At 39.9% G+C, this 72,089-nt stretch overlaps 2 protein-coding genes and 1 non-coding gene across 3 annotated transcripts; 2 read left to right on the forward strand and 1 right to left on the reverse strand.

Annotated features, from left to right (window-relative positions):
* Positions 1-19,804: 19,804 nt before the first annotated feature.
* Positions 19,805-26,888, forward strand: LOC145582107 (serine/threonine-protein kinase RUNKEL-like). Its single transcript, XM_081639132.1, has 10 exons — positions 19,805-19,951; positions 20,162-20,251; positions 21,110-21,162; positions 21,296-21,371; positions 21,641-21,702; positions 21,813-21,891; positions 21,982-22,041; positions 22,139-23,746; positions 23,880-24,740; positions 25,562-26,888. Exons 1-10 carry the CDS (start codon positions 19,904-19,906, stop codon positions 26,675-26,677), a joined length of 4,053 nt encoding a protein of 1,350 aa, XP_081495258.1. The 5' UTR covers positions 19,805-19,903; the 3' UTR covers positions 26,678-26,888.
* Positions 26,889-49,059: 22,171 nt separating this feature from the next.
* LOC145583547 (small nucleolar RNA R71) lies at positions 49,060-49,166 on the reverse strand. Its single transcript, XR_014100186.1, has one exon. It is a non-coding gene; the product is annotated as a small nucleolar RNA R71 (small nucleolar RNA).
* Positions 49,167-69,630: 20,464 nt separating this feature from the next.
* On the forward strand, positions 69,631-70,254 carry LOC145581023 (DNA damage-inducible protein 1-like). The gene has a single exon (XM_081638095.1). It carries the CDS (start codon positions 69,631-69,633, stop codon positions 70,252-70,254), a length of 624 nt encoding a protein of 207 aa, XP_081494221.1.
* Positions 70,255-72,089: the final 1,835 nt, after the last annotated feature.

Here is a 72,089-nt window from a genome sequence, read left to right on the forward strand (position 1 = left end):
TCATTCATCTCAAGGCGCATCTGTCACAAAGAGAGACGGGAGCGGAACATTGACCAGGCGGGTACAAGCAAGCCCCCTCGGTAGCTGTCTGATCAGACTCAGGCGGTAGGATCAGCTCCAGTCACCATAGACGAGCTCATGAAATTCATGTCAAGTTTCAAGGGTGAAATCAAGGAATTAATCACTAATAGGACGGTTGCTCCTAAGAAGGAACAGTCAGCCAAAAAACTAGCTCAGGCTGAGAAAGCCAAGTCAGTCAGGGACCAACAGCCTACTCCTAAGAAGGCTCGGCCCCAGATTGATCTCTCCAAACTCCGTTTCCCAGAAACGGCAAAAAGAAAAGCCATCCGGCATGTGCAGCCGGATGGCAGCAAAAAGACCTTCTCTGATGCTCGACACTACATTGAGCAAAAGAAGAACTAGCAGCTGTCTGAGTCGGCATCCACGTCTACTTATCCAGATAGCTTTAAGAATACCTCAGTGAGGAATTTGCAATCTGTACATGGGACTCCGTCAGGTGGCCCCTCCGTCCATACGGGTCCCCATGTAATCAACTCGGCACATTATATGACCCAGCCATTATACAGGCCGCCTGCTTTGCCTTACATCCAGCCTGCCTTCTTCGGAGGACAGGCAACATACCGTTACCAGCCAATGGACTGGCAGCTTCGGCTACAAAACCTTGGAGAACAACCCTCTGAGGACAGGCAACATACCGTTTTCCAGGGAGATAGCCGAGGCCGAACAGCCGGCCAAGGTTAAAAATGTGTTGATAGGGACCTATGATGGTACATTCTACCCAGAAGATCACCTTCTAGCATACACCCACCTCATGTACCTACAAGGGTTGGATGATGCCGCATGGTGTCGCTACTTCCCAGCTACCCTAAAGGGCATAGCCCAACAGTGGTTCGGCAACCTGCCGGCTGGATGCATTAACAGCTTCAAGGCACTTGCGTTCTTGTTTACTTCCAACTTCTCTATGAACATCCTTGCAAAGAAAACAACTCTTGACCTTAGCAATGTGCAGCAGGGAGATAGAGAAGGGCTACGCTCCTACGTTAAGCTGTTCATCCGGAGAGTCGGACTCTAAGAACTCTAAGAAGTCTGACAGGCAGAAGGAGAGTCGGCCTGCTCATCCGGCTCAAAAACCCGAAGAGAGCAAGAAGAAAAAAAGAGATCTGGGCGGTTGATAACTTCGATCAGCCGGCCCAAAAGAAAAAAAAAAGAATGGAAACCCTACGTTCCGAGGTACAAGTTCCACAAGGATAGCTACTCCATCCTCATGGAGATAAAGGATCGACTGACCCTAGAGAAGCCGACTCCGATGAAGGGTTCCGCTGAAAATCGGAACAAAAACAAACATTGCCATTACCATAAGGAAGTCGGCCATGACACCAATGACTGCTTCAGCCTCAAGCGGACGCTTGACCGTCTGGCTGACAAAGGAATGTTGAAGTCCTATGTGAAGTCCAAAGTGACTTCAAAAGCGAATCCGGGGCAGTCCTCTAAGAAGACTCCCCAGCCTACTGGTGGTTCTGAAATCGATGAGGAGCTGGTCTACACAGTAGCAGGCGGATTTGCCGGAGGTGGCCCGACCATGCGGGGCACCAAGGACCATCTGAAAAAGATGGTCCATTCTACTGAAGAGGGACAGGCGGCTAACACATCCGCCTTCCCAGAAGTCGTCATTACAGAGAAAGACTAGGGCAAAGTCCGTCGGCCGCATGATGACCTTGTGGTCATAGAATACAAAGTGGCAAATCAAAAAGTTGGTCGCATTCTAATTGACACAGGTAGCTCTTCAGACATCATTAGCCACAAATGCCTATCCAATCTCAAGTATAAGCTGAATAGCATACATGATGTCTCCCATCCACTTGTCGGATTTGGGGGGGGAGTGGTGCACCCAGTCGGACGGATAGATCTCCCTATCCGGCTAGGAGAAAAGGGCAACGGTAGGCACATGACCATCCGGTTTCTGGTGGTTGAAGAGCTGACCACTTATAATCTTATTCTTGGCCGACCCACTTTGAACGAGTGCAAGGCCGTCATCATCCCTTCTCTCATGTTGGTCAAGTATGAGATGGATGATGGCATATTTGGCTCCCTGAACAAGGATCAGAAGACGGCTAGAGAGTGCTATCTCTCGGACGTCAAGCCTGCGGCTACTGCTGCCGGACGGGGGAAGGAGCCAATAGACCTTGATGATCTCAAGGATGACTATCCGGCCCCGCCAACCTCAAAGAAAAGGAAGACTGATCAGCCGGTGGTGGTAAAAAAAGAAAAGCAATAGCAATCACTGACCGGGGAACGGTCAGATGACCTCCGTCCCCAGCCGGCTGGTGAGCACATTGATATTCCTCTGGACGACAGTCGTTTAGAGCGAACTGTTAAGGTGGGGATGGTTGCTTTTGCAAAGATGGGTGCAGAATTGCACCATCCACTAAAAGAATTCAAAGACATTTTTGCCTTTGAAGTGAAGAGATGCCAGGTATCAGCTCGGATCTTGCTGTCCACAAACTCGTCGTGGATCCAAAAAAGAAGCCCATTCGGCAAAAGAAAAGAAATCACGGTGAGGAGAGAACAGGCGGCAGCCATCGAAGTAAAAAAGCTGTTAGACGCTGGGTTCATTCGGCCATGTAACTTCCCTGACTTGGTTGCAAATTTTGTGCGTTGACTACACTGACTTGAACAGAGCATGCCTGAAGGATAGTTATCCACTTCCAAAGATTGACAGTCTGGTCGACTCTACAGCCGGACATGCCCTGATGAGCTTTATGGACGCCTACTCAGGCTTCCACCAAATTATCCTATGGAAAAAGGATTATGAAAAGACGGCATTCGTCACTGATCAGGGGTTATTTTGTTACACTGTGATGCCGTTTGGCTTGAAGAATGCGCCTGCTACTTTCCAATGAATGATTAATATGGTCTTCATTAATCAGATTGGGAGGAATGTAGAGGCGTACATCGATGACATGATAGTCAAATCCAAGCAACAGGAGGATCACCTCGCTAACCTCCGAGAAATATTCGCCACACTCAAGCGGCACAAGGTCATGCTCAATCCCAAGAAGTGTGTCTTTGGTGTTGAGTCTGGGAAGTTTCTCGGATTCCTGATTGACCAAAGGGGGATAGAGGCCAACCCTGAAAAAATACAGGCGGTCATTGACATGTAGTCGCCCGGCACTGTCAAAGAAGTATAAAAGTTAACAGGTTGTCTGGCGGCCCTGGGGAGATTCCTTAGCCGGTCAGGTGACAAGTGCCACTACTTCTTCCAGGCGATCAGGAAGAAGACTATGTTTGAATGGGGGGATGATGCTGAGGCTACCTTCCAAAAATTGAAGCAACACTTTCACTCTTTGCAAAGGCTGGTCAGCCCTCTGCCCAAAGAGGCGCTCTACATGTACCTGGCTGTCTCAGATCATGCCCTCAGTACCATTCTCCTTGCTGAAAGAGACGGCACCCAGCTCCCGGTCTATTTCATTAGCCACGTTCTCATAAATGTAGAGCTTCGGTACCATGGTTGAAAATTTTGGCCTCGCTCTTTACATGGCTGTCAAGAAGTTGAAACCTTACTTCTTGGCACATCCGGTAGTGGTTTACACTGACCAACTGATCAAGCGGCCAATGACGACCCTGGATTCATCAGGCCGAATACTCAAGTGGGCTATTGAATTACAAGGTCTGGAAATCACTTACGAACCAAGGAAGGGAATAAAGGGGCAGGCATTCGCCGACTTTATTGTTGAAATGACAAGGCCGACTGCGCCGGATATCACTGATCAAGTTTGGAAAGTGTACGTGGAAGGGAGCTCCACTATGAACGGCTGTGGTGCAGGAGTTTTATATCAGTCCCCTGAGGGGGATAAGTACGAGCATGCACTACGGTTCAAGTTCCAGGCCTCAAATAATGAGGCAAAGTATGAAGCCCTGTTAGTCGGCATCTGTATGTGCAAGACAGTAGGGGCAACTAAGATTGACGCCTGCTCTGACTCTCAGTTGGTCGTGAGCCAATACCATGGTGATTTTGAAGCCACCCATCTGGTTATGATCAAATACTTGCAGGCAGTCAAAGCTGAGGCCAAGACACTTGAAGAATTCAATCTAAGTCAAGTGCCTCGGTCCGAAAACTATCAGGCGGATGCTCTGTCTAAGCTGGCATCATCCGCCTCATGTGATACACCTCGGTCAGTATCCTGGGAAGTAATGGAAAAGCGAAGCATTGAAGAGGATCCCATTGGAGTAACCGAACTTCTACTTGGATGGATAGCATCCAGTTGATCTGCTAGACGGCACGTGACGTAGGGAAAATTAGGTCGTTATCTAATCTTCCCTAGAGCCAAACAAATTTATAATCACTTAACAAACCTAAATACGAATATAGAGGTAAGTCAAGGGTCGAACCACTAGGAACGGTTATGTTCAAGTATTTCCAATCTATGCCTAAGCTAAGTCGAATTCAAGGGTAAAGAGGTAACACTAAACAAGTAAACAAACAAATGAAACACTAGGAAATGGGGATCAACAAGTAATCATGACAATTGCAACAAGTAGGGAAGAACATGCCAATTAATGGTTGTGAAGACTAATGATAAGAGCTATCAATTGGAATCAAAGAGTTATCTCCTACAAGTCAAGCTAAGGTTCACTATGAATGACTAATAAGGAAAATCACAACCCAAACCAATTGATAATTGCAATTCCTAAATCAATTGGTCATGTCATTAGCAATTACAATGCAATCTAGCATAATTCCCAAGGCCTAATCGAATTACACACATGCAAACCTTCATTAATCACTTTAATCTCAACAATCAATCAACACAATTCCTAAATTAATCACAATCAATCAATCATACAAGTTTCACCCAATTACTATCCAAACAACTACTCAAGAATCATCATCTATCAACAAACAACTAAAGAAATCAAGAATCAACAAAATATCAAGAATAATTACACTAATCAAGAATCAAACATCAAAATTAAACCAAACAAACATGAAATTAAACAAAGCAATAAAGAGGAGAGAGAGTGAGAAATCCTCATTGATTGATAACGGAGATCTTCAATACAATTGTCATCTTGAATCTCTCAAATAGCCATTGAAATCCCTCCCTTTCTCTCTCTAAAACTACTCCTAAACTAACCCTAGATCTAGAGAGAAAAGCTCTCAACCTAAACTAAAATATAAGATCTAAAATTGGATTCTAAGTATTCTCAAACTGTCCTCCTATTTTACCCCAAAAATGGTTATTTATATTTACAAGGTTAAAAGAAAAGAAAATAAAAGAGAAAAGAAAAATAAAAGAAAAGGAAATGTAAAATAAAATAAATAAGAAAAGAAAAAGAAAGTAAAAAGAAAATATAAAAGTAAAAAGAAAATAAAAGAAATTAAAAGAAATAAATACTACCTCCGTTTCTTATTTCTCGCAACAAAGGGGTATTATTTGTGAGATATAAAATATTCATTTGTTGCAAGAAATAAGAAACGGAGGTAGTAATAAGAATCGAAATCCTCTAACTTCGATTTTTGGCTGCTCTTAACAAAGGGATTTCATCCCCTGCTTTGCGCATCACCGATCATTCACATCACAACCGCCCGATCATCAATTTAATCAAGATCAACGGCCGAAAATCAAACCCAGTTGTGCGCACGCACTTGTGGGTCTTCACGCACTCACCATCTTCTTGGGCTGCTAATTGCGGATGTTGTGGGTGGCTGGAATAGGAGTTGCGGTGCCCTGCTAGGTGCGGGATGTTGGTGGTGAAGGAGGTGCAATTGGTGGCCGGTTTTGGGTGTTTCAGTGCTAAAGGAGAAGCAGGGGCAGCAGCTATGCAGTTATGGCTGGCTGCTCGAATTAATTGATGTTGGTGGCGGAATTATTGCGGGATGAGGTGGTTATTGCGGAGGTAATGGTGGTTGTGGCTGGAAGGTGGTTTGTTGGTGGTCTGAGAGCTGATTAGGGGCAGCAGGGGAAGTGCGAGGAGCTGCGAAGGTGCGTGAGGTGGTGGTTACAAGGGGCAGCAGCTCGGCGTTTGCGTGGGTGCAATAAGAGGTTGTTGCGGTGCGGCTCGTCTGCGCTCTCGAGCATCAAGCTCATGTGATGCTCACGAGCAAGGCAGTCCCAATATCACAAAATTTGCGCGTTCATCACCAAAATCAATGAGAGTGCAATCACGAGAGCACGACAAATTGAAATTGTAAATAGACTTGAAACACACAACTCAACCCAAGCAATCACCTACAAAAGAAGCCAATTAACAGGAGAAAACAAAATAAAATAAATGAAATTTTAGAAAAAAAAAAAAAAAAAAAAAAAAAAAAAAAAAAAAAAAAAAAAAAACTTTTATTATAACACCACAAAAAACCTCAAAAATTTGATTTCACCACCAGTTACTAACGCCATCCAAAAAACCATTAATGGACCCCACATTATACACGTGGCAATAATCTATTGGATTAAAAAAATGAATAAATTAAAAATTGAAAAATTAAAAAAAAAAAATTAAAACCCAAAAACCCTAACCCAGCCACCACCGGCGCCGATTCCCCCTAGCCCCGCCACCGTCACCCTAACCCCTGCTGCCGGCTTTCCCATCCGACCAGTCTCGACTGACGAAACCCGCCCAGTCGACCACCTGAACGACGCACCACACTGTACTCAACCCCAGCCTAGCCACCAAGCCCACCACTGGCGTTCACCCCCATCCTCCTTAACCAACCCCGAAAAGCCCTATTGTCCACCAGACACACCGATTAACCCAGCCCGCAACTCCCCTTACTCTAGCTACCACCGAAAACGGCCACTTTCGATTGAAATCGGCCAATTTAGGGCCGGAGTGGTCAAATTCGACCCTAAAGTAGCCGATCTCGACCGCTAGTAGTTATTCTGGTGGCTAGGGTGTGTTTGAGGAGGGTTTCGATGGCTGGAGCATGGAGGGGTGTCGGAAATGGTTCAAAGGGGTGGGAATTGATCGTTGTTAGTAGTGGCAGAGGTGGTTGCGGGGGTTGCTCGACTGCTAGTAGCTATTCCAGTGGCTGGGGTGTGCGAATTTGAGTTGGTGTTGTTGGAGCTGTGAGGCAAGGCGAAGCTGCGGTGGTTTTCGGGGAGGGGGAGGGGAGGGTTTCGTCGATTTAGGTGGGGCATGGGTGCCGACGGCTTGGGTTAGGCTGTTGGTGGTGGGGGACAGGTGCTGCCGGTGGTGCAGTGGGCTAGGTTAGGTTGTTTAGGGTTTTTTCTTTTTAATTTTTCTTTTTTTTTTATTATAAATTTTTTAAAACCAATAAATTATAGACACGTGTCTGTTATGGGCTCCACTAACGGATTTCATCCAAGAATCTGTTAAGTGGTGGTGAAATAAAATTTTTGAGGTTTTTTGTGGTGTTATAATAAAAGTTTTTTTTGTTATGGTGTTATAATCAAAATTGGGGTTTTTTTTGTGGTGTTATTTTCTGAAATTTCCTAAAATAAAACTAAACTAAAACTACGGATTTAGAACTAAAAATATGAAAAACTCGTAAAAACTGATCGAAAACCGAAAAGAGTTATTAAAACGAAAAATAAAAGAAAACTAAGAAAATTATATGAAAATAGAGAAAAAAATATGGAAAAAGGACCTAAATCTTATTCTTTTGAGCGCCATAAATGACGCTCATCAGCACGCTGTCGAATTCAACTTCAGAAGCAGCCGCACTGAGAAAACGTGCGGCCAATTTCGAAATTCGTAAAGGAGAGCTTTTTAAGAAAGGGTTCCTACAACCGCTCTAAAAATGCATCACCCTCAAAAAGGGGCATGAAATTCTGGAAGACCTACATGCAAGCTTTTGTGCTTCACATTTAGGCGGCAGGTCTCTAGCAGATGGACCAGGCAACAGGGTTACTTCTGGCCTACCCTGGAGAAAGACGCCATGACATTGGTGAAAAAGTGCGATAAATGCCAAAAATTCGGCAAACTTATACACCGTCCGGCCACAGATCTGACGGGCATTCATAGCCCAATTCCATTCGCCAAGTGGGGCATGGACATCTTGGGGCCATATACTGCTGCGTCAGGCGAACGGTGGTATATCTTTGTTGCCGTAGATTATTTCACCAAATGGGTAGAGGCAGAGGCAGTCAAAAACATCAAGCCTAAGGATGCCATCTCCTTCATTTGGAAGAATATTATCACCCGATTCGAGGTGCCTATGTCTATGGTTTTTGACAACGATCCTCAGTTTGAGACGCCTCAACTCAAGACTTGGTTGGGAGATCAAGGGATTTCACATTGCTTTGCATTAGTCGGTCGACCCCAAGCAAACGGCCAGGTTGAAGCCTTCAACAAGTTAATCTCAGACGGTATAAAAAAGAAGATTGAAAGAGCTGGCGGCCTATGGGCAGATGAACTACCACATGTCCTATGCGCCATCAGAACAACAGAAAAAGGGGCAACTAGAGAGACCCCATTCCTCATGGTGTACGGTGCAGAGGTTGTCTTGCTCATCGAACACTATGAGCCGACTCTTCGAATCATGTTGTATAATGAAAAGGCAAATTGGGAGGCCTGATCGCGGGTAAAGTAGGTCGTTGGGACTACTAACCTAAACCAAATTAGAAATTTATAATACCTAAACTTACACTAAACTAGTTAGTGGCAAGTAAAGGGTCGATCCACGGAGACTAAGTGTCGATGGTTTTAGTCGATTAAACAACTAGGTCGGAAATGAAGTTTGTAAAGAACAATAAGGAGCACAAGTAAGACAAATAGAATCAAGCAGTTAAAAGCACTAGGGAAAGGGGAATCGAGGCATATTAATGAATTCAACTAACCAAATGTGCACAAATTATCGTGGGCTTAATTAGGAGAAATCAACACATTTAATTCACTTTCGCACAATCAAACATGCTAATTAACTCGACTAGATCAATTCACTCCCGTGCAATTTAACTAGCCTAAACATGGATGAAATTAAACTCTTAATTAACTCACTCTCGCACAATTAATTAAGAGCACGATAAAAATCATAGGGGCAATTAGCTAGAAAGTCCCTAAGTAATAAAGTCATCATCAATGCTCACAAATCAAGCCTCAATCACAATTTAAACACAATTAATCAATTAAAAACATCAACATCCCCTTCATCCATATCCCTAGAGCAAAATCTAAGCAATCATGATGAACAAAAGCATTGAAAACAAGGTAAAACAAGAAATAAAGCAAGAATCAAACAACTAATCTAATTAACAACTCAAATCAACAAACAAATAAGTAAAAACAAGAATTAATGAAAGCAATAAAGGTGAGAGAAAGTTAGAAAGACTCATTGAATATATGAGAAGAAAAAAATCCACAAATTGCTTCTTCAACCTCTCAAAACTCCATGAAAAATCCAAGATTTCTGTCTCTAAAACTACTCCTAAACTAGAGAGAATCCTAATCTAACCCTAAGAGAGAAAAAATAAAAATAAGACTAAAGTAATCTAATCTAGGGTGAATAATTCTTCTCTTCCAAGTTTAGAGGAGTATTTATACTACAAGCTAATTAAAAGAAAATAAAAGGAAATAAAATAAATAAAGAAGTAAAATAAAGAAATAAAGAAAGAAGGAAAGAAGGAAAGAAGAAATAAAAATAAAAGGAAAAAGAAAGGAAAACAAAATAAAATAAAAATCCCCAAAAACCAAAATAATCAGACCCACGAATGGCCCAAAATTCGTGGCTGCTCTCTGGTTCTTCATCCTCACCACGCATCATCAACATCAACTCCGTCAATCATCATCTTCATCAACCAGCAATCAATCACAGCCGTTGGATTTCGAAATCCTTAAGGATTCACGAGTAAGTCACGTGATTTCTAAAGACCCATAGGAGCGTCCGCGCATACCCATCGGAGCGGCCGCTCCGAGCTTCTGCTTTGAATTGGGGAAAATAGAATGAAATGGAGCGTCCGCTTCGTAAGAAAGAGCACCCGTTCTAGTGGGTCATCAAAACAGGGACTGAATAGGTGGTTATTGGCGGGCTGCTCTGCTGGTGTAGCTGCTAGTCGGTGATTGAGAACGGTGGCGCGGCTGGTGGTTTCGGTGGCTTTTAATTGGTGTGGGTGAGGTGATGAGTGGCTGAAGTGTGGGTGTGAGAAGGAGTAGGGGCTGCTGATTGGAGTTGCGGTCTGGGTTGCGCTGCGGCTGGTGGTGTGGCTGGAGTGTGGGTTTTGCGGGTTGGTGTTAATTGTGGTCAGGTGGCTGCTGTGGTTGCGCGGAGAGGTGTATTGCGGTGGTTGTTGAGATGCGGCAATGAAGTTGGTTGCTGTGTTGTGGTGGTGAGTAGTTGCGTGAGAGGCTGGTAATTAAGTGAGAAGATAGGGAGCAGGGGAGTGTGGTGTAGGATAGGAGATGGTGGGGTGAAGGTTAAGGTGGGCTGCTGAAATTGTTTGGCTGCTCTTGGAAGGAAGCAATTGGGACCTTGAACAAGTGCCTTTACCCACAAGTATTCGCCTACACAAAACACAAAACGAGGGTAGAAACGGAAATAAGATAAAATAAAATAAAGACAAAATAAAGTAAAATAAAATACTAAAACTAAAAGAAATAATAAAATAAAATGAAATTAAATAAAATAAAGAAAACAATCATAAAAATAAAAGAAAATAAAAGGAGGAAAACGAGAAGAAAAATATAAATAAAGAATTATAAAATAAATTACGAAAATAAACTAAAAAATATTAAAAACTACTAAAATACACAAAATAAGGATTAAATAAGTAAAATAAGAAAAATAGAGAAATAAAGGTAAAACTAGGAAAATTATTTAGAAACTAAACCGAAAAATAAGCATAAAAATACCCTAAAAGTGACATAAAAGTCGCTTATCAAACTCCCCCAAGCTAACCTTTTGCTCGTCCTCGAGCAAATTAACACGAAACACAAGAAAAAGGGAGCAAATTATTCAAGCAAAGTTAAGACACTAACTAAAGGAGATAAGAATGTACACTAACTCACTTTCGTAGGAATCACGGTCAATTTTAGCAACTAAAGACAAGCCCTTTAAACCCTTAGATCGCCCTATAGGACGAGTGTGCTCTCGTGAAGGTTTCCTAAGAGCTTAACCCACAACTCTCGACAAAAAACCAAGGCAAGGCAATAAAAGTCACTTATCAAGGCCATGCGGCTGGTATAGGACTCGCTTCCAGAACGTAGGGGCAATGCCGCCTTGCGATATGAGATTTACCGTATGAGAATGACTAGAGCCTAAAACAAGAGAGTGCACAAGCGGCCCCTTATGGTTGGGGACTTTGTGCTACGGAAAATGGAGGCAGTCGGTAGGGCGAATAAACAAGGGAATCTAACCCCAAATTAGGAAGGCCCCTACCGAATCTATGAAGAAGTAAGAGGCGGCACCTACCGTCTAGAGACACCAAACGGCAGGCAGCTACCCAGAACCTAGAATGTAGATAACTTGAAAAAGTACTACTACTGAAATTTTGTAAATTTTTGATGTAAACTCATTAATGAAAAATCTGCCTTCTTTCCTAGACTATTTATTTTCACATTCAAGAGCATCGCCTGCACAATGTGAAGACGGACCAAGCTCAAAATTTTATTACATCATAGGGTGCCGCCTGCACAATGTGCAGACGGCCTAAACCCAAGCATTCTACCATGATCTTGAGAACCGCCTGCACGATGTGCAGGTGGCCCAACTCACTTAGCATTTTGTAAAATGCATTAATAAGGACCGCTTGCACCATAAGCAGTCGGCCCGAATACTTATAAGCACCGCCTGCATAATATGCAGACGGCCTAAATCTACTTACCATTTATAAGCTAAGTTCCCAAGACTTAGCGGCTAACTACTTTTCTAAAAGAGGCCGAAGGTTGGAAATGTTTAATAAATAACGTCGTTTGCTCCAACATGAGTACGACCGTCTGCTCCAATATGAGTCAGACAACCGGCGACGTCCATTCGGACGAATTCGTCGAAGAGAGCATCTCCCATTTGGGTGGTACATTGCTGTATAAATAAAAAACAAACGGCCTTACCGACTTTCTAGATTAAGATGACGCTCGCAGCTGTTTAACTCAATCTAATCTGAAATCTAAAAAGCGTTAAGTTTTTCAGTTGTTCTAATACAGACGGAAAGCGGCTACTGTTTCATTTTAGAGGCTACGCTATTTACGTATCATCGCCTGTTATTGCTCTGAGGCAATACAGACAGACAGACTATACGTATAATAATAAGCTAAGTTCAAGAACTTAGCGGCTTAATAGTGTCTAAACGACTAATTGAGGCCTTTGGACGGATACTCTCAAGTGCCTATCCGTCTGCTCAAAAAGGCCGTCTGTTGCTTGGTTCGGGGTAATCACCATAGTGATTGATTGACTTAGAAAACAATCATACTCTTTAAAGTATCTATAATTTCTAAGTCAATCAATCCATCTTTGAAACCAATCGACATTCGGCCAGGGGCAAGGACATCCGATACATCAAACAATCGCATAGTATACAGGAAGTTAAATACTTAGGAAAAATCTATGCATATCAAATAAAATTGAGAGCTTTAAAAAATTTTTAAGCAAAATGCCAATATAATCAAAACCAGTCGGAATTGCCGGATGCTTTATTCAAATTAAGAAACAGCCGTCCTTGTGGACAACTGGAAAAGTTAGCCGGTAAAACCGGAAGAAATTGTTGATTTACCCGACCCCCTGGTCGGTAAAGATACATAGATACTCGACACGCAGGCCGAAAATGAAAATACTTGGCCATCCGGCCACAGAAAGATACCTTAAAAGCTTAAAAGGGTTAGGGGAGGTCTTCAGCATTAACAGCCGCATCATCCTTGTTGTCCCTTTATGGCTGCTCATTGTCGTTCCCATCCTCCTCCTGATCCTCATTATCCCCTGAGGACGACTCGTCCGAAGAGTCAGATTCCTCGATGCCCCTGGCCGCCTCCTCTTTCGCTTCCTTCATGAGCCGGTTGTTAAACTCATCATTGGCTACATCAAACTTGGCTTTCCAAATTTGGTAGTCAGAGCCCGACTGCAATGATTCCCAAGCCATCCGCATGATGGATTCATAGTCCTCCATCATTTGTTTAACTAGGTCCTTTTTCTCCTCCTCAGTCAGGGAACTTGTATTTAGACCTGAGCTAGGTCTCTTGGTTTTGCAGCCGGCCCTTGAGTTTATCAACCTGCCCCTACAAATGGCCCTCTTTCTTGTCCGCTTCCTCGAGGGGTTCCAACTTAGCCTTGAGGTCCTTGACCTCATTTTGAAGCTCGGTTATCTGCCCCCTTACTGCATCCAAGTCCTTCTTGACTTGCAGATTGGCCGACGCCTGGGAATACATTATATCAAGTGTTAGTAGTTCATTTTGGGCAATCTTAAACTGAGCAGTGTTTAAGGAGGAGGTGGCACGAGCTTTATCAGCCGTTACCTCTTTGGAATTTTCTAGGATTGGCTTTTTAAGCCCGTTCACGCGCAGCATAGCCTGCATTCGGCCAACAGTGAGAATGGTCAGTATCAAGTGACTATACTCATTATTCAGGATAAAAATCACAAGTATCCTACCTCACAAAGAAGCGCCAAGATGGCGTCAAGATTGAGGGAGCCGACTCCTCTGACAAACGCCTTGTCTTCAGGCTTAAGCGCCCTTAGCATCTGTTTGGCCATCTGTAGGACAGTCGGCCTCTGCGGAACCTCTGCCAGATCAAACAAACATGAATTAAAAAATCTTAGCTTATGATCCAGTGCCCTTTTTGGCGACTGTTATTCCCACCATATTGAAAAATGGTTAAAGTAATGATACCTTCCGCCTCCTCCTCCTTGGCGGCTTTGCTTCCGCCTGCTACTGAGCCGACATCAGCATTGAGTGGCTTGCCACTCTTTGATACCCTGGGGGCATCCGGCTTCACGGTCGTCCTGTTGGGGGTGGAGCTGTCATGAGTCCAACATCACCACCTGACTGCTTTTGAATCTTCGGGTCCGGCTATTTGGAGGGAGAAGGTTTGGACGAACCACCTTGCATGGAATACACAAGTTAGTATACCGGTGATCTCAATAAAACTCAATCCAAGTATAGTGGGAAAGTTCCTTACCTTAGGGGCTCCGCCTAACGGCTGTTCCTTGTTAGTCCGTTTGCCAAAGATGGACGAACGGTAATACGCTGCAGAATGTGCAGCTGGCTTCTTGGTGGACGAGAGCTTCTCCATTGCTTTGTCTGCGCAAAAAGTAAGAGTTAGAAACTAAAGAAAGAATCAAGATCAGCAAAGTAAAACAAAGCCATGCGGCCTACTACCTCTCGGCAATACTAAGACCGCAAGCGGCCAAATACATCCCGTCAGGTAGCCACTCATGACGGGGAATGTAGCTTTGCGGGGTGACCTCCTTCTCCTTCGTCTCTTCATTGGTTCGAACGGCCACAGTAAATAGGTCTCGATCTAGTATCTTCTCTTGCACCTGCCTTAGGACAAGCGGCAGGGCTTTCTTCCCAGCGAGGAGAGGAGGGTTCCGGTTCCACCGGTTGTATCTCTTATTGCTTAGGCGGTCAGAGGAGGAGACTATGTAGAATTTCGTCCTCTAGTCTTTCCATTTGTTCTCTTTCCCCTTCGTCATCATAAAACCCTTATGGCTAGTAAGGGTGAACCACCCGGCTTCGCTTGATTGGGGGGTTTTGCTCAAATAATGCATGAGCGAATGGCTCAAAGCTGGGATCCACCTCCAGCATTTCACAGGCCGCAACGTGGCCCAAGATGTTGAACCAAGAGTTGGGGGCTAGTTGCCAGATACCCAGTTGGTATCCCTCTAGAATTCTCTCCACTGCCGGATGGAGAAGGAAGTGAAGACCAACTAGAATGGCCGCCTCATAGCAGCCAAAACATTGGTCATCGTAGCTGGCCTTCTCTGGCCAGACGACTGTATCCTCAACGTCCGGCACAAAAATAAGAAATCCATGTCCCATGACATGTTTGGAAATGAACTTCCCAAAGTCCTCTGTCATTTTCTTTCGCCTGCCTTTGGGAATGTGCAATTAATAAGGAGACGTTCTAGCCGAGGCGAAGTAGACGGCTCTGCCCATCCTTCTCCTTTGTCCGCTGACAGGGACTCTCTAGCAGCGTCTAATTTGAGCGCGCCTCCTTCGAGTCAATGGAGGCGCTGTCAGAAGATGATGAATCAAAGTCATCATCAGAGCTATCGTCCAAGTTGGGGGCCTGCTGGCTAGTGCCGGCAGTGTCCTCCCCCATTTCCTCATCCGGCACCGAATCATTCGGCCCCGGAACTTGTCGTTCATTATCAGACTCCTCTAAAATCGAGGAGCCTGGGGTGCTAGTAGCATTAGGCGGATTATCATAGATTTCGGCAACAGGCGCCCTAATGGAGCCTTTCTGAGTATACAGTCGATCTTTCCGAATGGTACCAGGTACCATCCGTCCTATACATTCGACTGGTCTGCTTCATTCTGGCTATGGTGTCTTGCACAACCATAGACACGGTCGGATTTGGAGAAGTTCTCAAAGAGGAGTCCTCGAATGAGCATTCGGCACTCCTAGTTCTAGATTCAGCCATCCCCGGTGACCGGTTGATCACTAACCTAGGCCGTGCCGGGTGTGTTTGGGAAACCATTTTTGAAAAAAGAAAAAACAAAAATAAGGCAAGAGAAGATCAGACGGTTACCTTAGATGAAGGTACGAGAGCCGCTTGGTCTGAAAATCTACTTACAGGCGGATAAGAGGCCGGGTGTCAGATGCTATCACAAAAGAAAACGGATTCTCAGAAGTCAAAGATTTAAGATTCTCTTTCAAGATTCACGCAAACGTGTGAACGCAATGAAGAGGTCAACCCCTATTTATAGAAAGGGTGAAAAGTCTTGGGGTAAAAACCCTAAATTCTCCCATGGTAAATAATAAAAAGCCGCTCCAATGAGAGGCGGACACCTGTCATAGGCGTCACGTGGCGAGCCACGTCACCCCTGTGAGGGGCAAATGATTTGGGTATTTTATACCCCGCCAAGTGGCCCAATGAGAGCGCGACACGTGTCATTGAAAGAGGTGTCCAAATGGACTTCCCATATTATGACACGTGTCACGTAGATATGACCCTTGGGAATGGCGGCCTTCAAGGCCCAAATCCCAAGGAAAGCTGCAAAACGGCACTGCCTTAAATCCTAGGTCATCAAACCCTAGGACAGGGCACACCTTTCTAGGACCCTATAAATAGGGAGATTCCCCCCATTTATTGGGGCACGTCTTAATCATTACATCATTTATTGTTCTCGAAAACAGAGAACACCTGATCTCGGAATCCGAGAAGATACTTACTTTCCGCACGTTTCACTCTGAATCCGTACTAACTTAATCTTCGGAGGCGGACCTCCGAACATCCGGAGCTCCGTTCTTTTGCAGGTACAAGCGGATTCATTGGATCCAGTTTTCGAGTTGTAACTCTCCCAAGAGACACAAAAACACCCAAAACTGCTGTTGTTGCTGTTATTGTTATTATTATTATTATTATTATTATTATTGTTAATACTACTACTATTATTATTAATTTTAATATTATCAATATTATTATTAGTATTATTAATATTATCACATTATTATTATTATTATTAATACTAGTTTTAATATTATTAAAATTATCATTATTATTAATATTATTAATATTATTATTAGTTATTATTATCGCATTATTATCAATTATTATTATTATTATTATTATTATTATTATTATTATTATTATTATTATTATTATTATATCTCAAAAACAGACAAAGTCATACAACCTACAATAAATTAGGGGGAAGCCGATATACAATCTGGCTCCCACTCTTCTAGTTATAGCAAATCCTATCGTAGTGAAAATATTATTATTATTATTATTATTATTATTATTACTATTATATCTCAAAAACTGATAATTTTATACAATCTACAAAAAAATAGTGGGAAGTCGAGATACAATCTGGGTCCCTACTCCTCGAGTTATAGCAAATCCTACCCTAGTGAAGATATGAGCAGCTGCACGTGCCCTAATGTCTTGAGTTTTCGAGAACCGCTGGATTCGCTTTAGCAATGCAATCGCCTCCTTTTCTAATTCCCCAAGTGAAGAGAAGGAGAAAGGAAGGAAGTCATATCCAATTGCTCGACAACTGGATTCGTACTTAACTCATTTTCGATGAGCCGCATTAGCCACAACCCGTCCAGGCACAAAGTCAGACAATCTAGACGGTGTCAAAGGATAAGACCCTGTCAAGTCAACACAGACATCACGACCACAATCCTAGAAATAAGGTAACAAATCCGCAGATCTAAGGGTCCTGTCGTTCCCTTTAGACAATCCAATGCCAACCTCCTTTCTTGCTGAAATCCCAAATCAATAACAAACATCAACAAGAGTATCCCGAGCAACATTATACCGATGTTCAATATCCACCATACCAGCACAAGACACCACGTTATTATTATTATTATTATTATCGCGTTATTATCATTATTATTATTATTATTATAAATTTTTTTTATAGATTTTTTATACTTTTTATAACATTAGATTATGTGTTAAATAATATAAAATATTAATTATTACCATTAAATATTATTTATTATTATCAATTAATATTCTATATTAGTTCTTATTGCTATTATTTTAAAATATTAATTATTATTATGTATAAATATTAGTTATTAATAATAAATATTAATAATTTTTATTTTTATTAAATTTTAATTATAATTATAGTAATAATAATAATAATAATTATTATTATTATTTATAATAATTATTATTATTATTTTTATTTTTATTATTAATTATTAGTTTTAAGTAGAGCAGGGGCAGAGCAGATCTTAATTTTTTTCCCTTTATAAAGAGCAGATCTTAATTGAACAGAGCATAGCAACTCTAAAGAACACAGCCCTAAGCCTCGTTCTTTAGAGCTGCTCTGCTCTGCTATAATGAGCCTCGCTCTGCTCTATTTTCAAATAATAATTAATAATAACAATAATAATAATTAATATTCAATAATAATAATTAATATTGTATTGGTGATAATAATTTTTTATTTTAAATAATTATTATAATTAATAATATTAAAAATAATTATAACAATTAGTAATATTAATAATAATTAATATTTATTAATCATAATAATAATTAATAATAATAATTATCAATAATAATATTTAATAATTCAAACTATTAAGAATTAATATGTAATAATATTATTGATTAATAATTTCTAATAATTATACCAATTCTTTCAAAAAAAAAAAAATAATAATAACAATTAATAACAATTTCTTTTTATAAACATTTGATATTAGAATCACAATGTGTAGAAATATTTTATGTGGGTATTGATTGTCAGTTCATTGAGTTGAATTATTTTTCAAATCTTTCCACATAATTTAAGAATTTAAAAAAAGAGGTTGTTTTCAAGTAGTACTTTGTATATCATTATTATTTTGAGGGTTAAAAATATATGATTAAGACATATTTATAAGTAAAATCATTATTACTTATTAAATCATTTTATTTTAAAATTTTTGTGAAATGAATATAAGTAAACCGTTGTCTTTTATCTTTCTACTATTAACATATATTAAATATGATACACATTTATTTATGTTTTCACTCACCTAAATCAATGGTATATGCACTTAATAATAATAATAATAATAATAATAATAATAATAACAACATTAATAATAATAACATTAATAATAGTATTAATAGTAATGTTGAAATCTGCTCTACTCGGCTCGGCTCTGCTCTGCTATCCTGAAATGTGCTTTGCTCTACTCTATTGAAATTTAATGTGATTTGCTCTGCTGACCCCTACTTTGCCCAGAAACTCAAAAAAACTGGGCCTTAAAGCTTCATGTCTATTCTCATTATCTAACACTTGCTTTTGCGGCTCTCGAAAAAAACACACACAAAAATTAAAAAAAATAAAAAAAAAGTTTTGTGACACACTCACACAAAATAGTACCGTTGAGAATAGCCTCTTACCATTTCAATTCGAGCTAGCCCCGGTTAATATGGCATATTAACATATCTTGTTAATATAGTGGCATATTTGAAAATAGTAACCTTGGAGTTTGTATTATATTGTTATAATATTGTTTTGATGACATGACATTTATATTCTTGTTACTTAACGCCGTTGCCTGAATTTCAATGATATCAACAAAGAAAAAGTATTTGGGTTTTAGAGGAGTGAGAAAATAGTAAAAACAAACAAGTGAGGAAGATGGTATTCTTCAAATTCATGGACTCCATGAAAGTCGACCATGTTTCTGATTGTTTGCAACTACAATTCTTTTTGACTTATCAATTCATCATCCATAATCTTTGTAAATTCAGCTTTTATTTGTTCACCTTTTCGCACTTATCAATGGTGATGGCGGCAAAATCTTTGTAAATTCAACTTTTATTTCTTCACCTTCTCATACCTATCAACGGTAGCAGCGGCTTCGCCGCCGAATTTTAAGAAAACCCTAAGAAAAAAATATAAAATGAAGGGAATAATTAACCTTAAAGGGGACAAGTGTTTGCCGTGAAAGATGATCTTCAAACATGAGGAGGGTGAAAAATCAGCTTGGGGTGGAGAGAGAAAATTCAGTTTGGGAAAGGAGAGAGAGGACCCTTTAAATTCATTTTCTCACTTTAACGGTGTTATTGACGGACAAACTTCTAAAATCATTCAAGTTACCATGCTGCCCCTAACTTACATATGAAAATGACATTGGCACCCTTATATTAACAAAATTTGTTTATATGCAATATTAACATGTATTTTCTCTTTCAATTCTCCTCTTTTTTGAATTCCAAAACCGCTTTTCCCTCTTTCTCTCTCTCTCTCCTCACACTCTTTCAGTCTGTAAGCAATCCCTTGTAAAAATCCTCTAATACTCTCCACAATGAATCAATACCACGTTTACGAAGCTATTGGCCATGGAAAACACTCGGTAATTTCTACAATCTTACATCTTTGCCTTTTATTTTCATTTTTTTTTGAAATTTGAAATTGATAATCAGAAAATGCATCACTATTTCATTTTGAAATGTGTTTCCAATTTCAAAATTAAGCCCTAATTGCATTTCTAGTTGATTGAATTTTAAGTGTTTGATTAGTTTTTGATGATTCTGGAATTTTGAATTTTGTTGTTTTTGTTTAGGCTGTTTATAAAGGAAGGAAGAAGAAGACGATTGAGTATTTTGCTATTAAAAGCGTTGATAAATCTCAAAAGAGCAAGGTTCTTCAAGAAGTAAGTTTGTTTGAGTCATATTTCTGGGTATTTTTTAGTATAAGTTGATGTTTATTTGTTATAATTTGCGCTTTTAAATAAGTTAATTTTTGTATCATTGTTTCCAAATGCTGTTAGGATGTTAATTTTCTTGATCCGTAAGCTCGATATCGTATGCAATCGAGAGACATTGGTGGAGTAGTGCTGCATTTGCTTAGTGGCGGATCTAGAAAAAATGTTTCGTGAGATCAAAATATAATTTGATAAATATATGAGGTTAAGATTCAAGTGTTCAAGAGTTTGAATTATACCTAAGTTTCGAAATTTTTGACTGGATCTCCCTTTGCTAGAATAATACTTCCTCTGTATTTATTTTGATGAAACACTAGCGCTTGTCAATTTTCAATTATTAATACCTTTAGTTACTAATAACTTATAATTTTATAAGATTCTAATTTAAAAAGTATAAATTAAGACGAATTTTAACAAGTCATCACGTTCACTATTGTATATAGTGTGAATATTGTAACCTTAGAATTGCTTCATCTAAGGAAACCGGGGGAAGTAAGATTCAAATTTTATTGTCAAACTATGCCCTTCAATTTCTATTATTCATTCATATTGTAAACTTTTGTTGACAAATTCTACGAGCAGTGTAGATTAAAGCTAGAATTGTTATTATCACATCATGAATCTGTACAAGTTTTTGATGAATATGTTGCCAAATATAGTGAGTATTAAGTATTAACCACTAAAGTCACATGTGGGATATAATTATGATACAACAATGAAAGAACAATACCTATTATTTTGTTTAATCTGCTTCTTGACATAACTATTTTCATGTTATGTAAAGATTTTATGTTGTTGCTATTGTAGGTCAAGATCCTTCATGCTCTAGATCACCAAAATGTGCTGAAATTTTATTCATGGTACGACAATCCTGTGCCTCTTTTACTACTATTATTTGAGTATAACTCTTATATTCCATATTTACTGTCACAAAGTAAGCAAATATAAGTATCATGTTTACTTCAACTGATTAATTCTCTGCACTGTGAATAGGTACGAAACTTCAGCTCACTTATGGTTAGTATTAGAATATTGTGTTGGAGCAGACCTTATGAGCTTACTGCGACAGGTTTGTTTTTCTCAAATATGTAAGAAAATTAGTTGGTTACTCTAAAATAACCTTGTTGGAATTGTTACAATTTAATGATTGCACTTCAGACATCTATTTTGGGCAGATGGGTGGAATAACAATGTTTTATTTTTTGTATTCTTGATTGTTAAAAAAAAAAAAAAGTTTTATTTTTTGAGAGGCTGTGAGGAATGGCGTAATATATTGAAATTGTGTGCTATTCAGTTAGTTTTGATGTATCTCTTTTGATCTGATGTTGGGGTTTTCAGGATGAGCATCTTCCAGAAGATTCAATACACGACCTAGCCACTGACATTATCAAAGCTTTGCTGTAAGAAACACAGTATACGTTGTTTTGAACTGTTGCATTTTATATTTCTCTTATACATTATAAAGATATTTAGTTGGTTGGAATGACTTTTGATTACGGCTACACTGCAGGTACTTACATTCAAAAGGAATCATCTACTGTGACTTGAAACCATCCAATATTCTGTTAGATGAGAATGGCCATACAAAGGTAATTGAAGACAAGTTTTCTAGAGAACACATTAATGTAATTGCTTTTATCATACTGATTATTTGTTCCTTCTTGTTATTTGTCATGCAGCTCTGTGATTTTGGATTGGCCAGAAAGTTAAGTGATATATCAAAAGCTCCTTCATCCTCGGTGTGTTTTCTGCTTTCCCAAGAAGAGTTGACATTTGTGATTGTTCATCTACTTCAATAATCAGTTACGGGTTATTTATTTATTGGTGCTTTTTCAGCTGCCACAAGCGAAGCGTGGAACACCTTTTTACATGGCTCCAGAGCTTTTTCAAGATGGGGGTGTGCACTCTTATGCATCTGACCTTTGGGCTCTTGGTTGTGTCTTGTATGAATGCTATGCTGGGAGGCCTCCCTTTGTGGGAAGAGAATTTACCCAACTAGCAAAATCTATACTCTCAGATCCAACTCCACCTCTTCCAGGTGACCCCAGCCGTCCTTTTGTCAATCTGGTGAATTCTCTATTGGTGAAAGATCCAGCAGAAAGGATACAATGGACAGAGCTTTGTGGACATGCATTTTGGGGAACAAAAATTTCCCTGGTTCCCTTGCCTCCTCAGCCAGCATTTGATAACATGATTGGGATTACATCTAGACCATATCTCACGGAACGCAATGGTGAAAGACATCCCCATGGAAGAACTCCCCCAAAATCTCGTGAGAAAGAAATCAAAGGATGCTCCAAACAAGATGAGAACAGTAATACAGGGTCTAGAGGCATTGGAACGCCTGTTAAAGGTACCACCAGTGGTCGCAAAATTCAAACGAAGAGTGGAAGGGTAGTGGATGATAAGCAAGCCAATCCTTCAAGTGCAAGGGGTGTGAATATTCTCCGTCTTTCAAGAATAGCAAAATCGAATCTACAAAAAGAGAATGAGAAGGAAAATTATCGGAGACCTTTGGCTAATAATGTACAGAATGATGCTGATATCAAAATAGAGAACACCGATATGGAACTTGACTTTAATGAGAATGATGATGAAGAGACTCAAGATGAGCCTGATGCATCTGATAACTTTTCTTCTACTCCCGAAGGAAACAATTCAACTTCAGATCAGAATCAGGGAATTGAAGAGGAGTCTGATGTATCTAATGTCAGTAATGATATCAGAACACTTGAGGAACCTTCTTCAGATCACACCATATCGGCTACACCACCCAGTGCCAGCCCTCAGTCTAAAAATCCAAGGGGTAAGGTAGCTGTGGTGCCTGCAACGGAATCTGAATCTCCAACAGCTTCAAATGAGCTTTCTGATGTGTTTTGGCATCCATCTGACCTTTCAGTCAGACCTGTTATGCCCAGCAGAAAAGCTACTAAAGTATCTGACACGATTCCTTCTCTTCCATTTGATGCACTGCCAGCTTCTGAGTTTGAGAAGATATCTAAAGACCAATTTGACGCTTTCACCAATAAGATTGTAACCATTTTTAATGGGAATGCTAATATTGGAGAGAAGCAGAATACAATCCGCTACCTTGAGACATTAAGCAACAATGCTGAAGTTGCTAACATGATTACAAATGGACCTGTAATGCTGGTTCTTATTAAACTCCTTAGACAGTCTAAAGCTTCATCTTTCAGAATCCAGCTAGTTTCTCTTATTGGGCTGTTGATTCGACATTCTACATACATTCAAGATGAGTTGGCCAATTCTGGATTAATCAGCTCATTAATTGATAGCCTTAGAGACAGACAAGAAAAGGTGAGGAGATACTCAATGGCTGCTTTGGGTGAATTGCTGTTCTACATATCCACTCAAATTGATCAGACTAAAGACAGAGGTACGGAAAATCAACACAAAGACAGCCGCTCTGCAACTGGGTGGCAGGTAATAAAACTTACTTCATCTCTTCTTGATGCTCTTGGGCTTTATAGATTTCTTTACTTTATGAATCACACATAGTTTGATACTTTGTCTTTAATTTTATTCATTTATAATTTTTTTCCAAATGGCTGAACAGGTTCCAAATGCATTGATTTCCCATGTTGTCTCAATGTTGCGCAAGGGGGAGGATGATGTAATCCAAGTGTATGCATTAAGAACTGTGGAAAATATTTGTAGCCAAGGAGTACAATGGGTAGCTCGTTTTACCAGCCAAGATGTTATTAGTAATCTTTGCTACATATTCAGAGCTGTAGGCAAGCAAGAAAGTGTGAGATTAACTGCTGGCTCATGTTTAGTGCGCTTGGTTAGGTTTAATCCCCCCAGTATTCAATCAGTAATTGAAAAGCTCTCATTCAAGGACATTGCAGCTGCTCTTGTAAAAGGCAGTCAACGTGAGCAACAAATAAGTCTGAACCTATTAAACATGGCCATGATTTGTAGTCATATGTTTACTAATATAGGCCGTTACCTTATGCCTTTAGTAGAGGATAAGAATCTGGTTCCAAGTCTAGTTTCTCTCATAGAGCAGGGTAATGATGTCTTAAGAGGAAAAGCTCTTGTATTTGTGGCCTTGCTTTGTAAGACTTCTAGACGGTGGTTGCCTCATTTTTTTTGCAATGCAAAATTTCTCTCCACAGTGGACCGTCTCAGTAAAGAAAAGGATAGTTACATTCATCAGTGCCTGGATGTGTTTTTGCATACTGTGGCTGGTACAATGCCAGGTTTGCTGGATACAATTAGCAATGACATTCACCAACTTATGGGGGGTAGACGCCACGGTCATGTTGCTGCTCGAGCTACGCCAAAAACAAATATTCATTTGTTTCCAGTTGTCCTTCATCTTCTAGGATGTTCGTCCTTTAAACGCAGAGTTGTCTGTGATCAGGTCCTGCAGCACTTGGCAACCTTGGTCAAGCATGTGGAGTCTCCATTTCAGGTAAGCAGGCCTTCGCTGTTTCTTATGATGAAATTTGACCAATATATAGAATTATTCTGCTTCACCAAAGTCATTATTTTTTATTTTGTCTGGAACATTCAATATATAGAATTATACATAGATTATGTCTTAACAGTCATTTGAAGTAAGAACGTATGAATCACATATTACTCCCTCCATCCCATATTTATTTTGAAACTTGACGTCAGTTATGACACATATTTCAGGCAAACAGTTATTGTTTGGATTTCAACTATCCATTGAGACTATTGGAGATAATTTAAAAAGTAGTTTTGATAGATGGTTGTTGGGTAATTTATACTAGTAAATAAATTGAGAGGATGTGAGACCCTAACATATAAGTATTGGGAAAAGAGATGCTTTATTATTGCGACCTTTTGCAAACTACATGTATAAAAGCTAATCAAAGAGATGAAAAAAAAGATGGTAAAAATTACTTTGGGAAAGAGGGAGTATTTAAGTAATTAAGTGCACAATGAAATTCCATAAAACATAAAGTGTTTTGTTGTTTGTTAAAGGTTGATAAATACATCTGTTATGATAAATAGCCTAACACAATTGTGATTTTATATGGATCCATATATCTACTATAAAGTGGTCCACTTTATCATGCATTTTACTAAGGGTCTATATACTCCATGAACCTTTCCATTTGATGCACAAGTACTAATAATGTTAAATCTATTACATGATGATTTTGCAGATGTATATCTTCCATCCTTGAAAGCTTTAGTTATATGGCATTAAGATTTCTTGCTTTATGTCCTTCTTTATGCGTATACTATGTTTGACTCTGACAGGTAAGGGATGACTTTCAAATAACACTCCTCCGAGTGCTTGAGTCCATTGTGGAAGACCAGTCTCATGTCCTTAAATGGCCTAATGTTTTTATCCGTGAAATTCTCCCAAGCTTATCTGTTATTTACAAGGGGAACAAGGATGGTGATGCAAGATTTTTGTGCTTAAAGATTTTGTTTGATGTGATGGTCATTTTCTTGGAGGAACAATCAAAAGATGAACAGCAATCTGAGGAATTGAAGTCCATATCCTTAATGCATTTCTTGCCTCTCTATCCCATGTTTGTTGAGGATGAGGACCCCATTCCAGTATATGCTCAAAAGCTGCTTCTGATGCTTATCGAGTTTGATCACATCAAGATATCAGACATCTTACACATGAAGACAGTCCAGCGGTGCTTTGAATTCCTTCTTGGGGATCTAGCAAGTGCAAACGTGAACAATGTAAAGCTCTGTCTGGCACTGGCATCTGCTCCAGAATTGGAAACAAAAATCCTCTCTCAACTTAAAGTGGTTCGCAGAATTGGTAACCTTCTGGAGTTTGTGAGTGCAAGAGAGATGGATGATTTTATGGAACCAACTCTTGGCTTATGTAGGGCTTTCCTTTTGCGTTTGGTACATAGTACAAAAGGGTCCACTTATTCCGAAGAACCAACTCTTCTGTCGGATTTCTCTGCTGAGGCCAGCATTCCTATAGGTCAGCAGCAGTACATAAGAGATATTGCTGACTTTGGCGGCATTGTTGGTGTGTTACTGGAATTGAGTAGGTCTCTTGATCCAAATATTGCTGATATAGCATCTGAATGTGTGGTCCTGCTGCTAAGGGTGGCTCCAAGGGAAGGCACTACTAATTTTCTCACCAATCTTCCCAAGGTTGGTGCTATCCTCGAGTCCTGGCAGCAGGGAATTTCTCACTTATTGGTGCAGCGAGTGCTACATGCTCTTGGTTACTCCTGCAGGCAATACTTTTTGCATGCTATGATATTATCGATGGCTGGTTCAGAGATATCTAAACTCAAAATCATTGTATCTGAGATTAAGAAATCAAGTATATCTGCACTAGTAGGTGCAGCTTCTATTGTAGCCCCTGAGTTGGATCGGCTTCCTCGCTGTCATTAAATTCAAGCTGTTTTAGAACTCTTTCGTGTTAGCAATTTTTCTAATCTGGCTTTACGTGTATTCAGTTTTGCTTGGATTTGGGGAAAATGTCCCTTACTGAAGATTACCTTATTGTCATTCGACTAAATAATGTGAAGAACTTACGTATCTTTATACTTGGTATATTTTTGCATGTCAATCTGAATATGCTATATGAAATTTGATATCAATATTTTCCGTAGTAAAAATCAGATTTGCTGAGGATTATTAACTTTGGTAGAGATTTTTTTTATTTTTTTATTTTTTTTTATAACAAAGAACTAGTTTAAGTCAGTTTTACCATATTTTACAAATTAAAGATTTACAACAATTTATAATTCATCCATTTTTTTTTTACAAATTATTCTCTTATAACAAGTTGTATTAAAAAAAAAAAATGAAATAGTAGATTTTAAGTTGTATCAGTACGGCGTATGTATGATATACAATATGTCAATATGAATATTGTTTTAGTATTTTATAAGTATCTGCTTAATTTTCTATAACTAGTTACAAAAAAAACTAATTGATTTCAGGAGGAAAAGACTGCATTACACTAATTGTTTCGGGTGAAAACAATAGGACCTTCGAAAAGGTCCTTTCAGGTGGGCCGAAGACTGGACTCGGACCAAGTGATGACTAGGCCGAGGATTTCCTGCACAGCAAACACACGTAAAATGGACTCGGGGGTTGTGCCGAGGAAGGCCCCTCCGATGCCGAAGTCAATATGGTGGTTTAGATAGAGAAAGCTATGCAAGGATATTAATTGCTTGAAGCTCTAAGTGAATGAATGTAGAGAGAATAGATTGAAATGTATTTATACCTTGACATAAGGGAGAATATGGGCCTTTGACTGACTTGGCATGGATTGGAGAGTTGAACCTTGACTTTGGGCTTTATAATTGAACTATTTATGGATTAGCCCAATTGGAGTAAATTGGACCCAAAAAACTTGCCCCCCAGACCCAATTTGGAAGCATGACGGGTCGGGTTTTGACTTGTAAAAAATGGAGGGAAGTAAATGGTTTAATTAAAAATTTAAATTGGACATTTATTGGTGAATAACTGCTATTTGGAGAATAATTAGGGAAGTGGGAAGGATTAGTGGACAGTTTAGAGGAGTGAATGGTGTTTAACGGTTATTTAGAGTGAGTTAGTGGCGTGTTTAATGGTGCGGACTCCCAGGATTCCCCTTTTAGGAAATATTTAAGCCAGCCGCCCCTTTCTCTCTCTTCACTTCTTTGTTAAACATTTTCGAATTCACGGAAAACCTCCATAGCGTATCCTTGCATTTCTGATTTTTGCTAATTGGCTGAGATTTAGCCCCCGAAACACAAATTCGTTGCCCCGAACTCATAATCGGCGAATTCTGTGTCAGATAAAGGTATTTTTTCCTGAATTTTCTTCGGTTTTAGTTGATTTCTAGGTTACCCCTACTTTTTCGATTTTTCCCTTTTTTCGCTTTCTTCGATATTCCGGTGACCGGAATGGTTAGAGGTCAGAGACGACGACTAAGAGAAGCGAAAGATGGTGAGGAAGAGGTTCCTCGGCCTCAGATTCAGCGTGCTGGGCCATTAAACATGATGCCCCCCTTAAGCGGGCAAAACCCTCGTCCTAGGGAGAGGAGAAAGGCTCCAGCCGAAGGAATAAGGGCAGTGCCGCTGTCTTCGGTGCCTCTCCGAAGAGCGGGAGAGGCTAGTACCTCTGGCCGAGGTGAACCCTTAGCTCCAGGGCCTTGGGATCTGCCCCCTAGAGCCGAAGAGTGGGATGACGTGACTCAGAACTATGGGCTGATGACGTCTGAACCCTATGCCTGGTGGGTTAATAATGGTTCGGCTTATCGTTTTGCCGAGCAAATTGAGCTCTTCTATGGCATCCTGGAAGAAGATGGGTACTGGTGCCGAATGCCCACATCTAAAGATCGAATTCATCGTCCTCCCCCTGGTTATGTGGGGGTGTACACTCGGCAGCTGCAGTACGGGCTTCGGTTTCCTCTACGGCCTTTTGTGGTAAAGGTGCTGAACAAGTACCGGATCTCTTTGTGTCAATTAACCCCAGTCAGCATCCGAAGGTTCATGACATACCTCTGGGTGTGCCTTTTTTACGCCCTTGAGCCGAACCTCCACTGCTTCAAAAACCTGCACAAGCTTGTGCTGAACCTTCAAAGTGACCATGGCGATCATGATGCTGGGTGGTGGCAGATTGAGAGCGTAACAGGCCATCTCACTATGTGGCCGAATGATACTTCGGACAAGGATTGGTGAGGCCAATGGATCTGGGTGAGGGCGCCCTTTGATGTTGATCACCCAAATTACTTCGGCATCTCCCGATACTTGAGAAAACCTGATCCGAAGATGGATGATTTGGGTCCTAAAGAGGATGGGGCTGTTAGGGATCCCAATTATATTCAGTTGAAGCTCTTCGGTAAGAAGAGGAACCTTGAAGGGACGGGCCGAACGTGCTACATGCCTGAAACTTGGCTGCCCGACTTCCACTACGTTTTCCAGGAGCATATGCTTGATGTCGTCGGCCTCAGCCGAAAGTACCAAGGCGTTAAGAAGCTTCGACTGGGGCCGAGGACTTTACTTATTGTTATTTCTCTATTGTTTGCGCTTTTAGCATTTATTTATTTTTTGCTGACTCGTCTGATTTTTGTCTTTCAGAGCTGCACGAAGGCAACGTTGGGGTGGACTATGGGCGCTTAGGGATTGACGTCAGCCGGATTGTGACGAACAACAAACCTGAGATCATCCCATCGAAGGATCGTCCCCTCTCCTTACACTAAAAAAGATTCACCATAGTCAGTGCTGCTGACTATCATAAGCAGAGACGTTGGTGGGAAAAGAGGGACCCTTTCTTTCAGCTGACTCTTGAAGAGGAAGAAGCTGCTGCTACTGCTGCTGAATTCTCCCTAGTAGTCGACGAAGCTGGGACTTCGGCCGCTGCAGAGGAAGCATCATAGATTGCTGAAGAAGATGATCTGTTGAAGACCTCAGTAAGCTTTGTAGACTTAGCATATTCTTTTTTTTTAAAACTCGTCTCATGCTCTATTGCCCACCCTGTCCTCTTCTGATGCAGGACGAGGAAGAAGAGGAGAGAGAAGACTCCGACGAGGAGATACCTTCGGAAGGGGAAGGGCTAATGCTGCACCGAAAGAGAACGGTGATCAATCCTGGGAAATTCCAAGATGCCCCTGTGCCAAAGAGGCCTCGGACCGAGGAAGATATTCTAGATCTGCAGGTGAAAATTCCTCCCACTCCTAAGGCTGCTGCTAAAGGAGGTAATGCTGAGAAGACTCCTCCCCGAACTGAAGTATGGGGAGGAGGAAGTAGTACAACCAACTCTTGAGCAAACTGCTGAAGCTCAGGAGGGAGCAGAGGTGGTGCCCTCCCCTCGGCACGTTGCCGACTCTTTTTCAGCTGAGATTCAGCATGAAGTTGAGATCTCTGGCCGAGGGAGGTGACCAAGATGAAGATGTGGAGATTCTGCCCCAGCCACCACAAATTTTCGCTGACAAGGAACTTCAGGAAGCTGAAGAGGAGAGAAAGGCTGCTGAACAGCGCAAGACTAACATGCCTTCTTCCTCAGCAGCTGGTTCCTTCGGGACTTTCCACTCCTCTGAGATGGGGTTTGACTCTGTCCCAACCGTCCCATTACCTCAGCGCGCCCGAACACTTGACGAGTGGCGCCACATGCCTACGCCTACTTCGACGACCCTGCCAACGTTTCTGAGTTGGACAGGCTGAGGTTTTGGACATATGGAGCTGCTGCTGGTGCTCCCAAGGTTTCTGACAGGATGCCTGACCCTTTCCTCGACAGCCAAAGGCTGCTGATGCAGGTAACCTTCTCACCTTTCAGTTTTCCAACTTGGTGATTTTTTTTTTACTGAACGCTTTTCTCCTGCCTTATAGATGTCACATAACCACTTCGTGGCCGTTGCTATGCGTGACGAGCTGGAGGCTGAGAAGAAGAAGGTTGAAGCTGAGAAGGCAGCTGCCAATGCTGAAGGGCAACAAAAGAGGGTGTCTAAAGCCTTCAGCACCTCTTGCCAGGAAATAGAAGAGCACATCCTTCCTACAATCGATCAGGGCGAAGCTCTGATCAACGAGTATGGGGCCGTTGACATCCCCAGCTTTCGGGCCCAAATAGAGCACAAGATTGATGAGGAGGCTAAGGCTTAGATGGCTGCTCGTGAAGAGGAATTTCGGCAGAGGAAAAAAGATCTTGTTGATAAGGTTCAACGTCTCGACAAAGTTGTTGAGGATAAAGATACAAAACTTGCCAACGCCGAGATTGCAGCTGAGACTAAGGACCACAAGCTGCAGAACCTGGACACTCAGATACAACAAAAGGAGACTAAAATGTCTCAACTCAAAACTGAGGTGGACCTCGTCCGGAACCAGCTTCAGAATCAGGGTACTGAGGCTTCTAGAGTTCAAGCTGAGCTCGACGAGGCCAAGAAGCTTCTCCTCGTCAAGATCTACACCCATGAACAATACGATCAGGGTTATGACATTGGGTACAAGGTGGCTCGGCGCCTTGCTTTCCATGTCTATCCCGAAATTAACTAGGACCAGGCCAAAGAGTGGTTAATAGCTGATGATGACTACTATTTGAGGAATGCTCATCCTGTTGAGAGTGAGTTTCTGGTTCGTTGGAATGCTAAGGTTGCCAAGGCCATTGCTAAGGCTGAAGAAGAGGAGAGGCTTTCTGCTGAAGCCAAGAAGAGAGATGTCGAGAAGGCTCCAACTCGAACTGCTTTATCCTCAACTGGCACTGGAGGTCCTACTGGTCCCAGCTCAGCTCATCCAGATCTTCCTGAAGCATAGGAACTCAGGCAGTTGTCCTCAGAATCTTGCGGGTCAACATGCGCTTAACCTCTGACTTGCCGCACTCTGATTTCTTTTTTTTTTTTTTTTTTTTTTTTGCCTTAGATGTTTTTGCTTCAGCTTGCGTTAATGTACAAAATCTTTCAACTTTGTTTTTGTTTCAAGTAGTACGTAATTCGTCAGCTGTGATTTTCCGCTTGTGGGCGGCTGCCGATGTTTAGTATTTGTGTTTAAAAACTCTTGGTTTGATGTAGCTCGGTCTCCGAGCATAGTTTTTTATGATATGCACTGCTTTCTCTTCACTTTTTCGCCTTGTTTCAGTAGAGTAGCTATTTGCCTTTTCTGATTTTTTGAAAATTTTGCAAAATTTTTCTAAGTATGAAACTTCAGCTTGAAAGTCTTTGCTGGAGATAATTAGAGTGCTCCTTGCCCCCCCAGAAATTTGAAGTTATTGTCTTCGGATTTCTAAGGTGATTGCGTGCTTGTCCTCTTTGATTCTTTATGCTATTTTTCTCTTTTCTTTCTGTCTATCCGAGAGAATGGATATCTGAGACACAGGGCCAACTTAAGGCAATGTCTTAGATAATAACCATCTGGGGTACATGGCTCAGTTAAGGCAATACCCCAGACTCGTCCATGGACTCATTGCCCTTAGAACGGATCTGTCCAAAGTATACTTCGGCTGGAAGACCAATGTTCCGCTTCAGGTAGGTTTAGCGGCAATCCGAAACATAATGCCTCTGGGGCGATGTTTTGGACAATGTCGAGGGAAAACCCTTAAAGAGAAATGGAAGACAGAAAAATGAAAGAATAAAATTTTGCAAGTATTTGAAGAAATGGTGGCTCAGAGGCCTTTTCATTAATAATTGGAAATGCACTTACATAGATTGTTCTGCCCCAAAGGATTCACACATGATATTTCTTAAGTACATCAGCATTCCAATGGTTTTTCAGCCTAGTTCCATCCAACTGCTGAAGCCGGTATGTTCCAAGTTGAAGCTCGTCATAGATTTCATAAGGTCCCTCCCAAGTGGCTAAGAGTTTCCCATGAATTCGACTTTTCTGCATAGCTGTAGCATTCCGAAAGACGAGGTCTCCAATTTTGAGAGTCCTTGCATGAACCCTTTAGTTGTAGAACTTGCTGATTCTTTGCTTGTATGCAGCCATTCTATCTCGGGCTGAGTCTCTGATCTCATCTAGGATATCGAGGGATTCCTTCATGAGCTGTTCATTTTCATCCGAGAAGTGGTGCACTCGTAAACTTTCAACACCGATTTCTGCTGGAAGGACGGCTTTGGCTCCATACACCAGCTCAAAAGGTGAATGGTCCGCAGCCTCTTTTTCGGTTGTCCGAAGTGACCAGAGAGTTCCAGGGAGTTCCTCCAGCCATTTGGACTTTTGATCTTCAACCCTCTTCTTGAGAGAGTTAAGGATATGTTTATTTGCAGTTTTTGGCTTGGCCGTTACTTTGCGGATGACACATTGCCGAGTACGCCAATTTGATGCCGAACTGATCAGTATACCGCCTCAGCGGCAAGTTATCAAATTGCCTTCCGTGATCAAAGACTAAAACCTTCGGAATTCTGAAGCGAGTGATAATATTCTGCCAGATGAACTTCCTGACAGTCTGCTCTGTAATGTTCGAGGCTGCTTCGGCCTCGATCCACTTACTAAAATAGTCAATGCCTACTATCATCCATTTTTTCTGGTATGGAGCATCTGGGAAGGGACCCAAGATATCCAGCCCTCATTGAGCAAATGGAAGCGGATTCAAGATCGGCTGAAGATCTCGGGCTGGCTGATGGATGACTAGCGTGAATTTATGACATCTATCGCATTTCCTTACCAGCTCCCGGGCATCCGAGATCATGGTGGGCCAGTAATACCCCACCCTTAATGCTTTATGGGCTAAACTCCTTCCCCGAATATGGTTCCCACAAATGCCGAGGTGAATTTCCCAAAGGATGTAATCAGCATCTGTTTGTCCCACGCACTTCAGCAGTGGGGCTGAGAAGTATTTTTTCAGAAGCTCCCCTCTGAAGACAATGAACCTTGAGCTGGTTCGCTTCAGCTTGGAGGCTACATTTCTGTCTTAGGGAATTTCTCCTTGAAGTTTATAAGCTAGGATGGGGTCCATCCAGCTCGGCTCATGGTCAACGCAGCACACTTCAGGTGCTTTGTCGACACTTCTTTCTCGGCGCACCTCCCCATATACAGATCGGTTCAGCTCAGTTAGAGTCGAACTAACAAGTTTGGAGAGTGCGTCGGCTTGTGCGTTCTGACCCCTTGGGATCAGCTCGACTTCAAAAGTTCTCAGCTTCGCAATGATGGTTTTGATCTTTGTGAGGTAAAGCTATCATCGAGGGCTCCTTGGCCTCGTACTCGCCTCAGATTTGATTTGCGACAAGCTAAGAGTCTGTTTTTAGGCAGACATATTCGGCTTCCAATGAGATGCACAGTTCTAGGCCAACAATTGCTGCCTCATACTCGATTTCGTTGTTCAAAGCTTTGAAAGAGAATTTTAGTGCATACTCGAAGGATTTTCCTTCGAGAGAGGTTATTACTACCCCTGCCCCCGAACCATTTACGGTGGAGGATCCATCCGTAAAAACGGTCCAGATTTTCTTTTCTTCGTCTAGCGTCTCTAGGTACGAGCATTCGGCCAGGAAGTCCGCTAGAGCTTGACCCTTGATGGCCTCTCTCGGCTAGTAGCTGATGCTGAACTCAGTAAGCTCGAAGGCCCACTTGGCTAACCTACCAGATTTTTCAAATTTGCCGAGGACTTTTTCCAGCGGCTGATCAGTTAAGACCACTATTTGATGACAGTCAAGTAGGGTCTCAGCTTCTGAGCAACTACCACTACTGCATATGCAACTTTTTTGAGTAAGGGGTAGCGAGTCTCGGCATCCGTTAGAGTGTGGCTGACGAAGTAGATCAGCTGCTGGATTTTTTCTTCTTCCCTCAGCAGCACCGCACTTATAGTGGCTGGGCTGACTGCCATATACAAGTACAGAGTCTCTCCACCGGCTGGACGAGCCAGCGTTGGTAGTTGAGCCAGGTGCTCATGGAGCTACTTGAAGGCTTCTTTTTGCTCATCTTCCCAGATGAGCTCTTTTGTTTTTGGGAGTTTGAGGGCTTTGAAGAAGGGCAGCCCTTTGTCCGAAGCTCTTGAGATAAACCTCGACAAGGCGGCCATTCTTCCGGTGAGCCGCTAAACATCCCTCTTTGTTTTTGGCTCGGGAAGATCGAGCACTGCTTGCACCTTTGCGGGATTGGCGTTAATCCCTCTTTTGCTGACCATGAAGCCAAGGAATTTTCCTGACTTTACGCTGAAGACACACTTCTTCGAATTCAGCTTCATTTAGCGCTTTCTTAAGGTGGCGAAGGTTTCAGCCAGGTTCGTGACATGGTCTTTATCTTCCTTGCTTTTGATGATAGAATCGTCTACGTAGGCTTCCATGTTAAGGCCTTTTTGCTCGGCGAAAACCTGATCCACCAGCCTTTGATATGTTGCCCCTGCATTTTTCAATCCGAAGGGCATCATTTTGTAATTAACTACTACAAAATAGGCAATATAGAACGCCTGAAATAGGCAATATAGAACGCTTTAGAGGCGTCCTTCAAGTGGGGTGCCTTATAAAGTATACATGACGCCTATTTGAGGCGTTTTATATCCAATAGAATACTAAACGCCTATCTTGGATAGGCGATTCCTATTATATGTATAAAATATATAAAAAACAAGGAAAAGAGAACTGTCATATTTAGAAAGGCGTTCTCTATCTGTATAAAAAGAGACACCTAACTAAGATAAGCGTTGTCTTTTCTAATTTTTTTTATTTAAAAAAAATTTATTATCATTATTATTATTTAATAATGATAATAATAATAGAATAATAAAACTATCCATATTCCGAAAATAAATTCCAATATGATATGAATATATGATACATTGATACTACAAAGTACATTTGATTTGATTACATTAACTTTTAATATGGTTGAGAATTTGACAAAACTAGTTAATTGATATACATTTAAGCTATAATACATGTAGGATATCATCATTGTTTAATCAGATACTCAACGAGCTACCTTGTGAAGGTTCATCCTTCAAATAATATCCTGTGAAATTTTTTTTAGCATAAATCAAACAACAACCCAATTATTTAAGATTCAATCACGAAGAACTACGAAATAAATGTCACCAAGATCATCAAACATGCTAATTTACAGAACATCAAACATGATAACTTACAAGAACATAATCAAATTTCAATTTTAAAATATGCTAATTAACAGAACATAATCGAACTGCAGCAAAAAAAAGAATGCTTATACAAGTACATAATCGAAGTGAATAAATAAGCAAAATAGATGCACAAACAATCAATCGAAATAAACTACTCCGTAATACAGTAAATTCCAACCCAGAAAAACCCAATATAAAAATTACAACCCAGTTAAACATAAAAACCAAAAAAAAAAAAAAAAACCTAGTTAAACATAGAAAACCCAGAAAAATCACTAGCAACCTAATCAATTATGAATGAAATGTGATAATTAGCGCTGAAATGATAAAATTCCATCCTAAATTCACAAATTCAAATAAAAATAATCAACAAAACATACATCTACAAACCGTAAAAGCCAATTCGACAATCAATTCCAAATCCAAATGCTGCAATCGAAACCGATGTTCATATGAATTCAAATAGAAGAGAGAGAAATTAACCTATTTGACGGATTCGAAGATTTCAAAGCCAATACCATCGCCGGGGAAGAGTATGGCGATGATGGGAGTGACGGCAAAGAGGGGAGAAGGCGGTGTGCCTACTGATGCGATGCAAAAACTGGCCGACTATGGTTGTCATTCACAAAGTAAGAATGTTGAATTTTGCCTTTGTTGTTGCTTCGCCATGGTTAAAGCTCCAAATTCGAGCTTTCTGTGTGGAGGGAGAGATGGGTTTTTTTCGCCATTGGAGGAGGTGGATAAAAGGAAATAGGGTTAGATCCATGGAAGAACTCTACGCTGGATCGGAGGAGAGAGAAAGAGGAATTCTTTGAGGAAAGGGAAGAGAGAGGAGGCATGGACGATTGAACGGTTGAGGATTTGAGGAAAAACAAAGAAATAGGATGGTCATGGAGGAAATAGGGAAAATACTTCGTACTGTTCTATTTTGTACAGCTACAATTTAATTAAAAAAAAAGCAAAAAATCAAACATAACAGTTACCTTAGTGAGGGGTTCTATTTGTTTCATTATACACAACGTTCCTCTACCAAAGGCATTCTATTTTAGTCTAGAGAACGCTTATCCAACTTGACTGTTGTGTATTGTGCGTTACTTTTTCCACTTTTTATGGTAGTGATTGTATACCCCATCGTTCGTAACGAATGCCGTTTTTGCTCGGTCGTCGGGGTGCATGAAGATCTGATGATACCCCGAGAATACGTCCATGAAACTAAGAAGAGCATGCCCACTTGTCGAGTCGACTAGCTGATTGATCCTCGACAAGGGGTAGAAGTCCTTCAGACAAGCCCTATTTAGGCTCGTGAAGTCAACGCACATTCTCCAGGTGCCATTTGCCTTATGAACCATCACCACATTAGCCAACAATTTTGGATACTGGCAGGGTTCGATGAAGCCTCCATCCATCAATTTTTGACCTCGGCTGCGATGTCTCGTTTCTTGCTTGCGGACTAATTTCGCTTCTTTTGCTTAAAGGGTCGACACGTGGGGTCGATGTTAAGCCTATGAGAGATGAGGTTCGGGTCACTCCTAGGCATGTCTGCTTCCGAGAAAGCTAACACATCTTTGTTGTCCCGAAGGAGTTGGATGAGCTCCACCCAAACATTCGGATCGAGGTCCAGTCCAATAGTGACGCATTTTTCAGGGTCTCTTTCGGCGAACTGTATCGATTCAGTTTACTGATCCAGCTCCATTGCTTTGGGGCCGGATTCTTTGCAATCGGGCTTGCTATCAATATCAGCTGGTGTCTTAGACTTTTTCTTCGTTTGACCTTCTGAGTCTTTCAGCTCAGATGATGGGCCAGATTTTTCTTTCCCCGAAGATTTGTCTTTTGACGGGGCGCCTTGGGCTGAAGCACTTAGGCCTTCGGCTTTTTCGCACTGCTCTATTTCTTTTTCCTTTTCTTTTTCCTCCTCACCCTCATCATCTTCAGAACGACTCGTGGATGGCTTGAGGTAATTGCATCGGGCAGCTTCCTTTTGGCTGCCTTGAATTCTTTCAGGGTAGCCGGCGTCTAAAATGTAAATCATCAGTTGATGATACGTGGAGACTACCCCTTCGATGTCGTGAATCATAGGTCTCCCTATGATTACGTTGCACACCGATGGAACATCCATGACAAAAAATTCGGCCATAACACTCTTGGCTGGTTCGCCGTGGCCGATGGTGATGGGAAGAGTTATCTTCCCATCGGGATAGGATGAAGACCCGTTAAATCCATATACCGGGTAAGGTACCGCGGTGAGATGTTTGGCCTTCAGCTTCAGCTGGTTATAGGCCGAGCGGAACAGAATGTTCGCGCCGCTACCACCGTCGACGAGGGTTCGCCAAATGTTGTGGTTAGCTACCGTTGTGATTATAACCAGTGGATCCTCATGGGGGAATGTAACCCCCCGGCAGTCTTCAGCTATGAACGTCATGTTCGGCACCGGAGACTGAGGTCGTCGGATGTTAGCGTCGTTCACCTAATGGGTCAGCGCCCTCAAGTGACGTTTTCGCTCTTTCCGAGAGTTAATTCCCCCGGAAATGACGAGGATTGGCAGATAAGTTTCCTTTTCCGGCGCTTTGTTATTTTCCGGGGAAAGTCAATTTCTTGCCGAGGGTCTTTCTCGGCTTTCTCAGCTTTCTTTTCCTCGCAGTGGTTCGCAAGGTATTTTTTCAAGTAAAATTTCCGGACCATATCCTCGATCTGATCCCTCAGCTGGATACACTCCTCGGTCTAATGTCCCGGAGAATCGTGGAACTCACACCATTGGTCCATGTATTTCTGCTGATACCACTGCGGAAGTGGTCTCGGCTTTTTATATTTTTGGTCGTCCTTCGTCACGCTGTAGATTTTTGCGCGAGGAAGGGCGGGAGGAGTATAAGTCTCATATCTGCCCGTGTGCGGGGCAGACTTGTCCTTTTTTGGCTCGGTTGCTAAAGATGATTCTGAGGCTTTTGCCTTCCCTTTCTTCTGGCCTTGGCCTTCAGACTGCTGTTGTTTTGGCTTCCTAGCCCCTGTTTGGGGGTGGGTCTTTATTTTGTTCCATTCCTCGGCTTGGATGAATCTATCCGAGGCATCCAAGGCCTCTTCCAAGGTCTGCGGGGGATGCATGACCATAAAGTCAAGGAACTTGCCAGCTTGTAGCCCGTTTTGCAAAGAAAAGATGGCTAACCCTTGGTCCAGACTTGTAATTCCGAATGACTCGTTGCTGAAGCGAGTCAGCTAGTCTCGGAGACTCTCGGTCTCCCCTTGATGTAGGCCCATGAGCTCTGTAGTTGTTTTCTCTCGGCGGTTTGCCGTTGAAAACTTGCTTTTGTACTTAGAGGACAGGTCATCTCAATAGGTGATTGAACCTTCTTTGACCCCCTTGGTGATCCACGCTTGCGCAACACCCTTGAGAGTTGTAGGAAAGCACTTGCACCAGGTTGCTTCAGACTTGGGGTTCAGATGCATGTGCCCTTTGTAGGAGGCAATATGGTCCTTCGGATATGAAGTTCCATCATATGTGATGTGTGACGGAATTTTCACCGTCGGCACATGCTCTTCTAGAATCCATTTTTCAAATGGAGAACTGGTAGGAAGCATTACTGCCTTTCCCTTGTTCCTAGCCGCTAGGACCTCGCTCCGCCCTCTCAGAGAGGTAGAAGTGGTTTTCTTCCTCGACCGAGAAGACTAAGGATGAGGCTCAGTACGATCAGGGTAGGAGAGTCGGCTATGCACACTCAACTCCTTGGAGCCGAGGCGTTCATGGACGACGCTCCGGTGAGCAGGGTCAATTCGCGCCGAAGTGGAATTGGTGCTTTTGTAGCTGCGAGAATCGGGATGGAAATATTGTCCGAAGAACTGGGGGTTCTTTTTTCTTTCCCTCTCAGTCCTCCAAGTGTCTTCCTCCCATTTGTCCCCCAACTCTTTGAAGGATGGAGGTTTCCCGCCTCCCCTTGATCGGTTCTCCTCCGCAGCTGTCTCGGCTGCAGAGGTGAACGATCGCAGGGCGGTGGCAAGGGGCCAGCCTGGGCCTTCATGACCGCCATTAGGGTCGCTATCTCTTCCGTCGAGGGCCCCGTTTGAGGGGTCCTCGGTTGGGAGCGAGAATGGATGCTTTGAGGATGACTTTTAGCATCCGATCGACTTTGATGATGAGAGCTCGTCCGCTGTAGAGAATGACGAGGCGGAGATGGAGACTTCTCTAACGGCGCCCTCTTCGAACTGACTCTCCCAGAGGATCGTCCGCTTGGAGGGGGTGATGGAGATGGGGATGGCGTGTAAACTGGAGCTTTCCCCGCGCCCATTTGGATTGGGTTCCTCCTCGAGGGGGTGGAATCGGATTTGTTGGCATTTTTTACCGTTCGTGCAGTTCTTAGCCATTGCTAATGGAATTGCGTAGAACGATTGAGATTGGCTTCTTTTTGAAAGTCTTCCCCACAGACGGCGCCAAATTGTTTCGGGTGAAAACAATAGGACCTTCGGATAGGTCCTTTCAGGTGGGCTGAAGACTAGACTCGGACTAAGTGATGACTGGGCCGAGGATTTCCTGCACACCAAACACACGTAAACTGGTCTCGGGGGTTGTGCCGAGGAATGCCCCTTCGATGCCGAAGTCAGTACGGTGGTTTAGAGAGAGAAAGCAATGCAAGAGTATTAATTGCTTGAAGCTCTAAGTGAATGAATGTAGAGAGAATAGATTGAAATGTATTTATACCTTGACATAAGGGAGAATATAGGCCTTTGACTGACTTGGCATGGATTGGAGAGTTGAACCTTGACCTTGGGCTTTATAATTGAACCATTTATGGATTGGCCCAATTGGAGTAAATTGGACGCAAACACTAATTATTATTTTTTTTCTTAATACTCCGTATAACAGATGTGTAAGATTTCTGTAGTTTTTAAATTAAATTTATATATATAATGGTAAATTAAGAACAAAAATATTATGGTGAATGAATAATTTATGATATGATTTGACAAAAAAAATAGTACAGGAATTTTTTTAACCAGACATGGACACATGTCATTTTTTTTATTCGCTTTTAGTATATTCTTATTGATAGATTGAGTCATTCACTCATTTGTCATTGTTTCATGTACTTGTTTTACTTTTTTGTTTATTTCCTGAAATGAATTCAAATACAAATCAAGTTGTAGCAAGATGTACTATACTACTATAGAATAAATTTTAAGGAAACTTGACAACAAATAAGTTTCTTGATCCATCTTAAGAGAGATAAGCTAAAATACGTTCCCTCAACTTTGCTATTAGTTGCACATTTGGTCCCTCGTCGTTCAAATAAGGCAGATTGGTCCTTCTACCACCCTTCTCTCACCATTTATGGTGAAGGAACTACTGAATGAGCAAAGTTTAGGGTGTCTGCTTCCAACTAAGCCAAAGTTTAGGGACTAGCAAAGTTTAGGGACTGGGAGTAATGACTAAGCAAAGTTTAAGGATAATAATGATTACTAAGCAAAAGTTTAGGGCCTTTACAATTAATGTTGAAGGATTTAATACAACCAAAGTAAAATTAAGCTGCCACTCTTTGTGCTCTTTAGGTGGATAATTGATTAGAATTATCCATTTAAATAATGACAATATTAACGTATACAATAAAAAAAATGAGCAATATTAGAACATAGATAATTATATCATTTGCAAATAAATAGATAAATAAATATGTCATATACAAAGTATAAGTTAATAAATGATATAAAAATATAATACTCATATGATTTACATAAACAAATTGATATATTGACACATAAAATTTCTTCTTAATAAAAGCATTTAATAAATTAACAAACTTTTACAAGTGCGCTCGATGCTCAGTTGGGTCTCCAAATAAATCTTTGGGGAGTTGTGCATAAAAAGAACATCTTGACACAAGAAGAATGGGTTAGCTAATTATTAAAGAAAAAAAAGGAGCAAAAAAAAAATGTTTACTGTTCATATAATCATTTAAAACTCTTATTTAATTCTTAAAGAATACATTTTGATGTCTGTGGGCAATGATAATCTATGAAATTACTAGTGAAAATATTTTGATCAGAGCCATGGAAAGATGAATAACAAGAACTTTTTTTTTCGACAATAGCAAATTCAACTATTACAAACTACGAAACACTTAAACGAGCCAAACTAGCTCTTACAAACCAACATAAACAAAAGCAAAAACTTAAAAAAATTTTGATCGACATGTCTCAATTACTTGTTACTAAATCTGCTTGTCTTGGATCATACTTTTAATAGGCATCACATTTGAGATAAGGACGGAGTAAACATTGTTGTTGAAGAGCAAAACCCATAGAGACCAAAGAGTTGGTAAAGAGAGAGTGTCATGGCCAGATCGGGTAAAACAAGTCGCAACTTACGACCTCGTACCATAAACAGGTGCACGTGCCCCTGCTCAAGAAGAGGGACTACAGATGAAATGCTATGAAGCCCCAAACTTTGCATTTGGGGAGCCTCCTTCAGGGCAACAATTTCAAAAACATTGCTAAATTATCAAGAGAATTAGACATAGTCAACTTTCTAAAGATCTTCTGACATTTGAAATCAGAATAGGACACTGAAATAGACCACAAAACCTCAACAACCTCTTTACCGACAACTACAACCAACACCCTAGAACCAAAAAAGGCATTAAAATACCTTATAATCCTTCTAGCAAAAACTAACACAAACCATAGCTCCCACAACAACACTCCTTTATCCTTTAGAAAACTAAGTACCAAAAGGAACCTCCGAATAAGGCAAGACCATCCCACCTTAAAGTGAGAAAAGCACCACAGGTCTACTTCAATCAACCCATAAGACACCAAACTTCCAAATAAAATACTACTAACAATGGAAATACAACTAACAAAGAAGAACAACAAAACCCAGAAAACAAACTCCCACATCACAACAGGAGTAGTTACAAAGCTTAAACCAAAGAGAAATTTAAGAAAAATGAACCAGAGGGCAGCCCAACGACCCTTACCCAAAGGAAAGACCCCAAAACCCTAACCCTCACTTCACCGATTCCGTCACAAACACTCTTGACGGCGGCGTTATGCCTAGCCATCCAACGGAAGGAACCTAAAACCCTAACCTAAAATTTACCGTTTCCGTCACGATCAAAACCACCAATGACCACTAACGGCGGCGTTATTCCTAGCCCTTTGCCCTTGTTTCACCGCGCGGGAATCTTCTTTTGACACAAACTTGTGGATCAAAAGCACTCTCCCCTCGTCTTCTTAACTGGGATAAACCCCTACAAACACACCTTTAAAAACAAATCTAAGAATAAATTGAATTCTTAGAAATAGAAGGCTAGGGAAAAAGAAAAACTCGTTTGTGAGAGAAGGAGGAGGAATTTGTGAGAAAAACAGAGAAGAAATGGATAGGAACTCGCCGGAGTACGGCTGTGGCGCTGGAACTCCGGCGAGTTCCTTAGGGTTTGATGGTTGTTAGGACAGGAGAGAAAAGAGAGGAAAAGTTTTTAGAGAGAGAAGTTGAGAAATTAATAACAAGAACTATCAAGAAAGAGAATGCGAAGATTAAAATGTGTAGAGTAGAAAGAATAATATTTTGCTTTTAATTTTTAAAATATAATGGAATTTGTTTTTTTAAAGACTGATCTTCAAAAATTAAGTTATGAAAATAAAAAAGAATTTCAAAATTATGATATTATAGATTTTTACAAAATAAGAAAAATGAATTTTAATCAATTTTTACATTTAAATATAAATAAAAAAAGCTTATATCTTTTTTTAAAAAAATGACTATATGTATATTTTCAGTTGAATTTAATATGATTTTTAAAATATCTTAATTAATTTCTTATAGCTTGATATAATAATTTTTTCGAAAATAAAATGTCTTTGCCTAATTATTACTCCCTCCGTCCTTTTATTACATGCCTATTTCTAATTTTGCACGGGAATTAAGAAAGTCATAGATTCCTTAAAATTAATAATTGGGAGTATAAATATGCATGTGGGGTTAGAGAGAGATAGAGAGAAAGAAAAAGTGGTTGGGAATAATTAGGAGAGAGACAGTATTGGGAATTTATGTCAAAGTACAAAAAAGAAAAAAAAAACAATAACAAATCATCAAAAAGTGAATAATACTGTTAAAAAATACAACCTATAAATAGAAACAAGCACTTAATTTTTACGGAGAAATTCTTTGTCTTTAATTAGTAGAGTCCACTTTGGTCTCTACTAAGAGAAAAAAATAAAAAGGCTGAATAAAAAAAAAATAACTGAAAAAGGAGAACAAAGTAACTGTAAGAAGAGTAAAACAGAAGGGACCCTCAGCAACCACTTACCATGTGATTCCCTCCCAAAATTTCACGATCAAAACACTGAAACATTGGCGGGAAAAAATCCCCTCAAAATTTTTCCCTCTTAAAATTTCGTGAAAAAATTAATGGAGATCCTCCCCTAATACTCAAGACGACCCCACATAGCAAGAAAAATATACCAATATGTAAATTAAAGCTTTAACCTTGTGAGAAGCCCCCAATTTTATGAGAAGCCCTATTTTTGCAACTCCAATTTTTGAGTGAGATACTGCGTTTAATCTGGAAATTGAAGAAGCTGTTGAACATAAGGGTACTAGCTGGTGGGATTCATATCAGTCAACAAAGTGAGGCAGTTGGTTACTTCACCAACAATGCGTACCACGGTCAACTGCATTTCGGGGAAGGTGGCCATTTTATCAACCCTGGCTATGTGCCCAACACGACCATAGAGCATACGCAAACTCATATGCATACTCCTCATTCTAATTTTTCTATAAATAACAATTGATTAATGACTCAATCGGGATGATGTACAATACTTTTTATTTTATTTTACGGGCTGTTAGTACTGATATATTGTAGTTCTACGCCATTTACAGCTTGGATAGTATGCAATAAAAATACCAACCTAGGTTGGATGGTATGTTATTTGGATGGGACTGGGTTGTATGCACTAACTCTAACTTTCATTATCGATTCCTTTATCCTTCATCATTAATTATGGAATATTTTGATTGTCAACGGTAATTGTACTATCTAAGCTCACTATAAATACCAACACAGGGTACGATGGTATGCAATATGAATACCATCCTAGGGTTGGGTGATATTCATTTTGGGCAAACAACTTGAAGACCGATTTGGGGGTCGATAGTATAGAGTATATTACCTAAGAAGGGTATCTTGGCCTAGAAAGGCACGTGTTTGTTATATTTTGTATTATTATGAGAAAGTATTGCATGTACCTTTGCATGTACTAGTGGATAACGTAATCCAAGATAATTGGTTACATGTTGTATAGAAACATTTTTGTAAAGAAGAAACAATTTAATATGAATAAAAAATGTATTACCAAGTGTCAAAGAATGGACTTTATTATGTTGGATGACTTAATTGAAATTTAACCAAAAATGTTTTAAAAAATGTAAGATCTTGTAAGATACTGATTTGGTAGTTGATGAGATATGTAAGCCTTAATTGAAATACTGAAATAGGGTTGGCTTGTATAAAAAAGGAATGCCATCCTAGGGTTGGATGGTATTCTTTTGGAGTAAGTGGTATATGGGGGTGGAAATATGAATACCAACATGGAGTTGGATGGTTTGAACTTTGAAGTATGAATAGCATCCTGGTGTTGGATGGTATCTATTTGGTTTGAGAAGCATTCAATATGAAGACCAATCTTGAAGTAGATAGTATTAAATAGACTACCCAAGGGTCTAAAAAGGGTATCTTGATGTAATTGTTGAGTTATGTAGGATTCATGATTACTTTATATTGTTGATGGATGTGCGGATTAAAAGTACGACCAAATTTTATACCTTATAATAAATAAATACATAAATTATCTTTTTCAAGTTTGTTCTTTGAGGAAGTTGTTGGGGTTTGAGGAAGTTGAATATGATGTAGGAGTTTCTTTAGGGTTTAATGCAAGTACAACTTTAAGGTAGCAATGACTTTATCAAGCTTTAACTTCAAAAGAATAGAAGATTGTAGTGCATACATTTAATGTTCGATTTAAACTTGTGCTTTTCTTTGTATTGATATGTGGTTTCTACCATTAATCTTAGAATTTATACCATCCTGGTGAAATGTTAGCATATTAACCGAAAGAGTATTTGTTTGTGTTCATCACCATAGTATTTATACATCCAAGTGAAATGTTATCATACCAACTGAAGAATATTGGTATGTGGTTTATACCATTCAACATAGAGTTTATACATCCAAGTGAAATGTAAACATACCAACAGGAAAAGTTATGAAACATCATTCAAAACAATAACATAATAAGTATTACATAAAACGTGATATCAACGTAATACCAACTTAACGTACTAAGTCTTAAAAATTACTATTACACAAGGATGAGCGTAATAAATATTACACAATAACTTACTAAGTCTTAAAATTAGTCTTAGAATAGGTCATACATAATAACTAATATAATAACACAAAATTCCAAAATCATAATATTTCCTTAGATATTACAAAATAGCTCCAGTGCAATTAGTAGGTTGCTAGATGGTGGATACTCAATTATTCTAGATATTCCCATACTTCAGTTCATGCAAGATCCGCCTCACAATACTGCGAACCTGGATACCAAACAATTACCTTATAGAGAAAGAAACCTCAAATAACACATTATAGAACGGGTTAGATGTGAGGGTTGTAGCATTTGCGAACCTTGGTTCATACAGTCGGTGCCAAACAAGAACTACACCACCAACGGTCACAATGGAGAACTATCTGTATGTTACATCGTGGCTTGAAGTACTTCGATTTCTCTTGGGTTCAGATCGCCGTTCGCTGTAGTTTTGCCGTTCTCGACTCGCCCTTCGTCGTATCTTCTCTCTTCTTTAAACTGAAAGGGTTTTTGCCTTTTCTCTCTTCTTTCAACTTGGACCTTTTGTTTTCTCTCTCTTCCCTTTTAATTTTGAATTTTGAATTGAGTTTGCCCCTTTTGTTTTCTCTATCTTCCCTTCTTTAAAATTTCCTCAGCAGACAATTTCAGAATAAGAGGCCCCACCTGCAGGCTTTTCATTTACAAAAAACAGCAGAGGTGGTTGTAATTACTATTGTGCCCTTAGTAGAGACCAAAGTGGCCTCTATTAATTATAGACCAAGAATTTCTCAATTTTGATGACCCAAAAAAGGAATACTTGCATATAATAAAATGACAGATGGAGTAATCTTTAATATCAACATAGTCCAAACATTACGGAATTCATTAAAATATGGACAAGTCCCTTGATGTACACGTTTTATACCACATTTTAACCTCATTCTATAGCTATTTTCGTGGTTTTTGAGTTCTAAGGAACTATTTCTCACTAAAATTCTCTTCTCTAGTGTGGCTTGGTCTATTTAATTGATTTTGTAGGCACATGAAGATTTCCGGATGATATGGACCTGTTTTGGATGGTCACGAGAGCTTAGTAAAATGGAGGAGCGTTTTCTTGTGTCCGCCTTAGCAGGAAACATTGCCCTGACAACCAGCGTAAAGGAAAGAGAAGTGAAGAGCATTGTGGAAGTGATGGAGACTTCGACTTCCATCCTCCCGGCCCGGCCAGCATTGCCCGGGCAGACAAAGTACTATACGAGAAAGCTAGATGAAGAAGCGTTTGGTAGAATTTTCTTCTCGCGCTTGACCGGGCGGAGTTGCCCTGGCTGCCCGGGCACAGTTTTGCGAGGTGCGATTTCATTATTTTTTGGAATTTCATATTTAAGGGATATAAATACCCTTTGTAATCCTTGTTTTAGACACTTAGTTATTATTTTCTAGCTTTAAAAAATTCATTAAAACCCTAATATTATCTCTAGATCTAGATTAATTTGCACTTTCAATTTTTAATCTTTATTCATCAACAATTGATACTTCTCTTCATTCAAGTAATTGGTATTCATCTTTTCTTCTTATTTTACTTTTATTTGCTTATTAATCATGTTTTTTTCATTGAATATTGCTTTTGTTTTCATTAATATGTGCGAGTAGTCTTTTAATACGGGATCTTGCGGAACCCGAATATGATTGATGCATGAATTAAATCTTTAAATTCTCCAATAATAATCCAAATTGACATGCTTAATAGATCGTGCTTATGCCAATACTAGATTAGAGATAATTAGTATTGTTATTATTCCTTTTTTTTAATCGCAACGAGAGTTGGGTTTTAACGAAATTGAATAGATTAATTAAGAGTTTGAAATTCGTCATGAGAATAGTTGAATGAATGGTTAAGAATCTAGGTAATGTTTTTAATGTCTCTAATTTGCATAACTCCATGAGAATAGGCATGATTGTGATTAGAGAAGTCATTGATAACTCGAGAGAGACCTTTGGTTATTATCTAGGGATTACTTTTCCTCTTGTTAATTGATTTATATATTGGGGGTAGAATTATTATTGCATTGATTGTATTCATGGTAATGCTTGATCTTAGATGTCTTTAGTATTTGATTATCATAATATTTAGTTTAATTGTCTTTCTTGATATTTTGTTATTAATTCTTAATTATTTGATTTGATTACTTGTTTAGTAGTTACTTGAGTCTATTTAATAAGTTGAATCATAATCTCTTGGGATCCGACCCTTACTTGCACGTCTATATAGTAGTGGTCTATTTAGGTTTATTTTTGTTAGGTACGCGACATGCTTACCAAATTTTGGCGCCGTTGCCGGAGACTAACGGTTTCATTCTAGTTATTTGTGATTCATTTTTACTAAGCTCTATTTGTTGCTTCGGCTATTATCTCTTGTGTTTTTTATTTCTCTGCTTTTAGTTCTTTGTTGCATGCAAACTCGACGTTCAGGGTCAGACAATTTAATTCCATTTGATTATGAAATCAAAGGAACTGCAAGGGGATGAGGAGGTAGAAGAAGAAGGAGGAATCAAAATAACAAAAACATGGTCAATCCAGAAACAAAATCTCTTTTGGTGTATGGTATTCCTAATACCACAACTGGAGTCCTCTCTAGCATTGTCAGACCACCCGTTACTGCTCAGAACTTTGAATTAAAACCACAGTTCATTAAATTTATCTCCAATGATTCGTTCGCAGGCACACCTCATGATTGCCCATTCAGTCACATTGATACTTTCTTGGAGAAATGTGATACTATGAAGCTAAATGGTATTATAGATGATGCCATTAGACTTCGCCTTTTTCCTTTCTCATTCCGAGATAGGGCGAAGGAATGGTTGAGAGATGAAGGTACTTGCTCTTTTGACACATGGGATAAACTAGTGAAGACTTTTCTAGTCAAGTTCTTGGGACTGGAAAAGACTGCTAGGTTGAGGAACGAGCTATCTACTTTCGGGCAGTCAGATAATGAGTCCCTATATGAAGCATAGAGAAGATTCAAGCGATTGTAGAGATAGTGCCCTCACCATGGTATTCCTGAATGGATGTTGATCCAAACCATTTACAATGGTTTAACTCATGAGTTTCGAATCTATATTGATGCTGCATCTGGGGGTTCCCTCTTATTTAAGAACCCAACTGAGGGAAATGAGCTAATTGAGAAGATGGCGGCCAATGACAACTGTCATCCTAGGGGCCGAAATAGTGTGAAGAAGGGAGGAAAATATGAAGTTGATGCTCTAACTCTTTTGACTAGTTCTATGCAGGCATTGAGAAGCAAGTTTGACAAGTTCCAAGCGGCATCTTCTAGCTCATCTGAAACTTGTCAAATGTGTAACGTGCAAGGTCACATTGCACTTGACTGTGCACAAAACTCTATTAATATGTCGATCGAGGAAGCCAATGCATTCTACACTTCGAATCCTAAAAGGCCATATGACCCTCATCCAAACACATATAATGAAGGTTGGAAACATCATCCAAAATTCTCTTACAAAAATACCCAAGGTCAATAAAATCCACCTCCACCACCACCTCAAAACAACAATTATAATGCACCACATGGTTTCCAAGCAAGACCACCTCTAGTCCAACAACCTATGTAACCACCTCCACAAAAATCGAACCTTGAGCTAATGATGGAGAACTTCGTTACCGCAACAAATAATTCTATCCAACAACTACAAGCTCAGAACAAGCCCATGGATAATCAAATAAGTCAACTTGCTCATCAAGTTGGCCAATCTTTAAAGACTCCGGGTGCTTTCCCAAGTCAAACAGAGCAACCACCAAAGGGACATATGAATGCTGTGACTTTGAGGAGTGGAAAGCAGTTGGAAGATCCTCCCGTGAGGGAGCCATCAAAGGAGGTTGTTGAAAAGGTGTTTGATGGTAGTACGATTGAGGGAGAGCCAAAGGCATCGACTCCATCACCGCTTGCTCCATATGTGCCGCAGGTCCCTTTCCTGCAAAGGTTGGCTCAAGCTAAGTTAGAGAAAAAGTATGGAAAATTTCTTGATAATTTGAAAAAGCTTCACATCAACAGTCCATTCTGAGATGTCATCTACTTTTGGCCTCCTGTCCAGACAGGAAGTGCTATGACAATAAATAAAACCGTCTTTGTGTTGGATCAACGTGAAGAATGCTTATGGACAACTAATTGAGCCACAAAAATGCAAAACATCTAGCTTAACCCAAAACAAAATGAATTAAAGTCCAAATTAACTAAGCCCGATCATAATTAGGCTTAAGCTCGAGGTTAAAACCTAATTTTGACGGATTTAGAGGCTCCTAGGTTAAACATTAAAGCTGCCACAGAAAAATACGCACGCATCTCAATGAGTCACGCTGGTCTGGCGCGCTTAACTCACAATGTTGCGTGTGACACCCAGCGCAACCTCTAGTGACGCGCTTGCGAAAGATTCAGAATTTCATAAAAAATATAAAATCGAATCTTACCATAATACCACGTGTAGGACATCCAGTTGCGCTGCCCTTAGCAGCGCATCTAAATCACTTACACTGGGCTGTCACGCGCAACCCATTCAGATGCGCACGACACCTGCTGTGGTAGAACACTCGAAACCCTAAATGCATCCATTCCTTATAAATAGAGGCTTAATACGAGGCTTAAACAGACAGAAATTAACCCGAAACTCTGGCAGAAACTTTGTGAACTCTTAACCCTCTTGTCCTAAACACTCACCCCTTTATTAATTATTATTACGGTGGAGGTTCCCGAACAAGAAGGAGTCCATAAGTGTTCTAAACGAAGATCTAGCATGGAGAAGTGGTAAATTTCCGAGCACTTAGATCAATCGTCTTTTCTTTTTTGTTTAAACAAACCTTAAATTGATTAATTAGTGTTGCTTGACCGTTTTAAACAAACTTTTAATTAATTAATTTCATATAGTCTCTTGCGTTAAATAAGAAAGAATGGAATAATTAATTGTTGTTTGATCACTTAAGACAAGGCGAATATTGTTTATTTCTTGTTCTTTTTCACGAATATTGATTAAATAAGAATAAAGAGTTTTGCAATGTAATTCCTATGTGATTAATGCTTGTAAATTAAATAAACTAACTTAGTCAATTGGTATCACGTTACATATATTGTTTGGTGATGAAATTGTGAAAAAGGAAGAGCTAGTAGAGGCCGCACTACGGCTAGGATAGCGATTCACCCCTAAAGGGAATGTTATCTTGGTACCCTCACTCCCGAACTCATTTCTGGTACACATAGACCAATTTGGGCATGGGTAAACTTACGAGTCGTGCTAAATATCCCTTGAACTCTTTTAGGGAATATTTCAAGCATCCCACACTTGAGCCCCACTGTGATCATACACTTAAGCGTGGTGGCATCCAAAGGGAAGGAAGCTAGAGCAAAAGAGTCGCCAACAAGTTTTAGGAACTTGTAAACCGTTCACAGGCTGAAGGTTATACCCCTTCACAATTCATGAGATCGTTAACTCCATAGTGGTCCAGAACCATGACTGGATATTCGGGGATGAATGTACAATAACAACCTAAAAGAGATTGAACCTGCCCTAAATAGGCCTCTACTTTATTCTTCTCATATTCATGTGCCCTTTCTGACTAACATACAATCAATATATTTGCCCTAAACTTGTTTATTATATTTGCCGTTTCATTGTACGAGGTTTGGTAGAGTTCTTTTGGGACACCACCAACACGTTCCATTTCCCATGGGGTGAGATGACCATCACTCCCCTCAACTTCTCTGTGATCACTGGACTGGAGTTCCAGTCGACTGTGGTTCCTCTAGGTAGGGATATTACCCTTATGTCACCAGAGGTGGACGAGTTGCTAGGTCCTATCGTTATTCGAGCCCGTGTTGAGTCGAGGTCAGTGCAGATGAGCGGCCAATTCATTGGGCTCTGCTTGCAGAGGCCTTTCAAGATGATGCGACCACCTTTGAGCAGAGGGTGCGCATCTTCGTTCTGATTTTGTTGTCAGGGACCTTTTCTTCTGATAAGGGTAGCTAAGCGCTACTTTACTACCTGCGTGCTCTTCGCGATATACGAGCAGTCGGGGCTTTTGACTGGGCCAGCTTGGCCTATGCTGACTTCCTGCTTGGATTGCAACTCGCCTGTCGCCATCGCAGCTATGGGGAGGAAGTCACACTTTCTAGCTTCTGGAGGATCGTAGAGGTACTTTCTACAATAGAAGCTTACTTTTTTACATGCGTTAACTTTTGCTGACCCTTCCCTGTTGTTACAGGTATGGTTCTACGAGTACCTTCCGTCTTTGGTGCCAGCCAAGCCTTCGCCACGAGGGCTCCCCATTGCTGCTAGTTGGGGAGGCTATTATCCTGGCTTGAACACTACCGCTCTTGTTCAAGAGGCGCTTCTCTCGGTATGCATTGCTGTTGTCATTTCTATTTGTCCTGTTTAATAGGATTATGACTCATGGATATCTCTTTCATAGGAGCTTGAGCCTCTTTTCCGTCCATGGGCAGAGTTGGACGTTCCTACGCGAGCCGTTGCGTATACATCCCAGTGTCGTTACTTTTAGGGGACGTATGACGTTGTGGTGTATTTGGGTGAGAGAGTCGCGATTCAGCACTCTACGGAGTTTTTTGTAGTTCCGCGACGTCCTCTACAACATATGATGGATCAGGAGGCTCTTCGGAGTCACATTGAGAGGTCACCGACTGACGTGGGTTGGTAGAGGCATAGTTATCCGACCCAATACTATGCTAGGAAACTCTTGCCACGATTGGCTCCATCGCCTTGTATTTTGGAGGAGGAGGAGGAGGTATACTTTCATCTCTTTTGATTCGTTTATTTCGTGGCGGCCTTCAACGATTTTGACCGTTAGAGTCTATCTTTGTAGGATGCGGCTGCTGCGGAGTTTGTACCTCCGCCTATGTCCATCACATCTCAGGGATCTTTTGGGCCCATAGAGGAGATGATTCCTCCAGCCCCCGAGGAGTGGCGTCTGGTGGAGAGATCGATTCCTCGTCGTCAGACTTTAGTAATTTATCTCTGATCCTTTATTGAATATATCTTTTTTGAGTTTTTCTAATCCTCTTTTAATTTTGCAGTTTTCTCGCGAGGTGATGACAAGGATGGCGAGAGCTATGGACGCCTTCCGTTACCAGCTCGTGAGGTTGAGCCACCAGGTGTTGTGTCGTCGTGATGGCGATGTGGCAGAGGTATGTCTCCTTACTTATATTGGGTTAGCTTAGTCATCTTTCTTTATTTGACTTGGCTTATTTTTTGTTTCAGCCTGTCCCTCCAATGCGTACTCGCACGAGACCTGAGGGTAGGAGAGAGAGGTCTGGCTCTAGATCGAGACGTTGCCGTACCTCGATTGATACTTAGGGCCTACGAGAGGGGTCGAACCGCACTATCCTCATAGAGGGTTCTGGTTCCTCTATTGAGGAGGAGGTGAGGAAGCCCCCTGGTCAGAATACTTCAGTGCTGATTCCTTTCACGGTTGGCTCGTCATCGCAGCAGCCACCTTGTTAGGAGCCTCAGCAGGGTAAGCCCAGATGGACTGGCCCTACTCTTTCTTTTCCTCTGACTGGAGAGACCGATGCTGGGCAGGAGGTGACTCCGCAAACCTTATAGTTCTATGATACCTTCGTCATTCGTCCTCCGGGATCATAGATGTACTTGTGTTTTATTTATTTTGACTGTATACGACTTTGCTATTTGTGTTGTACTTATTTTAGACATATTGTATATACATACTTTATTATGTCTATTCTATTTCTTGCATTTTATTATTATTATTTTTTTATTTTTTATTTTATTGTATGTGCATGTGAGTGTGTGAAAAAATTGTGACAAATTTCCGTCATTTTTATTACTAATGGACTTCCCCCCCCCCCAAAGAAAAAATGAAAAAATAACATGAAGTGATTAAAAATAAGCTTAATTAATTAAACTTAAAATAATCAATGTGGGATAAGTGTTTGAAGGAAAGTTGTGAAAAATAGGATTGGATAAGGCTTTGAAAGGATCAAAACCCGTAAAGTCAAAGTACAAATCTGAATCAAAGTTGGAAAAACGCGGTCAGTATAACGCATGACGCTGTCGCAGGCAAGAGCAGGCTATCGCGGCGCGATACACTTGTCGCGACGCGATAAACATAAATTCCCGAATCCGTCCAGGATTCGGTTTGCGTTAACCGCTGTTTATAAATAGCCCCCAAATCTGCCGATTTCATCATAATTTGAGCAGATTAAAAAAAAACTTAGCTTTTAATTTTAAATCAAGTAGTCATGGCTAAGACTTTTAGTGATTTTCTTGTGAGTGGTGTCGGTCTTTGACTGCTAAGGAGAGGAAAGAGCTTGACTTTTTTCACTTGGGGGGTTTATATGGTATTAAGGGGGTAGATCTTGACATAGAGTCTATCCATACTGCTTTAGAATATTGGGATTCAACTACCCATTGCTTTAGACTAGGTGATGATGAAATTTGACCTTTACCGGAAGAATTTGGTGCCATTCTTGGCTTTCCTTCTTTAAATCTTGCGGTAATTCCTACAGTGAGCGAATATTATTATAAAGATTTTGAGCGTTTCCTTAACCTTAGGGATAGGGATTTGAAAGATATAGTGCATGGTAATGTGATCAACTTAAAAGAGTTTGCACGTTTTTATTTTGATAGACCACGATCTGAGTCTTTTCATGTTTATAAGAGGAGGTCTTTCCTCTTTTGCATGTTTAGCCAATATCTCCTCACTAGTGGAAATATCCATGAGGGTCAAGAAATTTTGGTATCTGTCATGGAGCAAATTGACTAAGGGAGAAATCCAATGCCATTAATTGTTGGAGAAACTATGCTTAGCTTAGATGAATTAAAAAGGGATCCAAAAGCACCTCTTCAAGGTTCTCTAATTTTATTACAGGTAGAAAATCAATACTTTTAATTACAAAGTTAAAAAATATTTAATTTTGTATAGTAATACAAATTATTTACATTGAATTTTTGCAGATTTGGCTAATAGAAAGGCTTGAATTAGTTAGCCCTCCTGACAACATTGAAAAGTATACACCAAATTCTGTTGTAAGAAGGAAGGAGCAATTTTCCATAAAGATGGGCCGTCGGGAATGGAGTAGAATCTTTGAAACTCGCGACTTTTCCATTAAATGGGTTGTTCCTTGGTGGAAAATCGAGAAGATGATCGGTGTCAACACTCAACCCTTTTGCCGTCTTCCAAGCTTATCCAAGTTAACTTTTTATTATCCTTCTAGAGTAAGAAGACAATATGTCCTTGTTCAAACCATTCCTTCCGGGGATCTTTGTCGTCCTTATGAATTTCCCGTTTCACAAGATGTAGAAAGATTTGATGACTATTGGTGCGCTAGGCCTTCGTGGGAAGTTGTTCCTGACACGAGGAAAATGTAGGTCGTTCTCTACCCTTTCCTAGAGCCAAAGAAAATTTATAAACACTCGACCAACCTAATACGAGTATATGGTAAGTCAAGGGTCGAACCAAAGGGAATGATCAAGTGTAAGCTATAGCCTAGGTCAAGCTACTTCGAAGTTTAAGGGAAGATGCGGTTGGTAACTAAGGTATCAAGAAATCTAGATGAATCGAGAAATTCAATTACTAAACACTAGGGATATAAGTTCCTCATGCAAGCTCAATGATTATTCCAATTGAAGGATCACTTAATCAATTCAAACATTGCAAAGGAAAAACAATAGTTGCAACCAAATGAATTCAAGGGCTATCTCCTATAAGCCAAGCTAGGGTTCACTATGAATGGCTAGCTAGGAAAATCACAATCAAATTCAATCAATTAAAGCAATTCTCAAATCCAGGGTTCATGTCATTGAAATTTGCAATGCAATCTAGATTAATCTTATAGGTTGATCACTCCTAATCTAATTAATCACATGCACAACTATGTCAACCAATTTAATTGCACCGTTCAAATCCATTTAGCATCATCAACTAGCAAAAATCATCAATCAAGCATGCTTCCCCTTCTCCCTAGCAACTAATCTACTCACTAAACATGGTGAAATTAAGAAACAAAACAAATTCAATCAAATTCATATTCATTTAAAGCTAAATCAAAGAAAATCAATCAATCAACAAATTCTAAAACAAGGAATGTAATCTCAATCAAATCCAAGAAACTAGAAGGAATTGCATTAAAAGTAAATCAAGGGAAAGAAATCTTACAAACATTCATTGAATTGAAGAAGGAATTTCAAGATCAAATGAAAATCTAAGATCAAATTCAAGTATAAACAAGTAAATCTTAAGCTTCTCTCTCTACTTTCTCTCTCTACTATTTCTGGAAAAATTCTCTCTCTAGTACAAAGTTAAGTCGTCCTCCAAAAAGAAAGTCAAAAGCTATAAATAAGAAAAATCGAGTGAAGAGGGCCGCACAGGCCGTGCGCACGCACAGCCCAGCCGCGCGCGCGCACAGCTGGGTCTGCGCGTAGGCAACCCTGTGCTGCGCGCGCACCCCTGTGCGATGCATAGGCTTTGGCTCCTTCGCTTGCTTGATCAAACTCCGCGCTCCCGAGCATCCCCATCATCAGTGCACTCGAGATGATGCCCGCGAACATGGCAGTCCCAAAATGAGCAAATTGACTTGATTATTCACCTACAAAACACAAATAAAACAAAGAGAGGAAGCGTAACACGGTAAAACTAAAACTAAAATTATGAATTATCAACTAAAAATATGAAAAACTCGTAAAAACCAATCGAGAACTAAAGTGAATTATAAAAATGGAAAATCAAATAAAACTAAAAGAATTATATGAAAATGATGAAAGAAAATAAAGAAAATGAACCTAAATCTTATTCTTTTGAGCGCCATTAACAACGCTCATCAGTTCCCCATAATTTCCTCCTCCTTTGTCTAGAGATGTGAAGCAGTGGCTACTTAGTAGATCTCAAAAGGACAAGAACAAAGTCCGAAACATGAACAAAGACAAAACTAGTGTTCGGACCTTGTCTTTGTTCAATTCTTGAATTTTACGCGATGCTCTTTCTGCTTTAGCAGGATGCAGGAGTGCGCGGTTTGCAAAAATTAAAGTGGCCGCACCCTGTAAAGGGTTGCCTACGTATCCTTTCCTTAGGAATCAAGCCAAATGTAGCTCTTTTTTAGTATACTACTCAAGTTTTCATGGGTAGAATTTCTTAAGTTGGTAAAGATTTATCATGTTTGAGAAATCATTACCATCCATATCGATTGGTTTTGCGGTACCTCCTGATAGGACAGTTTTGACGATGTATGGTCCAGACCAATTAGGCCTAAATTTGCCCCTTGGGTTTAGAACATTTTTCCTTAATGCTTTTAACACCAAGTCTCCTACTTTGATGTTTCTTGTCTTGACCTTCTTATTAAAGTGTCTAGCCATGCGAGTTTGGTAGCATTGAGTATGATGTAGAGCCTCTAGTCGTTTTTCATCAAGTAGAATTAGCTCTTCATATCTCGCTCTAGTCCATTCAACTTCATCGAGTTTACTTTCCAACGCGATGTGTAAGGAAGGTATTTCCAGTTCTACAAGTTGTACGACATCCATTCCATAGACTAAGGAAAATGGCGTATTTCCTGTGGATGAACGAAATAACGTGCAATAACCCCAAAGAGCGAAATGGAGTTTGTTAGACCAATCCTTGTAGTTTTCTGTCATTTTTCCGATAATAGTTTTCAAGTTTTTATTTGCTGCTTCTATTGCGTCATTTGCTTGAGGTCTATATGGGGAATAGTGATGGTGTTGAATGCCATATTTTTGAAGCAATTCTTCACATTCGGCTTGAAAGTGAGTTCCATTGTCACTTATCATTTCATGTGGGACTCCATATCGACATATAATGTTTCTTTAGATAAAGAGTGCTACCTGCTTTGCGGTGAGTTTTTCATATGATGCTGCTTCAACCCATTTCGTGAAGTAATCAATTGCTACAAGAATGTATTCATGGCCTCCTGTTCCAAGAGGGGTGATTTTTCCAATAATGTCTATTCCCCATGTTGAGAAGGGCCACGGCGATGTATAAGTATAGAGGAGAGAAGGAGGAACATGTTGCAAATTAGCGTATATTTAGCATTTAGGGCATCTTTTTACATATTGATTGCAATCCTTATTCATGGTAGTCCAATAATATCCTTGGCACATTATCTTTTAAACTAGCATTTTGCCATTCATATGAGTTCCACATGCTCCTTTGTGGATTATTCTCATTGCCCTTTGAGCTTCCTTTTTGCCTACGCATAAGAGAGCCCTACCTTTAGGTACCCTTTTATGTAGCTCGTCATTTATGAGCACATATTGGGAAGCCAAAAGTCTTAGAGCTCGTTTTGCTCTTTTGTCAGCGTGAAGTGGATATTCTCCTTTGGTGACATAGTTGAGGATGTCAGTGTACCAAGGTTCTTCCTTCTATTCTTCTTCCTAAATTACCTCATCATCTTCTATGGCTTGGATGTAAGCCGGTTTATGCCTTTTCTCTATTGTTAGAGGCAATTGCTCAATTTCCTTAGGAGTTCTAACCACGAGGCTAGTCTTGCCAAGGAATTAGCAAATTGATTCTCTTCTCTTGGTAGATTTGTGTATTCTACCTTTTCGAGTTGATTCCAGGTATGTTTGGTAAGGAGCCAAATTTTCACTCCTTACTTTCCATCTTTTTGAAATCTGGTCGATGATTAAGGAAGAATGTCTGAATATTCAAAGTTTCTTTACTCCCAATGCCAAGGCTGTTTCGAGGCCTACCACGCGTGCTTCATATTCAGCTTGGAACGTGTTCTTCTTTGGGTAATACCAATAACACTCCTACACCACAACCTTTTTAGTTGGAGGCTCCGTCGAAGTATAATGTCCAAGTATCATCTTCCGTAACCATCAAATCTACGTCTGGGAAATCGTTCTCGTGTATTGGTGTCGAATCTTCTATTGGAAAGTCCGCTAAGAAGTCCGAGACCACTGTTCCTTGAATGGCCTTTTGAGGCATAAACCTTACATCGAATTGGGCTAAGTTGACTATCCATCTAGATATTCGCCCGTTTAGTGTAGATTTTTCGAATAAATACTTAAATGGGTCTATTAAAGATACTACATAGACCGTATGGACGAGCATGTAGTGTCTTAGCTTGGTTGTGGCCCACACTAATGCGAAGCACAATTTCTCAAGCGGTGTGTAGCGTAATTCATATTCGAGCATCTTCTTATTTAAGTAGTAGATGGCGTTTTCTTTACCTTCTACTTCTTGTGCGAGCATGGCTCCCGTTGTTTCTTTAGTGATTGTTAAGTACAATCGAAGAGGGATTCCTAGAAGCGCTGGTGCTAATACAGGAGGATTAGTGAGATAGGCTTTGATCTTATCAAAGGCTTTTTGACACTCATCGTCCCATATTACTGGCACATTCTTTTTGAGCTTCTTAAATATTAGTTCACAAATCGTACTTAGCTTAGATATGAACCTACTTATGTATTGCAACCGACCAATAAATCCTCGAATCTGTTTCTCGGTCTTGGGCGTTAGCATTGATATGATTGCTTTGATCTTGATTGGATCCATCTCTATGCCTTTAGTGCTAATGACATAGCCTAAGAGTTTTCCTAAGGTGACTCCAAAAGCACACTGGGCTAGATTTAACCTCATGTTGTATTTCCTTAGCCTTTTGAAGAATTTTCTTAAGGCTATTTGATGTCCCAGACGGTCTTTTGACTTTACAATCATATCGTCCACATGCACTTCAACCTCTTTGTGCATCATGTCATGGAGTAAGGCAGTCGCTGCTCTTTGGTAAGTGGCACCCGCGTTTTTCAACCTGAATGGCATCACCGTGTAACAGTAAGTGCCCCAAGGTGTTATGAATGTAGTCTTTTCCATATCTTCTTCAGCCATGAGAATCTGGTTGTATCCTGCGTACCCATCCATAAAGGAGAGGAGTGCGTTATTTGTTGTGTTATCTACTAAAATGTCAATATGTGGTAAAGGGAAGTCGTCCTTTGGAGTTGCCTTATTTAGATCTCTGTAGTCGACACACATTCTTACCCTTCCATCTTTCTTAGGAACTGGTACCACATTTGTGACCCATTGAACTTCTTCTTTTATCTTAAGAGCTACATCGGGTTTCATTCGACGTAACTTCTATTTTACAAGTGTAGGGAATATTTCAAGCCATCCCACACTTGAGGCCCACTGTGATCATACACTTAAGCATGGTGGCGTCCAAAGGGAAAGAAGCTAGAGCAAAAGAGTCGCCAACAAGTTTTAGGAACTTGTAAACCGTTCACAGGGTGAAGGTTACACCCCTCATGATCCATAAGATCGCTAACTCCATAGTGGTCCTGAACCATGACTGGGTATTCGGGGATGAAGGTACAAATCCAACCTAAAAGAGACTGAACCTGCCCTAATAATAGGCCTCTACTTTATTCTACTCGTATTCATGTGCGCTTTCTGACTAACATGCAATCAATAGGTTAACCCAAAACCTGTTTAGTCTATGTTGGTTGAATATTAATGCACAAACAAAACTATTATTGGCGATCACTTGAATTATAATCATATTAGCCTAAACAAGATTATTAATTATTTTATTAAGCGTGATTACAAGTACAAATTCCCTTTAATCCTGCAAGAGAGGGCGTGATTAGGCAATAACAATAATAATCATCAAGCAACATAATAAAAATCATCATAATTATAATCATAATCATAATAACAATCATAATTAAAATAATCATGTGAAAGCATTATATTATTAGCAAGATCTTAGGCATGATACTAACAAGATTAATAACAAATCCTAGCATCTCACTAAACAATAAAGATTAAAGCTTTAGCCCTAACATGATACTAACATGATATTAGGAAAGAAATAGGAAGCATCATAATAATATCAGAAATATTAGTTAATCCTAAACATGATACTAGGAATTAACAAAATAATCTAAGCATGATTTCTGTATCAAAAGATCAATAAAGCAATTAAAGCACTTACTTCGATGCCTCATATCTCTTTCTAATAACAAAATACACACGTTAGTAACTTCAAGGAAAATAATAAATCAAACAATTAAATTAAATAATTGAAATAGAGATTTGGGACCAAACCCTCAGAAATATCAAACCTTTCACGTCTAGGGCGAAGGCAACTTCGAACTTGGTTAGGTGTGTCTAGAACTAATGTATGAGGAGTTGTGTTTGAGGGAAGGTTTAGAAAAAGAATAGAGAGAGAGAAAGCTTCTAGCTTTAGAGAGAGAAAGAGAGAGATGATTGTTGATTGTAGATGATTGAAAATGGAGGTCCAGGGACCCTATTTATAAGAAAATAGTCCGGAATTGATAGAAACGAATCAGAGTTCGAAAAGGAATAAAACACGCTTCTGTCGTAACCGACAGTGCTCGTCGCCAGGCGACGAAATCGTCACCAGACGACATGCTTCATCGTCAGGCGACGAAACTGTCGTTTGGTGATGTAGAAGGTTTTCTACGCGTTTTCAACGCGGAATCTATTTTTCGATAAAATAAAGTCGTAAAATCCGTACGAAGAGTAAAATCGTAATTTCATTTAAAACGCTTCTTTTATTCCAAATAAAACTCATAAAACATAATTATCAATCCTAACCCCTTTAGGATTCAAAAGAACCTCCTAGAAGATTCTAGAAGACTATAATCAATCCTAATTGCATTAGGAATGATAATTCATAATAGACCCACCTCTAGATCATTGGGCCGCATATAAGAACCAAACCGGGCCCAATTTAGTATTTTGGCCATAACTTCCTCATTATTCATCGAAATTGGGCTTATAATATATCGTTGGAAAGCTCTTTTTGATCCCAATCCAACTACACCATTATTGGATCCTTTTCATGGACCAAACTAAACTGGATTGGCTATTTTCATAAAATAGAGCAGGTTTTTGAAAATAGAAAGAAAGATTTTTAAAATAAAAACTAACCACAACACTAGACTTTCCAGACTTTCACCTCATTCGATTATAATTCGACGCAAAAGGTATTCTTCACTGGGTTTGGTTTTGGGGAGACACATTTGGGTGTCTACAACAGGTTTCATTCTTGGAATTAGTGGTATTGTGTTGAGCTATTCTTTATTTATTCCTGGCATATCTTCGTACGACCAAGAAAACACAATAATGAATTCCTTTGGTAGATTAATTAAATCAGTTCTTTCTTCTTTGTTAAGAGTTAGACCAATTTTAACCTCTCTTTTAATGGTGGGATCTTTTGAGATGTCAACCGTTTTGGTGTCTTCAAAAACTGGTGATTTGTTTTCAAGTGTTTCCATTGCTTTAATAATTTCGTTGTCCCTTTCATTGTTAGTTAAGCAATGCTCGTCATCTTGACTGAGAGAACGACACGAGGAGTAAGCAAATGAAGACATATTATTGAATTCGGAAACCATTACATCAAATAAAGAAATGTCCGTTGGGACTTGACTACTAACTAACCTAGGAGTAGGTTTTGAACTAGAAGGAATAGAAGGAGATGCAACTATAGAAGGTTTGGAAGACTTGACTACAGAAGACTTAAATTCAGACTCAGACTCAGACGATTCAGATTCATTGAACATTAGTCCTTGTCTTGTTGTTATGGAGATCTTTCTTCCACTTGGTGTATTCACCTTCACGGTCTTTCTCCATCCTCGGACTAATCCTTCTGCGGGAGTAATAAGCTTTGTAGGATCAAATTTTTCACTTTGTAAGACTGTTTGGATAAGCGCAGAATCATCATCGATACACTTAGGCTCATTCTTCTCGTAGCCAAAGAGGAGTCCCATGATATTAAATTCAAAGCATGGGGGTGCTTTCTCCTTGCGAATGGGAGTTGGGATCTCATCTAGAAAATTGCAATCCGAAAAGATTTTGAACCTTGGTTGTCTTACCCCATCTTTGACAAAGGGCTCAGGAAATTCGTAGAATGGATAATCCTCACCCTCTTTTATGAATTGTCCATTTGGAGTGAGAGGGTAATGATCCATTGGGATTGCTTTCTTTTGAGTACGAGAATTTCTCCGCACATTGATCGTTTCCCGGTCTTGCTTATAGTCTTTCAAAGTCGGTTAGAAACCAAGTCCAAAAGTATCTAATTTAGAAAGGCCAAGTAATCCCATTTGCGTCCCTACTCCATTCTTCTTTCCTAGAGTCATTCTAGGAAAGTGTCCTTGTTTTTTTGAGAATGCTATTGACTATCATGATTGAATGGAGGTCGTAGCGAAGAGGGGTCTTCTCATCTTCCTCGATGAAAGAGACCTCTTCGACATTGAAGCCCCATAAGTCTTCATCATTCTCGTCATGCTATACATTTATGAGTGGTTTATCAATTGCCTTGATCCTCATAGGAGAAGCATCGATCGTGACAGGAAGTCCTCCAACTATTGCCTTGACTTATTGATGAAGGGATAAAGGGACGGACTTAAGGTCATGAAGTCAAGGGCGTCCCAATAATAGTTTGAAGGAGACTTTAATATCTACCACTTGAAAAGTGGTAGCATGCTCAATAACTCCAGTTATGAATTCACGGTAATAGTCCCAAGAGCTTGACGACAAGTGTTGTTATAGGCTCTTATGCTTGGTGTTGATGGGGACAAGTCTTCATCCTTTATTCCTAGCATTCTCCCAGTTCTAAGTGGGCAAACATTAATTTCCAACCCATTATCCACAAGGGTCATTGGAACGTTCATTCGTTTGCAAACCACTATGAGGTTCAAGGCTTTATTATATTTATCACGTTCAGGAGGTAAATCCTTGTCAGAAAAGGTGATTAGATTGATAGGGCTAGGAAGATCACTCTTGAGGAAGTTAGCCAACCCCTCAGGAGTGGTTTATGAGTCTATTCCTACTTTAGCCAAAGCATCCATTACTGCGACCCTATGCTCGTGGGATGTAGCTAATAGTTTCCATACGTTCATTTTGACCTTAGTCTTTTTTAATTGTTTGACAACATCGTTGTCTTCTATGATTGGTATGGGAACTTGTTGAGTGATAGAAATAGGTTGAGTTGTGATGGGAGGTTGCATTCACCCTGATCTTGTGAGGACATCGATAGAGGAATCTTCTTCATCCCAAATATCATCAATTGGATAAATTGAAGAGAGTAGAGTTTCTTCTATATCTTTGAGGCAAACATCTTCATCATCACTGTCCCACACTCCATTGGTGCTAACATCTTTTTCTGGTCGAATTTGAACCAACTTTTTTTTACTGTCAATCAAGCCTTAGACTAAGTCCTTTTTAAAATAGGAACCTATCTGTCCTTTTCAACGATTCAAATGGTCTTAGCTCGAGAGGTTTGATCTTCCCATTCTCGAAGAGCATTTGAAACATATTCGCATAAGAAGTCCCAATGGGTGTGTATGCCTTATCATTCTTTCGAGGTGATTCGACTACATTGAAAGAAAATGGTTTTCTTTTACAAGTCTTTGTGGGCATCACTTTTCAGTGGCACACTTGCTTTGTACCAATTTTTCATGGTTGAGGGTCTCGCGATATAGGGCTATTGCTTCTCTTATTGTATTTATGAGAAGCCATACCTCCTCTTTAGTGGCAGGTTGTTCTCCTGCAGGGAAATCGCTTATGGCATCGGAATAGGTTTCCTCCTCTTCTTCGATAGCATGAGTTTCTTCGATTCGTTTAATGAGAAGTGATGGGTTAGCGTGGCCTTCCTCATCAGAAATCGCCAAGGAGTCTGAAAGTGGAGCACTATTGATACTTGGCTTCTTACTTGTAGGAGGCAATGGGAGTTTATCGCTATCAATTAGAACTTGAATAGCTTCTTTCAACTTCCAACAGTTCACAGTAAAATGGCCCTTACCTTGATGGTACTTGCAATTTGCGTTGGGATTCCAACTAGCCGTCCTCTTTTCGACTGGTGGATCTCCGAATGGTCTAAGTTATGAGACCTTTAGTATGAAGGCGATCGAATGCTGTGTCATAACTCATGCCAATAGGTGTGAAGTTTCTCCTAAATGGCATCTTTTGTCCTTGATTGTTCATGGCTAGGACCTCGTTTAAGTTAACGGTGCTAACATTATTTGAGTGGGTGGTTTTGGAAGAAGAAGGATTGTCGTTCTTCTTTCCTTTCCAGCCACTATTGGAGTTGCTAGCAGCTTTTTGTTTTGCAAGGTCATCTTCAATATCAATTCCTATGTCACAGACGACCTTGAAAATACTCAAATTTCTTTGATATTTGAGATGTTTTGAGTACTTTTCTTGGAGGTTCTTGATGACCAACCTCATAGATTCTTTTTTAGTAGGAACCTCGACCATTTTAGTGGAAGTTTCCCTTCACTTATTGAAAAAGGAAGTGAATCCTTCGTTTTGTTTTTGTTTCAACATCTCATGTTCCCTATGGTCAGTTTCGACTTGAATGTCACACTTGTATCTATCAATGAAAGCGTTTGTTAAAGAGTCCCAAGAAGAGATTTTCTCCTTATCAAGGGAGAAGAACCATTGTTGACAAATGGTTTCTAAAGATAATGAGAACAATGAATGGAAAGCTTTCTTATCAATTCCCTTAATGTTCATTATTGTTTCAAAAGCTCTTAAATGAAAGTAAGGGTTATTAGTTGGCTTGAACTTAGGGATGTCGTTGGCATTGAACTTCTGCGGAAGAAGGTCCTTGTCCACAAAGACCTCTTGTGAGCTAATCCCTTGAAACTTATAGTCATTGGAAATTTTGCTCAAACTCTCTTCCATTCGCTCAAACTGTTGTTGTCTTGAAGGGTCATTGACTTGAAGAGCGAGAGTTTTGAGTATCTCGGTCAAGCTAGCCATGATCCGCCTTAGTTCATTAACTTCTTCCTGGGTTGCCATTTTCTTCTTAGCTTTTCTTCTTGTCGAAACGGTTTATCAAAAAGTAAGACTTGGACGAAATTGTTGTCTTTGATTAGTCTCCCTTCCTTTCTTGACCAAGCGATGTAAATATTAAACCATTTTTGACTTAATGACTTGATTTAAATTGACTTTGACTTTATTGGGTTCAAAAGCAAAAAAAATAGGGTGCATATTTTTGGGAATCAGGTATGGGGTACAAAAAAAATGGTTATGTTGAGAGGATTAATATCTGACTTAACCCCCCTAAAAAAAATGACGGAAAACAAGCGTACTCAAGACTCTCTAGACATGGTCATAGTGAAACACATATACAAAGTGTGTGATTAAAAAGTGAGTGAAAGTGGCATGCTTTGACACTTGTGTAAGACCATGGGACTATGTGCCTAGACATAATTAAGGACTAAATAAAACTTTAGCTGTTAGCAAACTGATTAATTAAACTAAGCGTGAGGATTTAGGTAGAAAACTGAATCATCGCAGAAGCAACGGAACTCTAATGTTATCGCGTCGCGATGGACACTTGCGTGTCGCGCCACAGATCAAAATTTTGCGTCATTACTGAAACGTCAGTCTGGGCCTGTTTCCAGTGTTTTACCTTAAAAGGACAAGCCTATGGTCGTAGTAAGTCAGATTTAGTCAATTTATTAGGCTTTAATTAACCATATTAATTAATTAATTAAGCAAAGCCCTTTATAGTCACCAATTAGTTTATTTAGACTTATACACAAGTCAAACAAACGGTTAGTGTAAACACATAAAGATTATGCACAAGCAAGAATGCACAAACAGTCAAATAAGCACAAAATGATGCAATGAGTTTGCAACCTAACCATGGCTCTAGTTCTCTAAAGTTCAAGGAATAAGTTAGTCAAAAGAGGGTCCATGATTATGAGTCTGGATGCATCGCGCGAAAGCCTTACCTTTGGAAGGGTTGGCGCGTATGTATGGGACCCCACAAGTTAAACTTGTTTCCATGGTTTGGTGAATTCACAAACTCGGATGTACCCTTCGTTGCAATGAGCGTTCGATTGGGTAGATGGAGCGTGAATTCCCAGAGGGTTATGGTCGTATGTAGAACACATATGGGTTCAGAAAAGAGGGAAAAACTCAATCAAGAAGTAAAATTGAGCATACAGTACTAGAACCGGTCAAAGGAAGAAGGAAGATTTCTAGCTCGGTATTGGAAGAACTTGGCGCGAGACAACAGGGACCATCGCGAGACGATAGCCTTGTCGCGCCGCGATATTGCTATTGCATCGCGACATAGCCATCGCACTACGATGGGCACTGTTTTCTCAGCGCCAGTTCCTACATGCCTCAGTAGCTCTCTGTGTTCTTAGAATTTTCCAGTTTTTGCAGCGTTTTTCGAATATAGTTGTGAAAGATATTTCCCAAATTTCCTACATGTAAAAAGCCTATGTTTTTGACGCATTACGGATGGTTTATCCAATGCGGACGTTTTTATGCTTATGCCAATAATGTCAATCAAAATTACGCACATTAATACTTAGAACGTTTCGAGTCTCATACGCTTATTCTAAATTATTGCCAAAATAAATTTTAGGAATTAAAATAGAAATCCTCCCCAGTGGAGTCACCAAAAACTGTAGGGAATATTTCAAGCATCCCACACTTAAGCCCCACTGTGATCATACATTTAAGCATGGTGGCGTCCAAAGGGAAGGAAACTAGAGCAAAAGAGTCGCCAAAAAGTTTTAGGAACTTTTAAACCGTTCACAGGGTGAAGGTTACACCCCTTCACGATCGATGAGATCGCTAACTCCATAGTGGTCTAGAACCATGACTGGATATTTGGGGATGAAGGTTCAAATCTAACCTAAAAGAGATTGAACCTGCCCTAAATAGGCCTCTACTTTATTCTTCTCATATTCATGTGCGCTTTCTGACTAACATACAATCAATATATTATCCCTAAACCTGTTTAATCTAGGTTGGTTGATTATTAATGCACAAACAAAACTATTATTGGAGATCACTTGAATTAAAATCATATTAGCCTAAATAAAATTATTAATTATCTTATTAAGCGTGATTTCAAATACAAATTCCCTTTAAACATGCAAGAGAGGGAGTGATCAAGGAATAACAATAATATCAAGCAACATAATAATATTATTGATACAACAAATCATCATCATGATAATAACGATCTCATGAAAGCATAATAATATTAGCAAGATCCTAGGCATGATACTAACATGATTAATAACAAATCCTAGCATGTCACTAAACGTTAAAAATCAAATCTTTATCCCTAACATGATACTAACATGATAGAAGAAAATAGGAAGCAACCTAAGCATGATACTAAAAACATACATGATATTAGAAATATTAATTAATACCCTAAACATGATACTAGGAATCATAAAGACATCCTAACATGATACTAGGAATTAATAGAATTTAAACATGCTTTCTACAAAATACATAACAATAAAACTACTTAGTTTGTTGCCTCGTATCTCTTTCTATCAAAACAACACACACGTTAGTAACTTCAATAAAAATATTAAATCAAACAACTAATTCAAATAATTGAAATAGGGATTTGGGACCAAACTCTTAGAAATTATCAACCTTTCACGTCTAGGGCGAAGACAACTTCGAGCTTGGTTAGGTGTGTCTAAGACTTGTGAATGTGGTATGGTGTTTGAAAAGACAAGGCTTAGAAAGAGGGAGAAAGAACAAGCTTCTAGCTTTAAGGGAGAAGAGAATTAGAATTAGATGATTGTTGATGATTGAAAATGGGGAAATAACACCCCTATTTATAGAGAAAACATCCAGAACGTTTAGAAAAGAATCAGAATTTGACTCGAAGTAAAATTGCTCCTATCGCGCTGCGACAGATTCCTCGCATTGCGATGGTGCGGCTACGATAAAACAGCTGTACGGAGTCCTTTCCCTAACATAATTAGACGATTAGACTCCGTGTTTATCGTTAGATCAGTTTATCATTAAAATATTCTTTATCTTTTCTAAATAAAATAAAAGTATATTATTAATCCTAATTCCATTAGAACTTAAAATAACCTTCTAGATTATTCTATAATATTATTGTCAATCCTTATAACTTTAAGAATAATAATTAATGGGCCCTCCACTTGATCATTGAGCCATATGTAAAATCGTTTTGGGCCAGTTTAGTATTTTGGCCATAACTTCCTCATTATTCCTCAGAATTGGGCTTATAATATATCGTTGGAAAGCTCTTTTCAAGCCCCATCAAACTACATTATTATTGGACCGTTATCATGGACCAAACTAAAATTTACTGGACATTTTCCATAAATAAGGTACGAAAAGAAATATTTTCGAAAACAGAAAGAAGTATTTTTTATTAAAAACATATGCATCACGAGACTCTTCCACATTTCACCTCATTCGATAATCAAATGACGTGAAAGATATTCATCACTGGGTTTGGTTTTTTGGGGAGACACAATCAGGTGTACAACTCTACTTGGGAGAAAGGCATGAACGAGGTTTATGAGTTTTAAAACTCATTGGCGACTCCTTACTTGTTTCTTACAAAAAATCTTAATGATAGGATCAACTCTAATTCAAGCTCCCCCAAATAGTCAGGAATTCAAATCCTAATTCACCCTCACAAGTGTAAAGTCTTAGGCTTTTAAAGGGCTATGGGCATATAAGGAGAAGGATCCCCTACGATGGGCACACCCTCCTTACAAGATGCAATATCCGAGATGCTATCTTATGCAAAATTTTTAAAGGATATGCTATCTAATAAGAAGAAGATAGAGGAGAATGCTACGGTTGCGTTGAATGCAGAGTGTAGTGCAATTTTGCAAAATACACTTCCTAAGAAACTAGGCGATCCGAGTAGCTACTCAATTCCATTGAAGCTTGGGGATATAGAGATTAACAAGGCACTATGTGATCTTGGTGCAAGTGTGAGTCTCATGCCGCTCTATATTTGGAAGAAACTTCAGATGGGTGAACTAAAGCCTACGCATATATCTCTACAACTTATAGATAGGTCGGTTAAATTTCTTTTGGGTATACTTGAAGATGTTCCTCTTTGTGTGGGAAAATTCTTTATCCCGTGCGACTTTGTTGTGATGGAGATGGAAGAGGATGCACATATCCCCATCATTCTTGGCAGACCATTCTTAGCCACTACAGGAGCAATTATTGATATGAAGAATGGTAAAATCACTTTTGAGGTGGGCGACGAGAAAATGGAGTATTCACTCTTGAATGCTATGGGAACTCCTTTCATGGGAGAGACTATTTGTCAAGTGGATGTCCTTGATGATTTAGAATGTGAGTAACTTTCCTTGATCAAAACGGATGATGCACTTGAAACGGTGTTGGTGGGAAGTGCCAATGAGGAAGATTGGGAAACAAGGGAGTACACGCGGGTACTTGAGGAAGGAAGAGCCAATCCAACCGCCACTCTAGTGAAGGAAGTCCATAGTGCATCGAGTGTTGGGGAGAGTACTACGCCTCCCGAGGTAGAGTTGAAACCCCTTCCCTCTACTCTTAAATATGCATACCTTGGTCCTAATAATACGTATGCTGTTATTGTTAATGCTCAGCTTAATGACACGAAATTAGAGCAACTGCTCACTGTTTTGAGAAAATATAAAAGTGTTACTAGGTACAATATTGATGATATTAAGGGTATTAATCCCTCATTTTGTATGCATAAGATAATTCTTGAGGACGATCATACCTCCTCCATAGAACCTCAAAGACGAATTAATCAAAATATGATGGAGGTAGTTACAAAAGTGGTTCTTAATTTTTTTGCTGCAGGAATAATTTACCCTATCTCAGATATTAAGTAGGTTAACTCTGTACAATTAGTTCCAAAGAAAGGAGGTATGATTGTTGTCAAGAATGACATGGATGATCCAATTGCCACTAAAACTGTTACAAGTTGGCGAATGTGTATTGATTATAGGAGGTTAAATAAGGCCACCCGAAAAGGGCCATTATCCCCTCCCCTTTATCGATCAGATGCTTGAACGTTTGGCTAAGCATTCCTTTTTCTTCTACCTGGATGGATATTCTGGTTTCTTTCAAATTCCCACCCGTCCATGCGATCAGCAAAAGACCACTTTCACATGTCCCTATGGCACCTTCGCTTATCGAAGAATGCCACCTGGATTATGTAATGCTCCAGCCACGTTCCAACGTTATATGATGGCGATTTTCTCAGGTCTTATTGAAAATTATATGGAAGTCTTTATGGATGACTTTTCTGTCTACGGAACATCTTTTGATGTATGTCTTGAAAATTTGGAAAAGGTGCTCCATAAATGTAAACAAATCAATTTAATTTTGAACAAAAAAAATGCCACTTTATGGTACAACAAGGAGTCGTTCTAGGCCATAAGGGTATTGAGGTTGATAAAGCAAAGATAGAGGTCATTGCGCGACTACCCCCTCCTAACTGTGTAAAAGGAGTTCGGAGCTTTCTCGGCCATGCAGGATTTTATCGACAATTTATTAATGATTTTTCGAAAATCGCTCGACCTCTAACTGAGCTCTTAATCAAGGATGCCCCATTCATATTTACCGATGCTTGTTTTGAGGCTTTTCACAGGTTAAAGGAAGCTTTGATCACCGCTCCTGTTATGCAACCCCGGATTGGACCCTACCATTTGAGATTATGTGTGATGATAGTGACTATGCGGTAGGGGTCGTCTTAGGCAACGAAAGGATAAAAAACATCACGCTATTTATTACTCTAGTAAAACTCTTGATTCTGCTCAAATGAATTATGCCACAACTGAAAAAGAGATGCTAGCAGTAATTTATGCAATAGACAAGTATCACTCCAACCTTGTTGGTTCGAAGGTGATAATTCACACCGATCACCTTACTTAGAAATATTTGACGACTAAAAGTCACGCCAAGCCGCGTTTGATTCGATGAGTCCTTCAATTGCAAGATTATGACATCGAGATAAAGGACACGAAAGGGTATGAGAATGTCGTTACAGATCATCTTTCTCGCATCCTTCTCGATAAGGGGGATGGAGATGACCTCCCCATTGATGATTCTTTCCCTGATGAACATTTATTAGCACTTTCTCAAATTGAATCACCTAGGTATGCTGATTTAGCTAACTTTTTGTCCACAAGAACATTGCCTCATG

The sequence above is a fragment of the Chenopodium album genome, chromosome 15 (genome assembly GCF_948465745.1).
Source record: "Chenopodium album chromosome 15, dcCheAlbu1.1, whole genome shotgun sequence".
Classification (NCBI taxonomy): Eukaryota; Viridiplantae; Streptophyta; class Magnoliopsida; order Caryophyllales; family Amaranthaceae; genus Chenopodium; species Chenopodium album.

Excerpts from the sequence above, each read along its gene's own strand:
- LOC145582107 (XM_081639132.1), top strand. The coding sequence starts at position 19,904 with ATGAATCAATACCACGTTTACGAAGCTATTGGCCATGGAAAACACTCG. Across the intron at positions 20,252-21,109 it reads AGAGCAAGGTTCTTCAAGAA|GTCAAGATCCTTCATGCTCT; the intron begins GTAAGTTTGTTT and ends TTGCTATTGTAG. Across the intron at positions 22,042-22,138 it reads CAAAAGCTCCTTCATCCTCG|CTGCCACAAGCGAAGCGTGG; the intron begins GTGTGTTTTCTG and ends GTGCTTTTTCAG.
- LOC145581023 (XM_081638095.1), top strand. The coding sequence starts at position 69,631 with ATGGGCACACCCTCCTTACAAGATGCAATATCCGAGATGCTATCTTAT.